General features: G+C 43.4%; 1 protein-coding gene across 1 annotated transcript; it reads right to left on the reverse strand.

The window, feature by feature from the left end:
* Window positions 1–22,755: 22,755 nt before the first annotated feature.
* Window positions 22,756–47,602, reverse strand: LOC135210547 (WD repeat and FYVE domain-containing protein 3-like). Its single transcript, XM_064243412.1, has 7 exons — window positions 47,497–47,602; window positions 35,782–35,897; window positions 34,048–34,287; window positions 33,647–33,861; window positions 33,322–33,457; window positions 32,889–33,083; window positions 22,756–22,851 (listed from the first exon to the last, which is right to left on the reverse strand). The coding sequence occupies exons 2-7, from the start codon at window positions 35,890–35,892 to the stop codon at window positions 22,756–22,758; spliced, it is 993 nt and encodes a 330-aa protein (XP_064099482.1). The 5' UTR covers window positions 35,893–35,897; window positions 47,497–47,602.
* Window positions 47,603–67,644: the final 20,042 nt, after the last annotated feature.

Raw genomic sequence — 67,644 nt, forward strand, 5'->3', positions numbered from 1 at the left:
CCAAGACCCTCCTCCTTCAGAAGAAGGAGCAGCAAAACAGATCCCTGACGGTTGCCTCCAATCACTTGCTCGTACTTCCTGGCTGTTTCTAAGACAATACCTGGCATGTGCGGCGTCGTGACGGGATCGTGAGCGGCGCAATCTCACGATCACTCCTATATACCTCGCTCTTCCTGGCGTATGCCAAGGAAGTTGAAGGTATCGGAGAGACAGAACTGACGCTACCCCCCTCCCCCCCCTGACGGTCGCCTCCAATCACTTGCGCGTACGTCCTGGTTGGTCCTTAAGACCATACGTGGCACGTGCGCGTCGTGACGGATCGTGAGCGGCGCACCTCTTCACGATCACTCCTAGCTACCTCGCTCTTTCCCGGTGTAGCCCGAGGGAGTTGAAGGTAGTGGAGAGACAGACCTGACGCTCCCCCCCGCTCCGTGGCAGGACCAGCGTACGTGGGGGGGCTGCAGCCGATCACCAAACCCGCGGTGGGATCGATCTGCAGGCCTGGCCGTGCCGCTCACCTGTGGTGAGCGGCTCGACTGAGCACGTCGACCCCGGTCCCGTGCGTCAGACCAGCTGCTGCTGGTACCGTATCGCCCGGTCCCTGTGGGAGCGGCGGTCAGGTGACCTGCAGAGCTCGCTTTCGCAGTTGAGACCGTGAGCGTCCTCGCGGCATGTCAAACCGCTGGTACCAGCCGAGGCTGGTACCGTCGGTCGAGGGGACCTTCCTCTTCCCAGCCTCAACCTGTGGCCGGTCAGAGACCGTCACGTCCACCCGAGGTACCGGCTGGTCGCTACGAGAGCGCGGCCGCTGGCTGGCGAGAGTCACCTGAGCGGCTCTCGACAGTCTCTGCTCCGTGCCTCGGTCATGACGCTGAGCGAACTCAGGCGTCTTAACTTTGGCTGCACGGTCACCCGAAGGAGACCGTACACTCGGAACTTCTCGCGGACGAGAAACCGCGCCGGTACCTAGCTTAGCAGCAGAGCTGCCAAGACCAGGCGAGGGTGTACCAAGCGGTAGCCAGCACACCCTTGGTCCCCCGTCTTCTTTCTTCTCTCAGAAGGGGAGACGGGCCCCGTTCCCGAAGGAACAGGAGGACACCAGCAGAAGAACCCCCCCGTCACACCGGAGTGTGACGAGCCCTTCGAAGTTCCCGAAGGAGTCTTCTTAGGGGGAAAAACCCGGTTACCAGCTGGTCGCTGCGAGAGCGGACCGCTGGCCTGGCGAGTCACCTGAGCGGTTCTCGCCAGCCTTCTGCTCCGTGCCGTGGTCTTGGCGCCGAGCGAACTCTGGCGCCGAAACTTTGGCTGCACGGTCTCCCGAGGGAGAGCGTACACTCGGGATCTCCCTGCGAACGACGAGACCGAGACGGAACCTGGCGTAGCGGCATCGCCGCTAGCACCAGGCGAGGAAGTACCAGAGCTAACCGATACTCCTCTGGTCCCCGTCTATTCTCTTCCTTACGGAAAGGGAGACGGGCCCCGCTCCAAGCGAAGGAGCAGGAGGACCACAAGAAAAGTCCCCCCGTACCCCCCGAGGTGGGACGGGCCCTTAGAAGTTCCCGAAGGAGACTTCCTTAGGGGGGGGAGGGGCCAGCCTTCTTCTTCTTCGGCTTATGGGCCGCCTTAGAAGTCGAAGGGAAGAGGCAGCAGCAGACGAAGACGAAGATGACACCTTCCTCTTCTTCGTCAGCTCACGCGCAGGACAGTCGTCAGGTCCTCCATCCAGGCTGGAGTCGGGCCTATTGCCGAAGCAAGCAACACGGCCCGACTGCACCTGTCCGGAAGGACCTGGGACTGGGGAAGACACACCATGGGCAGGACCAGCATGGACAGGCGCAGGAACCAGGAGCGACAGGAACAGCAACCAGCTCAGGAGCGGCAGGCAACAGCGGCAGCGGTAAACACAGAAGGGACAGCCAAGCCAGTAGCGGGAACCACATCAGCGACCAGGTACGGCAGGCCCAGCCATCGCCTCGTAGAATCATCGGCAGCCAGCGGGAACCTGGTACTGGCGGCCGTCCAGGGGCGAGCTGCTGGAACAGCGGAAGTCTGGGGCAGGCAACACGAAGAAAACACAGGCGGCGGCGGCATACCCTCCTCGGTACGGCGGTGACCGGCCCTAGAAGCGGCAGACGGCGTCACCGACACAGCATGGGGGAGTGTAGACCAGCGCGGGGGGAAGCAGCATAAGCGGCCGTGAAGGTTGTAGTGGAGACCGCTCCAAGGTCACCGCCCCAGACCTCGCTAGACGCTGCAGCAGACGTGGGATGCTAGGCACGCCCTGCAGCCGCAGTGGCCCATACCTGTCCAAGGTCGTCTCACACGGATGTAGCACCTGCGGTAGCACAGACAGATTAGTAAGAGGGGTTCCCTCACGCACGGGGGGAGACATGCCCCACACCCGAACGGAAGGAAGACCCCAAATACAAAATACGAGGAAGCTGAGCGGTGGGGGGGCAGGAAAGAAGACGAAGAATCGGATACCAAGGGAGTCGCGGGAGAGCTTTCCGACGACTTCCTGGCCAGACCTTTCGCTTCCCCTACCCCCGCACAGCAGTGAAAAGTAATATGAAAATGAAACAAGAATACTGCACTTGCGATTCACTTCATAGAACTTCTTAAAGGGGGAAAGATCAATTCCCGGGTAAGAGCGGAAACTTGATCCATAATAATATGATGCTATCATAAAATATATATGAAAATGAACAATACTGCACTTGCGATTTTCACTTTCACAGCAATAAAATCGTAAGGATTAATTTCCCGGGTAAAGAGCGGAAATTGATCCAAAATTAAATTTGATGCAATTAATAAATGAAAATGAAAAGAAAACTGCATTGCGAATCCACTTTCATTGCATTCTATTCATTACAAAATAAGAAGGCTGCCGAGCGCAATCAAGCTCTCGGCAACGAACGCACACAGGGCAAAAATATAATGAAAAAGAGTACTTACATCTTTCAATTACACACTTTCGCCCAAAATACATGACTCGGCGTCGAGTGCGCCCGCCCGCCCTCGACAACCGAGACATAATTTCAATTCAATTTCCATGAAAAGAGCGGAAATCGCCGTCTCTACGGCGATAGCTCCATGTTGATTCATAATTAAGTAATGAAAATGAAAACAGTGTACTTACAGTTTCATTTTCAAGATCAAACAAACCATTAGTAGAAAAACACAATATAAAACAAGCATACGACGATGAAACGGGCAGAGAGCGATGACGAACACGTCCTTCAACACCCGCTGCCGAAAGCAAAAGTGATTCTTCACCTCGGCGCGCGCCGGGCGCGCGCACGATCGGACAAGCAGTTAACTACGTTCTCCCCTTGTTCGAAGCTTACGACCGTCCCAGCTGCCGCTAGTTACCTTCCTATTGTTATAGACGAGGGTTTGTATTACGTATCGGAAACAAATGTTTTATTTCTTCTTCAATGATATATTTACCGACTTGCTGCATAGTAGGCTTTAGTGTGGAGTTTTTTCTCCCTTTATATCACTGTTCTTATTTATCTATCACCTCCTTTATTAGTTAGACAATATTTCGTTTCAACAACACAAATTTCTGGGAATGTAATAATGTTTTAATCTTTCAGATTTTGTGTACCAAAATGAAATGGTATTCTTGGCACTTCTTTCTTGCTGGCCCATTCTAACAAAAAGTCTTACAATACCTAGGCCTGGTATTCCTTCTACTCACCCCATAACCATCTTGTTACCAAATTTAACAGCTGTTTCAACTCACACTAAAGGATACTCTTATGTAAAAGGCAATAGTTTTTATTTCCCTTGGAAGGAAAATATCTTAACACTTACATTATTGTGGGTTTATTTTACAAACAACAATGTGTTAATAAGTGATAATGAAACACCAAAACATCACAATTTTTGTAAGTAAATTGTATTTTTCCTAACTATGCAAATCTGAGGTCCTTTACATAAGGAATTAATTACGGCATAGCTGGAATTACGGCCGTTAAATCTTGAACAGGTGGTTAGGCAGCAACTACCGTGTGGCAGGCTAGCCTGCCCAGATGTAAAGACTCCACTTTGCCTTTCGGCCCAGGTTCAGATTGATGGGTGGAATGAGGTGGGCATATATGTAAAGGACCTCAGGTTTGTATAGTTAGGAAAAATATAATTTATTTCCAAAAATTTTCATTTGTTCCTATACAGTATACAAACCCTCGGTCCTTTACATAAGGAATACTCATTGATTGGTGGGAGGAATCTGAGTGAGCCTCTAGAACTGACTGGAGTTTCTGCCGCACCTATGCTACTCCTCCTGGTTGTAAGAGCGAGGAGGAGTGCCCTGCTGCCTCTGACAAACTTGATCAGAGTATAGGAGCTGCCATGATCAAGAGTCAGACTTCTGGGCCTTTTCGAAATGAGTGAAGAATCGTGGACTCACCCGAAAAAGGGCTGTGAAGAATATTGGCGTCAGAGACATTAATGCAAAGTTCTGGGAAGGGTTTCCACTATTGTCAGTCTCCTTCCTCCCCTTGATAGAGGAAGGGGCGGGATTGCTTCTATGATTCTGATAAGAAACATAAAAAGGATGCTTATGTATAAGCTTACCGCATCAATGGTCCGACCAGCCAGTGTGAGTTCGAGTCCTATCCTCAACCCGAAGGAAGAGGAGCGGAAGGAGCGAGGTGTGGAAGGGGGAGGGAGCCAGTCACTCTCAACATCCTTCTTACCTCTACAACTGCACACCATAGACAAGATGCAACTTGTCCTCTTGAAGGAGCTGGGTAAGCAAACACATCCTGCAAGCCTCCACCACTGGTCAAAGGAAATGAGGTTCCAAGGACCTGTGGGCAGGCCCGAAGGGAAAGATATATATGGTCGCAGTGACCTTATCCATCTTCCTGTCCGACATATTCTTCGGAGTGATGTCCAGTACCCATCCACTGGGCTATCCAACTGCAGCGAAGTCTCTCACGGTCTCATAATATCCACAGCAGATAAAGACACCGATACTCCATGATAGGTGTTGATTCCTTATGGGTACAGCAACACGCCAACAGGACAAAGTAATGACTGATCTGGATCAACCGATACAAAGTCCACAGCGTAGCTCGTGACGGTCTCGGACTCTTCAACAGCTGCCGACTGACTGCGCTCGGTGTGACCGTGTTGAGGCGAGCCAGTCATGCATCCGAGATGTAGTCACGTGACCCTCGCCTTTTGTAGGGTTCTGCCGAGAAACCATACAAATCGTCTATCTTGTTGCCACCAATGGTTTAGAGGAGACGAGATGTTAATTTTCTCAAGGCATACACTCATCAGACGAAAGTCAATTGTCTTCTAGAGACCAAGGTCCCTGATGGCAAGACAGAAGCTCTCATAGTAGTTGAATCTCAACAAAGGAGAAACAATACTATGTGTCAGTGAAAAGACTAGGTGATTAGGTGAATGCAGACCTACGTCTTCACAGCTGAATTGAGAGAATTTGAACTCTCAAGCTTCTGAGCGTAGAAAAAGTCCCGTCGATGACACCAACCAGTGAAGACGGCTTTAATCCCTGTTGTTTTACCGAGGACTGAAAACACTAAACCGCTACTTCATTGCTGTTCGGTGAGAAGGTAGAGTTGCAATGAAAGTGGAGCGCTTTCAGTAATGAAAACACAGGATTGTACTGCCTGAAGAACCGCTTCTCATGGGCTGGATCGGGGAGGACATTTATATACTTGGAAGTAGAGCTAGCAGGGCGGGGAACAGGTGAGGTCTTACGTTATCATCTACAATTAAGGGTGAACAAAGAATAAGTGCACACCCACGAATGACAAGATGTATTTAGAAGGCAAAACTCAGAATATCTGAAGAAATCATTCTGCGTCATCGCAGCGGCAAGTGCAATGAAGCCGAAGACTAGGCTACAGGCTTCTGTTACGTGAGGTAAACAGAAAGATGATAACGAGTCTAGTGAGATACTTCTGTCTGAAAATTCTTGCAACGGCAAAAGGCGATGCAGTAGAGATGGTTACACACGTATGCGAGAATTCCAGCCAACCAGAGACCTAAGTCAGTGATTGCTGGGCAGAGATTCGATTCGGTAGTCAATCATTGCAGAGCACAAGAGACAATAGCCGACCAAACTATCTCGGAGAGCCAGTTGGTACTGGGCTGTGGCAGGCAGCCCGTACACCGCTAGCTCTCGCTCACTTGTCATCCTGAGTTGCCAGGTAATCCATTCCAAGAAGGAATGAGTTCGGCTAGAACCATCGAGCGCAAGAAAATACGCTCGAGCATTTGCATTTTAACCGAAATGGATTTTGGTGAATGCAAACGCTATGGTGTTGTTGTTGAAACAATATCACAAGTATCTCAAAATCGAAACTGGTAACTTTTGGGAGGCTTGCAGGGCAGTCCCGAGTTGTAGTTCAATTAAGAAAATACTATTCGTCTCGGTCACAACCCATAGAGTTAACTACAGTATGTGCCTACACCTCAGACAATTCAACTGATAACAGAAGCATGTCGTGAGGGCAATATACGTAGTATATTTGTAGGTTCCTGTACATAGACCTTCAGCCTAAATTCTCTTCCATTCGAGGAACAAGAATAAAGCTGGAAGCCGACCCCCTTTATTCTCTAATGAAGAGAGCGAAGATGAAGTTTTCCCGAAGGAAGACTTCTACGGTGATAACAGGATACCGAAGACGATAGTTCAAGCCGAACTGGATGTTTCCCACCCGTTCTTCTCTATTCTGGGGTTGGCTGCCTACTGAGGCGACGGACCGTCAGGTCCATCCAGGCTGAGTCCCTCCCGAGATATTCATCCTTCAGCAGCAGTACTTCCTTCAAATGCTAGAAATTCCAGGAATTCAAGCATTCGGCGAGATTCCTGATTATCGTAGTAACAATTATCTGAGATTCTCGTCTCGCCCACTCTGGGCCGCGGTTTCGCCCAAGTATTTACAGATTGTAGAAGACCACAACACTTGGAGAGTGCTTAAATTCTGAAGAATTCTAAGCGCTTGGCAAAACCCCCGAATTTGGCAGACGATCATCAGGTGGTGGTCCTCCCGATTCCCATAGAAATTGAGGCTAAGGCAAGATCCTTCCTCAACGACAGGGACTTATGTCTGGTAGGACCCAAAGGTCCCTCCAGGAACGCAGTCCCCGCGACGCGAAATCCTACGGAGAACGCTCTGCAGGATCCCTCCCCTTCGCAGCCATAGGGAGATAGGGAATGGGGAAGGAAGATTGGACGCTCTCACTCACCTTCCCAGCGGAACTAGCAGTAGCAGAAACGAGTACGGGCAGCCATCACCGTGTGGTGATGGCTGCTCCAAGTCTAGGAAAACGTTTACCGTCTGGAGAAAAACGTTTTCCGAGGAGGGTTACGAAACTCGTACTGACCGTTGTCTGGGTGGGGCTGAGCGTGCACCTGACAGAAGAGAGCCGATACAGTCCTCCGACGCGTCCCAGTCCTAGTCGAGGTCGAAACCTCTCAAGAAGATCGAAGGGGAGCCCACAACTGTCTCTACGTGGAGTGGTCCAGCAGGATCGTCACGTGAACAGCGGTGATGGTCGCTCCAAGAGTCTGGGAAGCGTCATCGTCCTCGCCAGCCCCCCCAGGATCTCCTCCAACCACTTGAGCAAGGATCTGTTGGTCCCAAGAGCGAACCAGGCTCATGGCCGGACTGTAAGAAGTGCATTCATCACGGTCACTCCTGTTCGCCTTGTTCTCCTGGTGTAGCCTGAGGAGGTTGAAGGGGACAGGTGGGGAGGGGAGGACCTGCCTATAGCAGAACCAGAAGGCTGGGAGGGCTGCAGGAGATCACTAACCCCCGGTGTTGATCGAGCTGAGGTCTAGACCCAGCGGGGTCTTCTTGCGAAGAAGCGCTGGACCAAGGATGGAGCGTTGGTCTCTTGCGTCAGGTCAGGAGAGCTGCTACGAGCACTCCTCTCCTGCCTACCAGCAGAACCGGTAGGTTGGGAGGACTGCAGGTGATCACCAACCAACGGTGACGATCGCGGTTGCAGGTCTGGACCAGCCAGCGGTCTTCTTGCGAAGAAGCGCTGGACCGAGGATGTAGCTTCGGTCTTCTTGCGAAGAAGCGCTGGACCGAGGATGTAGCTTCGGTCTCTTGCGTCAGGAGAGCTGCTATGAGCACTCTTCCCCCTGCCTACCAGAAGAACCGGTAGGTCTGGGAGGATGCAGGCGATCAACAAACAAACCACGGTGGCAATCGAGCTGCAGGTTCTGGACCAGTGGTCTCCTTCCGAGGAGAAGCGCTGGACTGAGGATGATTAGCGTTGGTCTCGTGCGTCAGGGGAGCTGATTACCAGTCGTGCGAGCCGTCCGGTCCCAGTGGGAGCGACGGTCGGGTGACTGGTAGTGTCCACTAACGCAGTGAGAGCAAGCACCGTCCTCTCGATGCGCACAGGCGGGGCTGGACCAAGTACCAGGAATGAGGCTAGGACCAGGTCCAAGTGAGGTTGGACCAGGTCCAGGCAAGGCTGGACCCGGTGGCCATGGGGGGGGGGGTGGGGGGGGGGGGGGGGGGGGGGACCTCTTTCCAGCCTCGCTACGTGAACGGTCTGGTGGGAACGTCACGTCAACCAATCGGGTAACCGGGTGGCGATCGACTGCGAGAGCGATCGCCGGTCTGGTGAAAGTCACTTGAGCGACTCTTACCATCCTTCTGCTCCATGCCTGGGTCCTGACACATTGAGCATACTCAGTAGTCTGGACCTTGGCTGCACGGTCACCAGTAGGTGACCATACACTTGGCGATGCCCGCAAGTGAGCAGCAAGACGGTTCCAGGTCCGGAGGTGGAACCTCTGGAACCAGGAGCAGAGGTACCGGCATAGCCGGTACCCTTACGGTCCCCGTCTTCTTCTTCCCTGGGGAAGGGAGAACAGGCCCCACCCCCGTTCCGAGGAACGAGAGGACCAGCGGAAGACACCCACCTGTCTCACCGGAGCGAGACAAACCCTTAGAAGTCTCTGTGCGAGACTCCTTGGGGGGACGAGGCCACCTTCTTCTTCCTCGGCTGGGGGGCCTTGGAATTTGAAGGGGAAGAGGAAGTAGAAGTAGACGACGACACCTTCCTCTTCTTCCTGGACTTCCTCTTCGCCAGTTCCCTCAGGACAACAGACAGGTCCTCCATCCAGGACGGAGTTGGGGGCAGTTGCGGTAGCAACACGGCCAACCCCAACTGCACCTGTCCGGAGGGACCTGCGGGAGCAGCAGTGAAGAGAATACTTCCTCGAGGAGGGTTACGAAACTCTTACCTGGCAGGTGAAGCGTCTGCTACCACCGAGACTGGTCGGTCGCGTTCGCCTGGGTGGGGCTGAGCGTGCACCTGACAGGAGACAGCCGATACCGTCCTCCAACTCTTCCAAGTCCTCGTTGAGGCCAAAAACTCTTTAAAAGAAAGAAATTAATTAAAAGAGGGCTGAATGGCCCGCCATACAGTCTCTGCATGCATGGACCCGAGGGAACGTCACATCAACCCCCCTGGGTTACCGGACAATCGCTGCAAGAGCGATCGCCGGTCTGGCGAGACTCACCCGAGAGACTCCTACCATCTTCCGCTCCGTGCCTGGGTCCCGACACAGTGAGCGTACTCAGCAGTCTGGACCCTGGCTGCACGTTCACCCGTAGGTGACCGTACACTCGGTGACACTCGCAAGCGAGCGGCCGAGACGGTTCCCGGTCCAGAGGTGGAACCTCTGGAACCGGGAGAGGAGGTACTAGCGGTGGCTGGTACTTCCATGGTCCCCGTCTTCTTCTTCCCTGAGGAAAGAGAGACAGGCCCCATTCCCGGAGGAACGGGAGGACCAGAGGAAGACCCACCTGTCTCACCGGAGCAAGACAGACCCTTAGAAGTCCTGTGACAAGACTTCTTAGGGGGGAGACCACCTTCTCTTCTACGGCAAGGCCTTAAAAGTCAAAGGGGTGGAGGCATGATAATATGATGATCTCGAAGAGGATGATGACGACACAAGCTCTCTTCCTCTTCAGTTCCTCCAATTCTGCCAGACTTCTACCATCAGGAGCAGATAAACATCACGGGGCCACGACAGCTTCGTCCAGTGACATAACTCCAGGGTAGTAGTGGTAAAAGAATATGACTACCAGCAGGGGATCAGTACACACACTCGAGGATCGGTATCGCAACATGCTATGAGCCACAGGTGCAAATTCAAGGTTAACTCTTTCATATCCGCTTAGTTTTGAGCACTGTCCCCAGATATCTAAGGTATCTGGGAGCGCTTGACAGTGCGAAAAAATAATTATATAGAAAATTCAGCGAAAATATAAAATTTTATGCCAACAACGTTCATTTTCTGTCCTTTTCTTCTAAATGTTAGTATTTTATGGTGGGAATAGTCAGAATAAGCGTCCCAGCCCTCTAAATACGAAAAATTGTGAGTTATTTAACAAAAAACAAAAAACTTTACTTATTTTTATATTTTCATTCGTAACCCAAAAACTATGAAAGTCAGGCGAATGAATTATTTTTTATGAGAAAGCCAATAAAATTCTTTAAATATCAAACCATATTAAATCAAAATGGAAAACGAATAAGTTCCAGCCGGTGAAGACAAAAAATTGATAGAAAAGAGGGTAAGAAACAGAGCGCAGTACAGGGATTTGAGCATGCGCAGTACAGAAACTATTCTTTGCTTCGGCGTATTGATACCCGAGATACACGGTCCAAGGTATAATCTAGCCTGTGGAAATTGCTACTTGTCCGAAAATAAAAAAAAAATGCCCCTACCACACGCACAAAAAATTTTGGTAAATTTTGCGTACCGCTACGTCAGTTGGATAGATAGGGGATAGAGTATTTTTACATACTATTACGTAGTTGGACATGAAAGGGTTAAGCATAAACCAATTATGAGAGTAGCCCAACCAATACTGCTGTCAAACACAATCATCACTGTCAGTCTGCAAAATATGAAAAAAAATTATTAAAGTAATGAGGATACTCCTCACGCATCCAAGGGTACCGCCCTCCGACGTGAGAGGAGATCCCCCAACATCAACACCATATGCCCATTCTTCTAACCTTCTTATCCGATAATAAGTGAAAGGCGAAGGTGAAGAGAAAAGTTACCATAAAAAACAAAAACAAGGACAAACCTTTGAAGTTCTCTTGGTAATTCTAAAGCGTAATCATAATTTCCGGATGAATACATGTCTCGTTACAAGATCAATATCACTGACATTAAATACATGTCTCATCCTCTCAAGTTGTATACATCTCTCGTCCTCATGCCGATCTGAACCAGTGTTAAAGGCGAAAGAATGTAAAATAGTGTTGGTATACCTTTGCCGCCGACTCTTAACCCAAGTAGAGGGGCAGTTATAAAGGATATCACAAAGAGTGGGTTTATCAATTCAAGCTACAAATTGTCCTTTAATATCTAAATTCACTTTACCTCCCAAATGATATATTTTCATATATGTACCGAAGGGGGAATTTTTTTAATTGATAATATTTCGTCCCCCCATGGGATCGAACCACCGTCCAAGTGGACGGGGACGAAATCAGGACGGTCAGTGACGCTATCCAATCAGCCAACAGAGAATTGAGCCAATTGAGAAACAAGGACAAACCTTTGTCTACTATTGATATCAAACACTGTATATACACATTTATTTAAAAAACAAAAATAAACCAAAAGGATCCCACCGGGAAAAAAGATCAACGACCAGTCAGCCGGAGCTCACAAACACACGTCTTCATCGGAAGATGGCCGAAAGCAAAGTGGAGTGTTTACATCCGGGCAGCCTAGCCTGCCCCACGGTAGTTACTGCCTAACCACCTTGTTCAAGATTCAACGGCCGTAATTCCAGCTACGACGTAAGTAATTCCTTTAGTAAAGGACCGAGGGTTTGTATTACGTGTCGGAACAAGTGCATTTTATGATGAAATTGATAAAAAAAACCAGGAATTTCTGGATATTTCTCATAGAAAAATACCACGAATAGGCGAATTTTCCGCAAATAATGCGGGGAAACGTTCCAGAGAGAAATCCCTGTGTGAGTCTGTGAATCTGGAAGAATGCGAATACGGGGGGTCCACGTATATCAATACTTCAGTAACACTGTTCAAACCTCTAACACAAGTTAAATACTAAATCCAAATCAGAACTCCCTTTACAACTGACATGACAAATATGAATTATAAAACTTCTGAGATACATAAGAAATGAATGGTGCAAAAATCAACTTTCTAAATGACAGGCAACATAAATGATTAAAGACGTAATGAACAATAAATGCAAGTGTGGATAAACACGAAAATCAGTTATGAAAATATGTTATTGTTATGATACAATAAAGTTTGTTCATACTTACCTGGCAGATATATATATAGCTGTATTCTCCGACGTCCGACAGAATTTCAAACTCCCGGCACACGCAGTGGGCGGCAGGTGGTTAGTACCCATTTCCCGCCGCTGGGAGGCGGATATCAGGAATCATTCCCATTTTCTATTCAGATTTTTCATACCACTGTCCCCTGAGGGGAGGTGGGTGGGTACTTTAATTACGTATATGTATCTGCCAGGTAAGTATGAACAAACTTTATTGTATCATAACAATAACATTTTGTTCATGAAACTTACCTGTCAGATATATATATAGCTGAATCCCACCATTGAGGTGGGAAGGGACAGAATAGAAGGATTTAGGAAACACCTCAAGTGCAGATGATTGACATCTTGATTCTTACCTGTTAGCATAGCTGACTTCTTGATTACTGTCACCGAAGTCTGCTTTTGCTTTACTAGAGTTGCCAACAAGGCACATTTATTTAAAAAACAAAAATAAACCAAAAGGATCCCACCGGGAAAAAAGATCAACGACCAGTCAGCCGAGCTCACAAACACACGTCTTCATCGGAAGATGGCCGAAAGCAAAGTGGAGTGTTTACATCCGGGCCGCCCACTGCGTGTGCCTTGTTGTGTAGTTGGTGCGCTCTAGATGATCTGTCAACGGGGGCGTGACCACAATGTGACTAGACCATATTGACCATACTGTGAGGGCAACGAAGCTAAAAACCACCACCTGACCAAACCTATCGAAGTTAGTCCCATAACTTCTAGGCTAAAGAAAAGGAAAGCGCCTCAAGCAACTAACCCTTCAACCATAAACCAACACCAAAATTAAAAGCACACCTACCCTTTTCTATAGGATAGTATTTGTGCTGCTCCCTGCCCCAACACCATTTCTGCGGATATGTAGGTCCTAGCGACTCGCAGTTCTCATATGCTGTCTTCACATCCCGCAGGTAATGTGAAACAAACACAGAGTTGCTTCGCCCAAAAAAGTAGCGCTAATGATATCATTAAGTGCCATATTCTTTCGAAATGCCATTGAAGTTGCAACAGCTCTCACGTTCATGGGCTTTTATTTTCAAAAGCTTCAGATCACCATCCGAGCAGGACGCATGGGCCTCCCTGATGGTGCTTCGTAAAAAGAATGCCAGTGCATTCTTTGACATAGGAAAGTCGGGTCTCTTAACAGAACACCATAGATTTTCAGAAGGACCCCGACAATCTTTGGTCTTTTGCATATAAAATTTGAGAGCCCTGACAGGGCACAGGACTCTCTCTGGCTCTTGTCCGATGAACTCTGCTAACCCCTTGATTTCAAAGGTTTTGGGCCAGGGGTTAGATGGGTTCTCATTCTTAACTAAGAAATTAGGATCCAAGGAACACACTGCCCTGTGTCCTCTGAAACCCACATATTTACTAATTGCTTGAATTTCACTAACCCTTTTTGCTGTGGCAAGAGCAGTTAGGAAAATCGCCTTTCTAGTAGCGTCTCTCAATGACGGCAGCCATGCAGAGGTTCAAAGGGAGCCGACATCAAGAACCTTAGAACTACATCAAGGTTCCATGATGGAACCTTCGGTTTGTAGTACTTTGGTTGTCTCAAACGATCTCAAAAGATCGTGAAGGTCTTTAATCATTTGTCAGGTCTAATCCTCTGTGACGGAAGACAGCTGACAGCATACTCTTGTATCCTTTTATTGTGGGCACTGCTAGTTTTGTCCACATTTCTCAAATGCAGGAGAAACTCAGCGATTTGGTTCACAGAGGTCGTGGAGGAGGAAATACCTTTCTTCCTACACCATCTCCTGAAGACAGCCCACTTCGACTGATAAACTGCTCGAGAGGAAGCTCTTCTCTGCCACTGATCTTGAAAAACCTCTCGCTCTGGCCAACTTCTTGATAGTCTGAACGCAGTCAGACTCAGAGCGGAGAGGTTTCTGTGGTACCTCTCGAAGTGGGGCTGTTTGAGAAGATCGGCTCTCTCTGGCAGGGTTCTCGGGAAGTCTACCAGAAGAGACATGACCTCCGTGAACCAATCGCTTGAGGGCCAAAAGGGGGCGATCAGAGTCATTCTCGCTCCTGGCGACGCCGCAACTTCCTTGTTACCTCTCCTAAGAGTTTGACGGGGAAATGGGGCGTAAACATCCATCCCTGTCCAGTCCCATAGGATGGCATATACCGCTATTGCTTCCCGGGTCGAGAACTCGGAGAGCAATAAATCGGAAGCCTCTTCGTTTTCAAGGTTGCGAAGAGGTCGACTAGCGGCCGTCCCACAACTTCCATAGCTCTTGACAAACTTCTAGATGTAGGGTCCACCCTTCTGTGGGAAGCATCTGATGTTGACGGCTTAAAAGATCCGCTCGAACATTTTGTATTCCTGAAATGAACCTTGTTAGGATCACTATGTTTCGAGCTTTCGCCCATAGAAGGATGTCTCTCGCTATCATGAACAGTGATCGAGAGTGTGTCCCCCCCTGCTTTTTGATGTAAGCGAGAGCCGTAGTGTTGTCCGAGTTGATCTGGACAACTCGGCCCACCAATCGTTCTTCGAAGAATTGAAGAGCCAACCGAATAGCCTCCAACTCTTTTAAGTTTATGTGCCAGGACCTCTGTTCCCCTCTCCAGAGGCCTGACACTTCCTCCTTTCCTAGTGTTGCTCCCAAGCCCACCATGGAGGCGTCTGAGAACAACACTAGGTCGGGGCTCAAAAGGTTGAGGGACATTCCTTCCGAGAGTTTGATCGGATCTTGCCACCACTTCAGTTGATCCTTGACCGCTTTTGAGATAATCAAAGTCGAGTCTAGATTCTTTTTGTCTTTCCAGTTTTCTGCCATAAAAAACTGGAGTGGCCTGAGGTGCAACTCCCCAGGGAAACAAACTTCTCCAGTGAAGAAATGGTTCCCAGCAGACTCATCCATTCCTTCGCCGAGCATGTTTCTTTCCCTAAGAAGGCTGACACTTTCTCTAAGCATCTCTGCTGACGTTCCTTTGATGGAAAAGCTTGAAAAGCCGCTGAATCCATCTGAATCCCCAGATACACGATGGACTGCGTGGGGATCAGATGGGACTTCTCGTAATTCACTATAAGGCCCACGGGCCTTCGTCAGCTGCAATGTCGTCTGAAGGTCCTCCAGGCACCTTGACTTCGAAGACGACTTGATTAGCCAGTCGTCCAGGTAAAGCGAGACTCTTATCTTCGATATGTGAAGCCATTTCGCTACATTCCGCATGAGGAAAGTAAAAACCATCGGCGCCGTACTCAGACCGAAGCACAGAGCCCTGAACTGGAAGACCTGCCCTTTTAAGACGAACCTCAGGAACTTCCTTGATTGAGGATGGATCGGGACTGGAAATAAGCGTCTTGTAGGTCCAATGACACCATCCAATCCCCTGGTCTCAAGGCCCTAGCACGACTGAGAAGTTTCCATCCTGAATTTTTCTTTCTTTACAAAATGTTCAGGTCTGCTGACGTCTAGGACAGGTCTCCATCCCCCAGACTGCTTCGGAAACCAGGAATAACCTGTTGTAGAAGCCTGGGGAATCCAGCATTAGGACTTCTTCTACGGCCTTCTTTTCCAACATTTGATCTAGAAGTCGAGTAAGAATCTGTTGCTTCTCTGACTGGTATGCGGGCGGACAGGTCTATCGGCTTCGTGCTCAAAGGAGGCGCAGAGAGGAAAGGGATCTTGTATCCTCTCTCGATCACATCTAGGGTCCAGGTGTCCGCCCCTATCATTCTCCCATGCATGAGCAAATAAGGTGAGTCTCGCACCTACAGGTGCCTGAAGGGCAGAAACGTCAATTTTTTCCCTTCTTGATAGAAGAGATCTTACCTCTAAAGGACCCCCTTCCTCTCCAAGAACCTCTAGAGGAAGGTGCTCCACGAAAGGGCTTAAATTTCTTCTTGGGTGCTGGAGCTGTTGAAGTAGAAGCCTGAGGAGTAGGTCCGTCTGGAAGATTGAGTCAAGAGGTCCCTTGTTGCTTTCTCTTGCAAGTTTACCGACAGATCCTTAATCATGGACTGTGGAAATAGGTGCGTAGAGAAGGGGGCGAATAATAACTCCGCTTTCTGAGCGGGAGAAACTGCTTTCGCCGCAAACTACAATAGAGAGCTCTCTTCTTTAGCAGACCTGTAGCAAAATGAGATGCTAACTCATCAGAGCCATCCCTTACTGCTCTATCCATACAAGCTAATACACTCGAAAGCTCTTCCAGCGAAATCGAGTCTTGACTCCTCGATTGTACATCCAAAGCCCCGAGGCACCAATCTAAAAAAGTTAAAACACTTCTAGCGTCCTTAAATAACCCCTTGAGGTGATGGATCTGTCTCCGTTATTGTCCGGAAACCTTAGCCGATGACAAATAAGACCCTCCTTGGAGCGTCCACCAAATTGGTTCGAAATCTCCTTGAGAAGAAGACGGTGCTTTCAATCCTGCCTCTTCTCCTGTTTCGTACCAGATCCCCGCTCTCCCTTTCAGTCTAGATGGAGGAAGTGCAAAAGAAGTCTTCCCTTTAACCTTCCTTGAATCCATCCAATCCTGGACTCTCTTAAACGCTCTCTTTGCAGAGAGCGAAGTGGCCATCTTAACGAAGCCAGGAGCCTTCCTGGCCTTCGATGAGGCAAATTGTGAAGGTGGAGAGCAAGGAACAGGCGCTTGAAAATTGTCTGGGAACAATTTCTTAAGTAAATCCGTCAAAGTCTTACAGTCTGAAGACGCTGACGTCATTTGGTTCGTCATCATCCGTAGGGCAGAGATCACTAGAAGAATCCTTCTCTCGGTCTCAGCGACCCTTCAAAGATCGCGATGACTTCGACACTTTAACATGTGAAATATCCTGACGCTTCGAAACTCAACTGTTGATCGTCCTGGCAAGCGTCCCGATATGTAAGGCGCTGCGCGTTCTGAGAAGCGTCCTGCTGAGCGTCCTGATGTGTAGGACGCCGTGCGTCCTGAACAGCGTCAGCTCGAGCGTCTTGCTGAGCTCCTGATGTGTAGGACGCTGTGCGTCCCGAACAGACGTCAGCTCGAGCGTCTTGGCGAGCGTCCCGCGCGTCTTGAAAAAGCGTCTTCTCGAGCGTCCTGGTAAGCGCTTCGTTGCTTAAGACGCGAGGCGTGATTATCATCATGCAAAGCTTGAACTTCCGTTATGGATCCTTGAGCGTTTCTCGCCTTTTGACCAAGACGCCGGCCGCCTGTGCGACAACTCACGTCTCCATCAAATTTGTCTCTCCTAGACGCCCTTTCATGAGGAACGTAATCACGTTCTCTAATGCGTCGGCTACTAGGAGGAGACTCAAAGGCCGAAAAACGCGGAGAAGGAGCAGGGGACTGCCTAGTCCTCTTAACAGGCAGCCACCTATCCTTCCTCCGATGACTAGTTTCTGCCTCCTTTCTCTCAAAATAGGAAGCTAACTGTTTCTGCATTTCCCAAAGCATTTTCCTTGATGGGGAAAGTTCTCGATCAGGAGAAGGATCATCCTGTGCGAGGAAGATGGGCGAGGGGATGCCCTTTCCTTCAACTCAGGAACATGCTTAGAGCGACTTGGACGCTCGAAAGAGTCCTCCCCTGATGAAGTCTTGTTCCTTTTCTGTGGCGGAAAAGCTTCAAAATCTTCAGGTGATGAATAATCTACGTACTGATCATTAGGACATGAAGCGTCCTCTTCTCTGAAACCTCTCTTAAGAGGGCGACAAGGGCGACGGCCGCCTGTGCGACACCTTGCGCCCCTGCCGCTCTCCCCATGAGAGGTCTTCCGAGCGTCCCAACCTCGGCGAGGAGAGGAATTCTCGGAAGAAGAGAAGCACTCTTTAAGTATCCGTGCCCGGCCCGTGCACGAACACCGGCAGCCTGAGATTCGTCCTCAGTTTCTGCCGAAGGGACGTCAGAACCGGTCATTAGATCCCATAACCCTCCTTCGGCTTTCGGCTTGCCCTCTCCCTAAGGCCTGGAGTCCGGCAGGGGCCTAGGCCTAGAGGCATTATGGGACCGATCTGACGCCCCCTCCACAACACTAGATGCACTAACACTTTTATTGCAATTCATATTTGATTGTAGAGCAATCACTTTAGATTCCAAGGCGCGAATCGACTCCATGATCGTAGATAATACGCTTCCTTCTGCAGACACTTCCTAATTGTTCGGAGGCAAATACAACAGGATTAGTTGAATTACATCTACAGGAGGATTTAATGGAGATACAATTCTACCTTGACTTCTATTCACAGAAAGCACTCCTAGAGGAAGACCTCCTGATTCTATCACGCTCAAGCTTTCTCACGTAAGAATCATATGCCTTCCATTCAATTTCAGTCAATTGCTCACACTCAATGCATCTATCATTCAACATACATACATGACTACGACATTTCGAGCACACCGAATGAGGGTCTACCGAAGCTTTCGGCAACCTCACCTTACATTCCTGTACCTTACACACCCTGAAGCTAGCAGAGCTAGATCCAGACATCGTAATCAAAGAAAAGTCAAAGCCAAAATCCAAATCAAATCCACTATCACGTATGCCAACTGCCAACAAGCCAAATCAAAACCAAAAGTTCAAGGGTCAGAATACTCAAGTTAGCACAAGAAAGTTTCTTTTCAAAATCTAGGCGGAGGTCTGTAAACGTTGTTTTTTAACCGACCGGCGACAGAGAAAAATCTGAATAGAAAATGGGAATGATTCCTGATATCCGCCTCCCAGCGGCAGGAATGGGTACTAACCACCTGGCGCCACTGCGTGTGCCGGAGTTTTGAAATTCTGTCGGACGTCGGAGAATACAGCTATATATATATCTGACAGGTAAGTTTCATGAACAAAAAATATATTATAATGAATTATTCAATTAATAAATACATGTAAATCCAGTATTTCCCAGAGTTTGGGCCATTCTGATTTACATGAAATACTCAGGAACTTAATTTTAATTACTTCATTTGTCTGGCAGTATAAATAACTTCCAAACTAGACCAACCTAAGAATTTTACAACTACTGAAAATACTAATGATGGAACTCTAACTTTAACACCACACTATACAGGGCAATGTAGAACACTGTACATAATAAGAGCAATGCAAAGTACATAATGTAATAATAGTACTGTAATTTTTAGATATAAATAATAAAGAAGTAAGCAATAACTAACCTTGACCGGGCTGTGGTAAATTGGTTTCATGAGTTGAAACAATCAAGGCTTTATCTCTGGCTGAAATGACAATAGAGAGACATACAAGATGATGATCACGCCCTAGGGACATGTCGCGCCAAAGTTAAAACTCTCACACAGTGAGGATCTGTTCTGGGATCACTGTACTTTTCAACACAAACCCAGGTGCTGTACGTTAATCCAGTCTGTGGTGGAAAAATACGATCACCTGAAGAAAAAACAAAGAAATAAAGGAAAAGGAAAAGGCTACCGTTTACCATTTCATTATTGACATTCAATTACATTACTTTTGCAACCTAAAAGATAAATGCAATCGCTGGTATTGGAGAATTTGCTACAGTTTGTTTTGATTTGTGTTGTTACTTTTATATTCTTACACATGTCGCTATATTCGTACTTTTACAGCAGTCTCAATTTTTATTTTTACAATCATGTGCAAAATGTACGGACGAACACACAAACTCACTAGCTGGTATCAGGGAACTTGCTGCAGCTTGTATTGTTTCATGTTGTTATGCTTATGATTTTCTTATTTAAATTTTATGCTAATTTATTTTACTGCATTTTTCATTTTCTTACAACACAAAAGATAAACATAATCATGTATGTACAGTACATGCATGTATACACAAAAGTAGCATCAAGAAAGTAGCAGTAGGCTAGTAACCAGAGAAATTTGAAATTGCGCTAGTCAAAATAGATTTGACTACTATTTCACGTAGCAAGACAGCATAACAACATAATCAACCTTATACTCAACACTACTCAAATTACAGCATGCAAGATTAAACTAGCTGAATTGTTGAAAATAAAAACATACCAGTGCCAATTACCACCAATAACAATTAGGTTCAGTGTTGGAGAGAGATGATCCAACAACAGATCCTCCCCCAGCACTCTGAGGGGCAATGGAAGTAAAAACAGACATCCAAATCCTTCAGCGCCCATGTCAAACTCAACAAAGGATGGATAAACCAAAGTTCCAACTCTGAAACAAAATTTTCATGAGAGGCAGATATACTACTTGACAGCTAAAAATGATATCATTAGCAACTTAAACTATCACTTTTATACAATGCAGCAGTTGGCTGAATACTAATAACTCCTTTGATATAACCCTGGAAATGTTCCGTAAGTGAACTGTAACCACAAAGTAAAACTGTTGTAATAAAAATTATTCTTGTTTTTGTTGTTTTCAGGTAAAAGAATATTCCTTGTGGCGTATATCCTCCTCCTGTTGCATGTATTACTTTGGCTGAGAATGCCTTATAGTAAAAGAAAAAGATCTTTAACTCCATTAGTATTTCACTTCTCTTGTAACCATACACTTTATTAATAATTTAAGTCATGTTTTACTTCCTGTGATACAAGTTATACCTTTATGTACACAAATTTCCTTAAGTTTACAGAACAACTACAAAACCACAATGAAAATCTAATCAATTTCTCATAAAGTCTGGTTAGCTCTTTTCTGCTATGAAGCAGTACATTGTACAACTATTTCTTCACATAGAACTTTTACATTACCATACATAAAGCTATCTACATGAAACAATTTTTTGTAATCATCTATGTACTGCAATCATTGTGACCCATCAACATCGTCTACTTCAGCATTATGAACACTTTTCGTTGCCAGGAATTCCCACTATGACTAAGTTTTCAATTTTTCATTTTTCAAAGATGTATTCAAACCATCACGGTTTTTGAGATCACAATGCATTTTTCACCCACTGGATATCACATCTCTTGGCTTACAATCCTTTTACTGAGATCTGCTGAACAATTCTGTCACATACACAAAGATGTTTTTACAGTATCATCCAAGTGATTCTGCAACAAATGCTTATTTTATAAGAGCTGCTAGAAAAACTACTTCAATAAACTTTCTCCTTGCCAAACAACAAAAGGAGGAAGGTATTTAGTTTTACACTCCATAAATAACTGGTTTATTTTATCTACTTATGTATACCATGACATCAAAGCTGACATCTATTTTTATCCATTAATTAAAAAATAGATATTAACCTGGTGTATTCAGGGTCAGGTATTCATAGAAAAAAAGTAACTAAGGGAGAGTCATTGAAAGTTCTGTCTACAAGAAAAAGTAACCTTACAAAATGAGAAACATCTAATCACTACAACTATTCTTGCTCTTAAGAGTGTTACCTAAAGTCTCTGGGAGTTGTCATGGGAAACAAGAGTTTTAATGCGGGTCAGAGGCACTGGTCCATTGCAGGGTGACTGACCTGCTGCAATATCAATTTCATCCAGAGGCACTGAGTTAAGTGGCTCTCCCAGTCTTAAAAATATTCTGAAAAAGAAAAAAGTACAATGAAGTAATTGCATCAGTGTAAAGCATGGTCTGACCTTATCAACTAATGAGGGCTTAAAGCTGGAGTTAAATAAAATAAAGAAATATCTATACACAAAATTAAGATTTACACTTTAAACTTTTCCTGTTTTTCATAGGTTTTCCCACAAGTTGCCTGCTTTTCAAGCAAACTAAGTGTCAGATTGATGTGCCAGACTCAACTGATGAGTTACAATTTTTCAAGATCAAATGAGAACTTGATCCAAATATTCCTGAATTATGTTACTGAAATTTTATATAAGAAACAAATAGTTTTAATTATATTGCTGAAATTTATATATTTCAAGCTAATAATAGATTCACAGCAATAAAATATCTACGGTACTACAAAAAATTGAAAAACTACTACACCATATAAAAATTATTTAGGAAATACAATATCACTATTTATATACAAGCAGGAGCTCTATGACAGACCTTCTATTCTACCAATAAGGATTCAGTATTTAGGTCCGAGGCAACATACAACTGGAATGAACTGAGTTGGTAATAAGAACAATTTATTTTGAAAATCTTAAGGAAACTCCAGGGTCCGGAAACTGTATTTTACCTACAAAACTAAAAGAAATTTATTTTTTCCTTTAGTGCTGAACACTGTACCATAAAAGGTTTCTAAAAAGCTGGGGCATCAACCATCAGCTGCAAATCTGACTAATTACTCAGCTAACTGAAATAGACCCTGGAACACAATCCAAATGGATAGTCCTAGAAAGTGCAAATTTCATATCAAACACAGCTTTGATTTTCCATACCAATGAAATGGGCCAGTCTTAACAGTAATGGAGTACTAGTACAGAGGTAAATAAGGATGATTTCAAACCTTAAGTCCCTGGGATGTATTGCTTGAGCTGCTAATCGTTCAATATATACTGAAGAGGTGCATGTAGAGGGCACTTTTCATTGGACCAGCGCTACCGAGCATCTGGTGAGAAGATCTCCAACTAAACCGCTCTCACACATAAGCTGCTGATTGCGCTCAGTCCGAACCAAAGACTGAAATAAAAAAAAAATTTCTGTCAAAAATTTCTCTTCTAACAAACTACTTCGTGATCAAAGAAGCAGAGAACAAATGTTTGCGGACTTATTCCTCAAGCCTATAAAAAAAACACCAGAAATACACAAACATTCCTACAGAAACTGGGGGCAACATTCCCACAATAAACATGGCAAATTCAACTTCAAAGTCCTTTACATCTATAAGTAATGATACAGAAGGACATAAAAAGAAAATAAAGTTATTTTGAAGACATTTCCCATTACGTATTGGGGTTTTAAAGAGTGGCTTCTCTCCATTTTCTTCTGCTTTTGTGCTTTCCACCTGAAACCTCATCTAGTCCATGTCTTCACCTATGCCCACTGACCTTTTATGTGTCTTTGTCTTGATACACATGCTCCAACCATCTCCATCCTTCAGCTCTAGGGTTAATGTCCAGCCATTGGACACGGCATCTCTCATCAAACTCTTTATTTGTAACATGGTCTTTCCAATCCAATTGTGTCCTGAATCTTAAGAGTTTGTCTTCAAAATTCTTCAAAATCTTGTCCATATTCTGATATTAAAGATGCTCTAACTTACTAAATAGTCTCTTTCATATCATCCTGGTTTTTGCAATATACTTTTCTTACTGCACTGGTAATGGAATAAGTTACCAACATAAAAGATATACTTCATTTCCTCCAAAGCCTGCCTTCCTGCTACAGTGTACAATATAGTTTGTTTGCTCCCCTCCTTACAATTTTCTCTTACAAATATGAGAATCAGCAGTGTCCTACTCTCTGCAATACTGAGCACTTCCTGTGACATCAATAATAGTTACATTTGATATTGCTATATTCCATAGCATCCTTTCTTTACTTTCCAGTAACCATTAACATTCTTCTGCTTACACTGGTTTTCAGTTTCTTGTATTCAATCTACTGCCTAAGTTTATTCTTTTTGCATGAAGGGGTTATCAGATACAGCACTTTATATAGTTCAATACAGTATGTATCTTAATACTTGATTCCTTGTTAATTATTATTATTATTAATAGGTGTTAGTTTTTCCAGACCTCTGAGTCTCAAGTAGACTCTTCTCGGGCTGGTTCTCAGGGATCAATCCTGAGAAAAAAAAAAAAAAAAAAAAAAAAAAAATTAGACTTTATTTGAGAAACCCGTCTTATTTAAAAAATTTATGATTTTATTAATTGAAAAATCCCTGCTTTCCGCAAGAATATTTTTCATTTCCGAACTCCGCAGATAAATAGATCTTTGCTGGGTCCAATTTGGGCACTCAACAAGCAAATGCTGTACTGTCATGGGTGTTTGACATCTGTTACATTTCACTGGGTCAGCATGTGGTGTTGACATCAAGTGACCATGTGAGAATCTTGTGTGTCCTATACGTAGCCTTGCTAGGATCACCTCTTTTGCTCTTTCCTCCTGTGAGGATGTCCTCCATGCATAGACTTCAGTTTTTATATTTTTAAGTTTATTTGTTGTTGGCACAGAGGCCCATTCTTCTTTCCAATCCTGGTAAATTAATGTTTTAACTGATTTTACCCAGTCTGACACTGGGGCATATGAAATTGTTGGAGGGATAGTGCAGGCTAATTTGGCCGCAGAGTCTGCATATTCATTTCCTTTTATTCCTACATGTGCTGGGATCCAACATATTTCCATTGATATTCCTGATTGGAGGAGTTGATGAATTTTTATTTGAATTTCCTGTACTATTTGGTTTCCTGGTTTATACTGTCTTTCATTGCAATCTATAGCGCTACGTGAGTCACTGAAAATAACAGAGACACTTGCTTTTGCCTCAGATATCATATCTAGAGCCATCTGTATGGCTGTGACTTCAGCAGTAAATACTGATGATATTGAAGGTAGGCTTTTTTTACTTAACATATTTTTCGAATATGCAGATGCTCCTACTTCAACATTATTTTTGGAGCCGTCTGTATATATCATAAATTTGTCGCCTTTTCTTCTAATGTGCTCCAAAGCATGTTGGCGGTACATTTCCGTACTTGTCATTTGTTTTTTGAGTAGGTAAGACAGGGAGGTACATATCTTTACTCTATTTAAAATCCATGGTGGTGGCAATTCCATTGGTGGGTGAAAAATTGGATTCATATTATGTATGTTCATTATGTATCTAGCTCTTTTTGGGAAAGAGCTAGTACTATTAACTGCTGTTACTTGATTACAGTTTTGGAAGCAGTAAGTTGCAGGAGACGATCCTGCTTGCATTGAAAGACCTCTTTGTATTGTTATTAAATTACGGTGATGTTTTAAGGGCAAAACACCTGCCTCCACCAAAAGTGAGTTTGTTGGGGACGATCGGAAAGCTCCTGTGCACAATCGCACGCCTTCATGGTGCACTGCATCGAGAGATTTTAATGCAGATTCTGAGGCGGATGAATATATTGGACAGCAGTAATCTATTATGGATAAGACTGTTGCCTTATATATCATTAATAAAATGTCTCGCTTTGCTCCCCAATTAGTGTGTGATAACTTTTTTAATATGGCAAGGGCTTTGATGCCCTTGGCTTTAATGTATTTGATGTGCTCTTTCCAATTTAAATGTTGATCAAATATTACTCCTAGATACTTTGATTTTTGTACAAAATTGTATTCAGTGCTATAAAGATGCAGTTTGATTGTTTGGTTCTTCATCCACCTTTTGTCTTTGGTAGAAGACGATTGCTTTTGTTTTATCAGTTGAAAATTTAAATCCAACTGAATTTGCCCAACTACATATATTTGAAATGGCAGTACTGAGAACTCTCTGAGCATGTCTCAGATTACTACTCGTATAGTAAATGACAAAGTCATCAACATATAAACTGTTTTTTACACCACTTGGTAAATTTATAGTAATGTCATTGATTGCTAAAGCAAACAATGTACAGCTCAAGACATACCTTGAGGGGATTCCTTCTTCCAGTTTATAGGTTTACCTGAGTAGGAATTTTTCTACGCCTTACTTGAAAAGTTCTGTTTGTTTAAGAAGTTCTTTAATAAATATTGGTAAGTGGCCTCCTTAGTCCCTGGAGTGGAGTTTTTGCATGATGTTATGTTTCCATGTTGTATCGTATGCTTTTTCTATATCAAAAAATATAGCTACTGTTAATTTCTTTTGTTCAAAGCCTTTTTTGATATGATCTTCTAAATGTGTTAAGGGATCTAGGGTTGATCTGCCAGCTACTGAACCAGATTGTGTTGGTGTTAAAATGGATTCTTTGGTTATTACATACGTTAATCGTGCATTAACCATTTTTTCTAAGATTTTGCATAGGCAACTTGTTAGAGATATCGGTCTATAATTGGATGGATTACTTGCATCCTTTCCTGGTTTGTTTATTGGAATAATTATGGCATGTTTCCATTTATCAGGAAAGACACGTTTTAGCCAGATACTATTGTAAAATTTTAATAAATATGATTTAGCTATAGGAGCTAATTTTTCTATCATTTCAAATGATATTTTATCATATCCTGGTGCAGAGGGATGACAAGAGTTGATGGCATTATCTAGTTCATCCATGTTAAAAATATAGTTATATTCCAGGTCTTCAAGAGTTTCAAAATTGAGTATTATCTTTTTGTTTTCTGATACTTTGAAATGTGTATCTAGGCTGGAGTAAGCACTGATGTTTTCAAAATGTTTCCCAATTATGTTTGATATTTCATAAGTATCATGGTATATTTTTCCATTTAAATGTATTGCACTTCTTGGAGGTCTTATATGTTTTCCATTGATTTTCCTTATCTTTTGCCAGACATCCCTTGTGGATGTGTTTTGAAGATATGTTTGAGACATATTCCTTCCATGATGCAATTTTTTCAGCTATTACCGTTTTTCTAAATTTGGCTGTATATTTGTTATATAGTGGTTTAATGTGGTTAATTGTTATGTTTGTTATAACTATTTTGTTTAATATGTTTATACTATAGGGCATTTTGTTGAGTGATTTAAGGCGAGTTTTGAGTCTGTTTAGATTGCGACTCAATATATGTTTTATTTTACTTAATGTTGTTAATGTTGGATTCCACCATGGGACAGGGGATTTTGTGGAATGTGTTTTGGTTTTTGAATACTTTTATCTGCAGCATTTATTATGAAGTTTGAGAAGGATTCACATGTAGTATTGTGATCTTCATTATGTGGGAATGGTGGTATGTTTCGTGTGTATAGGAAATATTTATCCCAGTTAGCTTTTTGGATATTATATCTTGTAGGTGGCAATATTTTGACATTACTTAAGTAGTTCAGAATGATTGGGAAATGGTCACTTGTGTATGAATCGTCTAGGACGTTCCATTCAAATTTCTCCGCTACATCATTTGAACATAATGAAATGTCAATTGAAGAAAAGGTTAGGTGTGTATTTGAAAAATATGTTGGAACTTCGCTTTCATTGAGACAATACAGATTGTGTTTCATTATAGTATTCTCTATGTTGATTCCGGATGTGTCAGTGGGGTTATTAATATCCCATAATGGATTATGTGCATTAAAATCTCCTACTATAAGTAGTGGTTCCTGTATACTTTTGCTAATAAGTTCAGAAAAATCACTGAAATTTGCATTGAAATTTGGTTGGTTATATAAATTACAAATAGTATTTTACTTTTATCAGGCATATACCGTTTAATTGATGTTATTTGATATGGCATAGATGGTATGTCGAAAGGTTCATATGTAATGCTATTATGAACGTATATGGCTGTGCCTAATTTTCCACCGTCAGTTGGTGAATAACAGGCAATTTTATAGTGTTGGATATTTGTAGGGTTACTTCCTATATGTTGTAGACATATGCACATTGGGTTGTGGTCTCGTATGATTCTTTGTAATTCACACCCAGACGTAGTCGGTTAAGAGACCATTTATATTCCATTGAATGATTTTATATTCCATTATTGGGAGGAATTGGTGTTAAATTCTGTAAATTGATTGCTGATTTTACTTTATCTCGTAGTTTATATGCATTTGAATTTATTTGTGGTTTTTTAATCGTTGTATTTGTATGTTGGTGTATTAGATTCTGCAGTTGTTTGTTTTTCACAATTGAATATTGGTAAGTCTATTTTTTATTTTATAATTTCCTTTTTGTATTTTAAGGATTCAGAACATAATTCGTTCTCATGTTGGTGTGTTAAAGGCACCTCCTTAATTTGGTAAAATCGTCAATACAATTTCGTACTGTGTCCTCTGTCTTGGTATTAAGTTGGTTATATGTACTTACAAAGCATTCATTACAACCACAAGATGAAGCATGTTTGGTAATGTTAATTATTGGTTCAGAAGTTTTTGGTCTAGCTTTAGAAATTTCTGGTTTTGTAATTCTATTGTTCCTTTTCTGTAGTGATAAGGACTGTTGGTTTGAGGGGTTATTTGTTTTGTTGTTGTTAATGGGATATTTCGGTCTTGTGGATGGTTGGGGGGTGATAGTTATATTTTGGTTTGGTTTAATGGTATGATTTTCATTAGTATTATTTGATGGAAATTGTAAAGAGTGATCTTTACTGTCCAGATGTTGGCTGTTTGATTGAGATTGAGGGTAATTGTGTATTTCCACTTGTGATGAGGTTAGTTTAATATCTTTTTTAAAATGTTCTCCTGGGTTGAGTTGGAGGGGTCTCTCTGGATTGATTGTAATTTTCAATATTTACTTTTTTTCCCTTAGGTGGGGTTCTTTCTAGAATTCTTTTCTTTTTGCCAGTTCGATTATCATCATTATTTAATTCTTCTTCTATTGGAAGTTCTTTTCCATGGATAACTGAATCATCTATGTTGGTGGTGGTATTGGTTGTTGTAATATCACTTTTATTTTGGGTTTCAGTATTATTGGTATGAAATCCAGTTTCCATGTTTATACTATCTTGTTTGTCATTGTGCTGTTTGATGTCTTGATTTTTAGTCACATTTGAAAAGGTGGGGGTTTTGGATGGATTGTTAACGCCTCTTACTTTTAGCTCAAGTCTGGCTTCCATGACTGACATTCCTGTCCTATTTATTAACAACTGAAGTTCTGTGTTATATTGGTAAAATGAACACTCCTTATAGAAATTTCTGGTTTTGTAATTCTATTGTTCCTTTTCTGTAGTGATAAGGACTGTTGGTTTGAGGGGTTATTTGTTTTGTTGTTGTTAATGGGATATTTCGGTCTTGTGGATGGTTGGGGGGTGATAGTTATATTTTGGTTTGGTTTAATGGTATGATTTTCATTAGTATTATTTGATGGAAATTGTAAAGAGTGATCTTTACTGTCCAGATGTTGGCTGTTTGATTGAGATTGAGGGTAATTGTGTATTTCCACTTGTGATGAGGTTAGTTTAATATCTTTTTTAAAATGTTCTCCTGGTGTAGTTGGAGTCTCTCTGGATTGATTGTAATTTTCAATATTTACTTTTTTTTTCCCTTAGGTGGGTTCTTTCTAGAATTCTTTTCTTTTTGCCAGTTCGATTATCATCATTATTTAATTCTTCTTCTATTGGAAGTTCTTTTCCATGGATAACTGAATCATCTATGTTGGTGGTGGTATTGGTTGTTGTAATATCACTTTTATTTTGGGTTTCAGTATTATTGGTATGAAATCCAGTTTCCATGTTTATACTATCTTGTTTGTCATTGTGCTGTTTGATGTCTTGATTTTTAGTCACATTTGAAAAGGTGGGGGTTTTGGATGGATTGTTAACGCCTCTTACTTTTAGCTCAAGTCTGGCTTCCATGACTGACATTCCTGTCCTATTTATTAACAACTGAGTTCTGTGTTATATTGGTAAAATGAACACTCCTTATATTTTGCGTGATGGGCTAGTCCACAATTAATACATTTTGATTGTTTACAGTTCCAATTAGTGGTATGGTCATCTGATGCACAGACTGCACATATAGCTTTATTACGGCATCTTTTGTATGTGTGTCCATACCTTGAGCACTGTGTACATTGTAATGGTTTAGGAACAAAGGACGAACTTCTCTATTTTGTCCAAGAATTTTTATTTTAAATGGTAAGTCTTGGCCTGTAAATTTTATTTTGGCAATGTTGATATTTTACTTTTATCTTTCCTACTTGAAATAGAGTATATTTCTAAATCGTGGATATTGTTATATCTCAATTTTAGGGAGTCTAGCAATAGTTGTTTTGAAGGAAGCTCCTGCTCGCTATTGGGTAGGATGACTGTACCCTGTACATAATTCAATGTTTCATGGCTTGTAATTATTACCTTTATATTATTTATTTCTGTTATACTTAAAAAGGCAGTGGACTGCTTTTTATTGGTTACTTGGATAAGCCATTCATTGTCCTTGATGTGTCTGCATTCCATGTCTTGTGTTGGATATATGTTAAGTAATTTGTTTTCTAGCATCGCTGCTGAGATTTTGTTGTCAGCTTTGAGGACTAGAAATCTTGACCAATTATCTGGTCCAAAGAGGTCATCAAAATGTACCAATGTGGATTAAGTCGGTAATTTTTGTTTCTTTGGTTTTTGGTCCTTGTTTTATGTATGTTGCTTGTCTATTATGATTTTATATTTTTCTGTATTGCTGAGAGGATTATTTGTCTCTAATTCAGAATTATTGTTCATCATATATGGTTCCATTGTTACGATATTGGAGTTTACCAATTTATTTTTGTTTGTTTCTTTTGTATTTATGCACTCTATTTGGTTTTCTGGCTCTGCTGCTTTACTTGGAACAGGGTGTTCCTTTGTATCTTTTATAGTACTTTCACTACTTGTGGCAGTACCTAGGAATTCGGGAGTGACGTGCCAATGGTCATCAACTGTGCCGTAGTTTTTCCATCATGGGGCCCAGGGGTACTCAAATCATTTATTTCACAGTTCATAAATTTTGAGTTTTTACACAAACACACACACACACCACACACACACACACACTAACAACATCACACACACACACACACACACACAAAAAAATTCTTGAAAAGATATCATTGGCCCTTCGCGAAGTTAAATTTTCTGCCAAAGGCACAAGTGAGAAAGGACTCCCAAATGTCCGCATCCCTACCCTACCCCAAAAGGGGATGGCATAACATGATTAGTATGGCCCAAGTGTAGCAGAACCCGCTTGCTAGGACTAAGAGTATTATGTTAATACAATTATCCCCATCCTAATCACATTATGGGCAAACTGGATAGAATGCCGAGAGTTCTATTCCTAGAACCAGGCCCCCTGGATCCGTGGTCCAGCTCCACAGAATAGTTCCGCCTGAAAAACAGGTCCGAACATTGTCGGGTAGATGATGGATCTACCACAGTTCTCACTATTTAGCTTCGGATTTAACTCCACGTTAAGCCATGATATGTTTCTCATTTATTTGCTTTCAAAAATTTTGGCAAAAAATGGAAAGGTCCACATAAGTTTACTCGAAAATTATAATGTCATATGGGACTCTTGGGTTCGAACCTGGGAAGAGATTCCTGAGGTTCGAGAGCCCCCTCACCACGTCAAGGTGGTCCCAAAATAAGAGGGGGGTCCTTGTTAATAGGTTTAATTAATTTAACTCCTTGCTACTTACAAGTGCTTGAGATAAAAACATAAAATTACAATTACAGGCACCAACTCTGAAGATCAAGGCAAATTGCTAACCTTAAAGCCTCACATACGTATCTGTGTGATTAAAGTATCCTGTAATTTTTCTTATGGTAATGAGTAGCAGTCCCAGGGGTAAGCTAAGCATTTAGCAAAAGAATTCAAATTAACAATGAAAATTAGAAGCAAATCTAACTACCAGTCATATCAACATAGTAAAACTAACCCTCTCGTGATCTGATGATGCGTAGCGCGTCAATAAATTTTTTCTGTAAGTGCACAAATGACGCGCCAGGCATGTCATATGTAAGTCATTTTTGGGAAAAATCACAAAAAAAAAAGCATCAATCATAGAAAATGTAGCTGATGCCATTAGATCGACAGATAATGAATCTCGAAGAAAACGCAAACCCAAAGCCACTAGCTTACTTAGCTAACATACAAAATGTCAACATATGTAGGTTGGAAAATCTGAAAATTGCACTCCGTAAAAAATGAGCATTTTTTAATCAATTACAGCTCATTAGCAAACACATTTATAGCAAAATTATTGTTTCCGTGTAAAAGATCAAACATTTCTACACAATTTAGATACGTATAAAACAAACAACTCCCCAAACCTAATTATTATATTTTTTCATGATTATTTCCAAAAATCAAACTAACGATTTTTCTTAAAAATGTCACGATCATCACATCGTTTTTATTATTTCTAAGCCTCATAAAGATGTTCTGATTGCTTTAGGAAATAATTCAATCATTTTGCCGACATAATAACACTAACCAGAAGCGTATATCAGTTATAGTTCGGATGTTTCGAATTTTACCAAAAAACTTTTCCATGCGCATGTTCTTTTTGGCCCGAGGGGAAAAGTCATGTACCTTACACCCTTATATTTTCAGCCTATGCGCAAGAGGGTTAATAGAACAACAACATTAAAATCAACAACAACTGTATTTGTTATTTAAAATAATTTCAATAAAAGGATGAAAAAAGCTGACCTTATGTTATTCAAAAATAGCCTAAAGCAACTGGTCAACACGGTAGAGCCAGCACACCTTGTAAGAAAAAAAAAATCCACCAAGTGTGCCACAACAACTGGGGGAGGGCAGTCAGAATTGATTTAGAAATTAAAAAAAAGCCAAGAAGGAAAAGATTAGGTAAAGAAATAGGCCCTTTCCTGACAATCCACCCGAGCAACTTTAGCTTGTTTCAGTATCCGTTGAGTAGGAAAGCAGAGCAGTTGCAGAAAAAATGTTGAAGTAGCAGGATAAAGACCTTTAAAGAATTCAAGAAAATTCTGAGAAAGGGCATAATGAAGACATGAACCAGATAACAATTCAGGCAGAAAGTGCCTACGGCAGGAAAGGATATGAGAGAACTATTTTTTCTTATTTAGTGTACCTCCTTTAGGAGAAAATGTGACATAAAAACATGAATGATGATAAGGCTACAGAGCATTTCATTTTTCATTACCTTTATCAGATGAGCCGTATACAACTGAAGAACACATGCCATTTGTGGATGGGATGGATGCTGTATAGATGGAAGCAAATGAAGAAGAGCTGTCACCACACCAGAATGAACAATTACTGGCTCAGTTGGTGCTGGTCCCAAATTCAAACCAGCAACTGGTCGCTTACTGCTGGGTGAAATATCAAGTACTTTGTTCTGAAAAATGAAAAAGAAGAATCAGTATCAGCACAAAAAGAAACATCTACAACTTTTTTCTTGAAAATAAAAAATTAGAATATAACAGAAATCCTTGTTATAAAATCAATGTGAACCATTAAAGATGTTAAAAGTGGAGAATTTTACCCAAAAAAGCCTGCTAAAGAGAAAGTGCTTTCAGCCATTTCCAACGGATGTCACTATGTATAAAGCAGCAATATGTGTAAAAACCACTTACATCATTACAGGTCCCAATGCTTGGTGGTGTGAAACTTGGAACAGATGCCTTGTCAAAAGCATCCAGAGCCATATGATACATGAGCTGTAGAATTTGTACCACTCTCACTAAAGACACTGGGATCTCAGGTGGTGGCCTGATCAAAATACAAAAAAGAAAAAAAATATCTAAATTATTTCTGTGAAATGACTCCCACATTCCAACAGACAAAAACATTCTAATGTTGGTAAAAACAAGTTTTCCATTTCAATAACCAAAACTGTTTATCACTTATAAAAGTAAAGCTCGTTATTCCAACACATGAAACAGAAGAAATTGTTCTTACATGTACTCAAGAATAGGTGTAGTGAAGATCGTATGGAATGTGTTGAAATCAATCCCATCTGCGAGGGTACCGCACGCCTTTAAGGATCCATCTTCTAAATTGATCATATCAGCATGGCCAAGAGGTACAATATCTTTAGATGAGTCTTGAATGTTTGTGGCAGTCATAAAACAACCAAGGAGTCGGAGAGTATCACAGAAACTAGTGTAACAAATCTGAAAAATTGATATCCATAAAATCTCACCAACATTCCGATTGTTTCTTTCTATAATACTGAACTAAGCTTATCCCATTTTTTGATAAAGTCACTGCTTGTACAGAATGAAAAATTACTCATAATGCATATAAAGGCAAAAATATAATAGTACGTATACATAAAACCATTCATGTGTAATACTCACCTCCTGATGAAAGAATTTAGCATTGGCTGGTTCAAATCTCATGGCAGTTGTTAATGTGTGAAAGACATTTAGTAAAAGAGTCAGAATCTGACGGGAAGGAACAGTACTCCAAACTGTGGGCATCACATCTCCTAAGCTTCCTTCTAAGCTGACCAATGCACTCATGACATAGACAAAGCCTCCAACTTTGCGGAAAACTGTCCTTGTTCTATGAGACTCTTTCAGACACACCAGAAGAGACTGAAACAATAAACAATTTTCTTATATAATGACCACCTTTTTAGAAAAGATATTACAACAATTTTTTTCTAATTCATCCTTAATAAATTATATCAGTTTACTACAAAATAAGATTAGTGTTACACACCACTGCATAACCAATAAAACCAATCCTAAATGAACTGTTTATCATGTTAATCACATGCCTCCAATACAAAACCACAGGGATCATTAAGTGCCCCTGCATGATGTCTGAGGGGTCCTGTTGATGGATCCACTATGCTTAACTGAATTTCAGGCAATGCTAGTCAGCTGTCAAGTTGATTATATCTTTAGCTTTTATTAATTTCAGGCAGGTTAGGGTGTGACCTTGTCTAAAGTGCTCATGTATGGCTTCCTCCTGTGGGTGGCACGTCAAGTTCAGAGATAATTAAACATCCCCTCAAAGTAAAAGTGAGGGCATACCACTTCAAGGCACTGGAATCAGCATGTGTTGTTACTCCTCCTCCTCATATCCTTGGTGGGAGGAGATGGGTTGTTCTATAGTATGAGGTTAGCAGTTCCACACCAACCTCCCAATACACGTTAAGGAGAAGTCTTGAATCAGATAATGACCGAGGAAGATTTCAAGACCTTTCAAGGATACCTGAAGAATGCTCCACCCTCTATTCCACACACAAAAAGGGCTAGCAATGATACTTTTTTATTTCTCAGCCTTATCATATCATGGGTTCCCTTAGCTTTGTCAATACCATTTACAAACACTACAGAAAGCTATAACTTTGTTCCACATGGCCCTTTAACCATTTAAATCAGAACTACAGTGAATTGATGCTGTACTGAAGGAACAGCCCTGAAAACCTTGATGGTAATATGTACCAAAATTGCCACCAGGACAAGGATGCGTTAAAATAATCATTGACAAGATCAAATCACCCATGAATCCTGCCCATCAAATAAGATTAATTATTTTCAATAAAAACTGAAAAAGTGGATAATCGGTCATCTCTCAGATGGAGCTGTGATGATTTTCTAGTCCCGAGTTCTGTCCACAACCCAACTGCCATCCAAACTGTTCACATATGTACTTTCTTCAAGTAACCATTTCCATATATTTTCTTACAGTACACTCCTTCGTTTCTTGCAGTAAGCAAGCATTTAAAAATGCATGAATCATTTCTTCAACATCAACCCAGCATTTAAAAATGCATGAAGCATTTCTTCAACATCAACCCATACACTTGAGATACTGAAGACATTCAGAATTCAAACTGACCAAAGGTTACTTAACAGAGAAATCACCTTGCCTGTCAATTTTACAGCATTTCGTCTATTTTCTTAGTGCTCTCATTACATCCTAAGGAGAACATCAACTATGAGCTCTACTGTGGAAAAGCTCATAGAACTGGTTTTGTTTCCATGACTCAAAAAGCAATAACATAAGCAGTTTTAAAACCAACTGATAAAACTTCCAGTAGCAAAAACTTCTGATCCTTTGCATAAAAATAAAATTACCTTGAGGATATCTATTTTAAGCTGTAATTCGATTGGAGGAGCTGAGTGTAGCAAACCTAAGAGAGATCCCATGTCATCATCACTTCCACTTGCTAAAATCAGCTGCTGCATAACACCTGTTTTAAATAATAATAAAAAAAGACACTTTAGTATAATACATAATGGAAAAAAATTTGGGAAAAAATAGTTTCTTCCCCACAGAAAACACATGACACACTGGAGCAGTACACATAAAACAAACATTTGTAGTCAAAGTGGTAAAGAAAAACAAAGGAAATGTAAAATAGTTGTTATAAAAATCAATAATACAACATATGAATACCGCGAACCACTCTTGAAATAGGTTACACCATGCACTGTACAAAGGTCCTGAATATCTTATTTTTAATATCTGAAATTCTCATGCAAGCAAATATAAGATTTAGGTAGAATATCAAAGACTGAAACTTAGGCACCCAACCCAGTCCATTCCATTTTAGCTAAACAGCATAACACCTATCTACTTTATGTGTGCAAATATGAAGGCTGACAAAGTCTAAGGCTTATTTATCAAACATTAACCAAAGAAATGCGTCAATATCATTTTACAACAGTACGGTGTAGCGGCTATCTTAACAAAAATGCTACTCTTCAGAATCTAATACATAATTCTACCAACGGTTTCGTAATTACTTCGTGCATGTGTCAACAAAATATATTTTCTTTCACTTTGTTATTTTGTTATAAGCCATCAAAGTTACTTTTATTGTGCGACATGGCATTTTGACCGATGAATAAGTGGTGCGGTAGTAACACGGGTATCGGGTCGGTCAGTTGTCATTCATGGGTGGGGAGGGAGCTGGGTATCACTGGGCTTTGTTGGGCTCATTAGAGGAAAGCGTATTTTTACTCCTTGTTATGTCGTGATGTTTTATCCTATTTTTGACAAGTAACCATAACAAATTACGTATTGTACTGTATATCGGAGAGTGTAACAAGAATGAAAATTACTTTCTGGGCTCAGCTCGTGTCGCTGCGCGAAATATCCTTTAATCTATTATTTCTAGGGTAAATGTACTAACACATACCAGAGAATAAATAAAATAAAGAAAAAGGTCAGTACAACTGACTCGCTCACCCTCCAAGAGGGTGTCGGTATGAACACTAGGCGAGTGAGACCACTACCACGAGCCAAAAACCAATAGAAATCTCCCACAACAAAAACCTCCATGAAGGAGAGCCGACCCACAGAGTGAGCAGCTCGTACTACTACTACTCCATCCCATGCTGCCGACTGCTGCGCCTCTGGTGGTCATCCTTTTCAGTTAGCACCTCACGAGCAGACGTGATATTTTTCTCTCTGTGTTTTTTGTGCCCTTTCGTTGGATTTATCTATGATGGAGCGTGCAGCTATTGCAGCAGCTAAGTTAAGTACTCAGTATTTATGGTTAATTGGTTTTTTCCGGCCCTCGGTCAGTATTTGCCGTTTTTTAGGTATAAATACTAACTCGGGGTCGGAAGCATGGCAGCATGGTTCTGCCGCGTGGTGGGTTCGTTCTCGGTCTCCCATACCTAGAACATCCCATTCTCTATGTACGCTCTATATTTATTATCCGTTTTACTTAGGGTACTGTCTACTCAGGTTTGTCATGCATGCATGTCTTTTACCTTATGTAGGCTTCTTCTTTCCAGACCCTAGTCCCGGCTCTTAGTATCGGCCTCTGACTAGCTTTGAGTGGTAGACTTTCCTTCGGGTTAGTCGTACACTCCTGGATTTTTTCTCCTACTTTATTGTTTTCTTTCTTTTATTTTATTTTATTATACCATGTATTTTGTTATGGTTAGGTTAGTTGGGCGTCTGGCTTAGCCTAGGTCCTGGCTCCTTGAGCCTATGCTACCGCTCATCAGTTCGGTTGCTTCCCTATAGCATCTCTCTGATCAGTCGGTTTTGGCCCAGTGGGTCTCTATGCTACCGCTTTTCAGTTCAGTTGCTTCCCGATAGCATCTCTCTGATCAGTTGGTTGGTCCTAGGTTTAGTTGTCTTATTTTAGCCTTACCGTCTCGTGGTCACTACGCGATCACGAGACAGCCAGACGCCTGCCCAGTCCCTTCCCCCCTCCTCCCGCTCTTCCATAGAGTCGGGGGAGGGTGGGTCGGTCTGCCCACGCTCGCTCCTCATACCCGAGCATGCCTCCCTCTCTCCCCCCAGGCGGAGGGGCCAGGGAGACGGGACAGACCCAGACTGGACGCGACCTCTCCGGCTTCTCGGTCCGGCCCGGTAGTGATGTGATGGGGGGTACTGGCCTTTCCCCCCATCCGTTGCTTCCTTGTCGCTCCGGTTCGCTCGAGCCTGTTTGTCTCCTCGCTCTTCCCGACCTTGCTAGGTCTCCTTTCATGATCGGAGTCCTGGCATCCAGCGGGAAGTTGTTTGTCCACCCAGTAGGGTGGACCGGAACATACAGTGGGTCCCTGCTAACCTTACCGTATTGCTGAGTTACTACACTCCGCTACGCACTGGACTTGCTCCGGTTCGTTTGAGTTTTAGGTTTAAGAGTTATTAGATTAACTATAAGTTTATCTTAAGTACCTTAAACCTTTTCCCCCCTCCCTTACATGTTTTACCGGATATCTCCGGGATTATAGCCTATTCAGGCGGGGCAGGGGGGGGTTATGCCCAAATTTTTTCCGAGCTCCGGCATGCAACGGAGTTCTTCTGTCCTTTAGCCTGTAAGTGTGATTCTTTAAGATACTCATGTGTCTTCCCACTTACAGGCCACCAACTGTGAGCATCCGGGATGCGCCGCCACACTTCAGGACCCATGTGGACACGAAGTTTGCCGGTCCCATGCTCCATGCGCGACTCTGCACGGGGACATCCAGGTCTGGTACCATGAGACGTGTACCATATGTTACGATCTGGTGAGCCAGCTTTTAGAAGGGGTGAGTATTCCATCTCCGGTAGCTGCTCCGCTTCTGTTTTAGTGCTTAAGTTTCATCATCCACTTTAACTTAAGGCATCTAAGTTTAAGTTATATTTAAGTTTAGTTTAAGTGATTCTTAAATCTAACCTACGCCCTCTCTTCCAGGCGCCGGCAGTGAAGGATACCGCACTGGCAACCCTGCGGGCCTGGGTCGGCGGTTTTGGGAAGAACGCCGCCAAGGGTATGCCCTACATCTTGGAGAAGCGGTTGGCGCTGTTAATCTTCCCCGGGGGCAAGGCGACAGGATACGTCGACCCAGTAGAGGCGGCCCCTACTATCGCCTTCATCCAACAACAGCTGGCTGCCTCATTAACTGATCAAGACCAGGATATCTCCACAGACGTCGCGACTTTAGATATTAATGTAGAACCTATGGTAGGTGTAGACGACCTGTTGGTCGAGGTAAGTAGGGTGGACACCCAAGGGTCACCCTTGGGTGTGACTGTTTCTTCTCTACTCCGCAACCTCTCCATCCTTCCAAGGATTTACAGGTGATGAATTATATACTCCTCCTGACGCTTCGGTTAGACCTAAGGTCAAGGGTCAAGCAGTGAAATCCTTGTCTAAGACGTCGTCGTCGTCTAAGAAGTCGACTTCGGCGTCATCCTCCTCACGTAAGTCTCCGGCTGCGAATCCCGGAGCAGACAAGTCTAAAACTTCTAGCTCCGGCTCTAAGTCCTCGAGGAGTAAATCCTCCAGAGAGAGATCTCGCACCCCGGCAGAGTCACCAGTTCCGCTACCCTTGGTTCCGATTCAGAGCCACCCATCCACCTCCGCAGCAGCTCCGGCCTTGGACTCCAATGCTGGCCTGTTGCAACAGGTGGGCGACCTGGTTGGGTCCCTAAAGAGTAGCATGGAGCAAATGATCTCTCGTCTGTCGGATAGGATTACTTCCCAAGACTCCATTATAGCCGGACTGAGAGAAGCCCCCCTAGCCTCTCCTCCACTTTCCAATACGAGCGGAACTCAGCTTCCTCCGTATGACTCACTACCTCCGTTCTCGATGAACAATCCATGGAGAGTAGCGTCATACGCCCCCTTCCAAGACGGTCTCATTTCCATACCGGAATTCGGAACTCGAAGGATAGAGGACTTCGAGTTCTTCCCGGAAGACCTCCAGCCTCCGTTCATAGGCTACGCAAGGCTTACAGCTTCAGCCATGGTTCGGGATGATAGGGTACCTAAGGAGACAGTCCTCTATTCACGAGACCAGGCTCAGAGAGAATGGCTCAGATGTTTAGAGGACATGGATTGTTCCAATACCAGGATACAACCTTTCAAGAGTCCCTTTACCATTTTCACAATGGATGAGAGTACCCCGCTCCCGTTCCTGACAAAGATCACGAGGTCTACCATCCCAGCGGCCCAGAAGGGGGAACCCATGCCTCAATTGAAGGAAGCAGATCCCACATCTCCGTTGCTCCCTTCAGCCGGAGAATTGTGGGAGGACTTGCCAAACACCTTCTCAGCTGGCAAACTCAAACCGGACTGTGCTATGGAGCAGTTTGGTGAAAAGCTACCCAGGCTCCCAGATAGCCTTATTCAGGCTGAATTTGACGCAAAATCGCGACTAGCCAGATCAATTAACTCTATGGCTATGTCCGAGGTAGCAACCATAGCTTATGGTTCAGAGCCGCTTTTTAAGCTCATGACCAAAGCACTGACTCAAACGGTACAGTCGGATATGTTTGAGTTTGCCACTGCTAGAATGAATTGTAGGAAGCATGTCCTACAAGAGGCAACCATTCGACATGAACCGAATAGGTTGCTCTCGTCTAACATCTGGGGAGCAGATCTCTTCCCAGAAGCTATGGTGAAGGAAGTTCAGTCAGAGGCTACGAGGCTGAACCAGAGCCTTAAGGACCGTTGGGGCCTTACAGCTAAGAGAAGACAAGACATAACTCCTAAAGGTAAGGGACAGAAGAAACCTAGGCGTTTCCACCCTTACCAGAAAAAGCAGCCACGCTTTCCTCAGCAAGTTCCAACGGTGCCCTTAGTGCAAACAGCCCAACCTTCCACCTCTAAGGCTCAATCACAGCCAATTTATGTGATATCCCCTCAGCCTCAGCCCTCCACCTCTTACGCCATCTCTCCAGCTTACAATCAAGCCTTCGAGAGTCAAGCTTCACAGAAGTATGACCGCTCGGTAAGGAGGCAGAGGTAAGCGTTCCTTTCGTGGGAGAGGATCGGGAGGCCCCTTTAACAGGGGAAAGCACTTCAGAGGAGGCCGAGGTGGTTACCAAAGCCAATGAAGAACTTCAGGTAGGAGGAGGCTGTTCACTTTCGCCATCGGTGGAACTTCAGCGAATGGGCTCAGAGCATAGTGTCAAAAGGCCTGGGTTGGAGCTGGTTGACGAACCCACCTCCATCCAGACCTTTCCGTCAACTTCCTTCCAAAGAATTGACAGAGTACGCAGAGGACCTCCTTCAGAAAGGAGCTATAGCGAGAGTCAAGAGATTAAAATTTCAAGGTCGCTTGTTCAGCGTGCCAAAGAAAGGCTCACAAAAAAGAAGGGTAATCTTAGACTTGTCCCGCTTAAACTTAGCCATCCGCTGCGACAAGTTCAAGATGCTCACGATCTCACAGGTGCGGACCTTACTTCCCCGTTGTGGGGCAGTCACCACCTCTATCGATCTTACAGACGCCTACTATCATATCCCTATTGCAAGACACTTCCGTCCGTATCTGGGTTTCAGGATAGGAGACCAGGCATTCTCCTTCAAGGTAGTTCCCTTCGGACTCAACGTGGCACCCAGGGTGTTCACGAAACTAGCGGAAGCAGTAGTGCAACAACTCAGATCACAAGGGATTATGGTAGTAGCGTATCTCGACGATTGGTTGATCTGGGCTTCAACAGTCTAGAATGCAACAGAGCCACACTGAAAGTGATTCAGTTTCCTGGAATATCTAGGCTTCAGATAAACAGGACCAAGTCAAGACTCACTCCAGAGTCAGTCTTTCAGTGGCTGGGCATTCAATGGAATCTATCCTCCATACTCTGTCGATTCCATCAACCAAAAGGAAAGAAATAGCGAAGTCAGTCAAACAATTTCTAAGTCACAAACAGGCATCAAGGAGAGCTCAGGAGAGGATCCTGGGTTCTCTCCAGTTTGCTTCAGTGACGAACGTCTTAATGAAAGCCAAACTGAAGGACCTAACCAGAATCTGGCGCTCACGAGCAAATGTCAGGTCCAGGGACAAACTATCCTCAGTCCCTCTGATTCTAAAGAATCGTCTTCGCCGTGGGCGAAAGTCAAGAATTTGTCAGTGTCAGTACCACTTCAGTTCCCTCCACCAGGAATTACCATCCACACAGACGCGTCCTTAAGCGGCTGGGGAGGGTATTCCCAGGTCCAAAAGGTTCAAGGGACTTGGTCACCTCAGTTCAGTCAGTTCCATATAAACGTACTGGAGGCAATGGCAGTGTTCTTGACTCTAAAAAGATTACGCCCACCAAAGTACTCCCACATAAAGCTAGTTCTGGACAGCGCAGTGGTAGTACATTGTAACAGAGGAGGCTCCAAGTCACGTCATCTAAATCATGTGATGGTAGCCATCTTCTCCCTGGCAGACAAGTTCAGTTGGCATCTCTCCTCCACTCACATAGCGGGAGTGAGAAACGTCATAGCAGACGCGTTATCCCGATCAGTACCCCTAGAGTCGGAATGGTCACTGGACAACAGTTCGTTCCAATGGATACTTCAAAGAGTCCCAGGGCTACAGGTGGATCTCTTCGCATCTCAAGCGAATCACAAACTCCCCTGTTATGTAGCCCCCAACCTGGACCCTCTGGCCTACGCCACGGACGCCCTGGCTCTAGACTGGAACAACTGGAAGAAGATTTATGTCTTCCCCCCAGTGAATCTTCTTATGAAAGTTTTAAACAAACTCAGGACGTTCAAGGGTCAAGTGGCTCTAGTAGCCCCAGACTGGCCGAAGAGCAATTGGTATCCCCTAATTCTAGAGCTGGGCCTTCGTCCTCTTCGGATACCCAATCCCAGGCTCTCCCAGTCAGTACAAACGAAGACTGTGTTCGCTTCCTCAGGGATTCTCAAAACCCTAACTTTATGGATTTCATGAAGTTTGCGGCAAAAAGAGATGCGAATATTGACCCTCAGAATATTCTCTTCTTGGAATCCGATAAAAGGGATTCAACTTTGAGACAGTATGATGCTGCTGTCAAAAAGTTAGCAATCTTCTTGAGAGAATCTGATATCAGAATCATGACAGTTAATTCAGCTATATCCTTCTTCAGATCCTTATTTGAAAAAGGTTTAGCAGCTAGCACGATTACGACAAACAAGTCAGCCTTGAAAAAGATATTTCAATTTGGGTTCAACATAGACTTGACCGATTCCTACTTCTCGTCTATTCCTAAGGCATGTGCTAGACTTAGACCTTCTGTAAGGCCTACGTCAGTTTCATGGTTCTTAAACGATGTTCTAAAGCTGGCTTCAGAAACCGATAATGACACATGCTCGTTTATAATGCTCTTAAGGAAAACCCTGTTTTTATTAAGCTTAGCTTCAGGAGCAAGAATTTCAGAACTGTCGGCTTTATCCAGAGATCCGGATCATATCCAATTCCTTCCCACAGGGGAAGTACTACTTTCTCCGGAACGTAGCTTTTTAGCAAAGAATGAAGATCCTTTGATGAGGTGGGAACCTTGGAAGGTACTACCCCTTCCACAAGATGTATCTCTTTGCCCAGTTACAACCTTACGAGCCTTTCTGTCTAGGACCTCCTCATCCTCATCGGGTCCCCTCTTTAAGAGGGAAAAAGGTGGTACTTTATCCATTAAAGGCATCAGGCAGCAAATCCTGTACTTTATTAAGCAAGCCAATCCTGACTCTTTCCCGAAAGCACATGATGTTAGGGCAGTGGCCACCTCAATTAATTATTTCCAACACATGAATTTCGATGAGTTGAAAAGTATACCGGATGGAAATCGCCGACAGTGTTCAAACGCCATTACCTTAAGTCCTTGGAAGCTCTGAAATTTTCAGCAGTAGCAGCGGGAAACATAGTTTCCCCTGACTCTAGTTAATTTGTAGTAGAAGATTCAGTCCTCCTTTCTACCTGCTTCACCCAACAGTTCGTCTATTCCTACCGTGTTCATTTACATTCACCTGGTGTCTTAGCTGCTTTTATGATGATGTAGTGGGTGCCCCTTACTTTTTTGCCAGGGACACTCACAGATGATTATGTATTTTGATCTCATGATGTTACCCCTTATTTTTATGCTAGGGGATACATCTCATTTGTAATGGTTACGGGTTTTGTATATTAAGTCATATGCATTCCTTATATATTAATATTTGATTGCTTTAATTGCTATTATATTTTTGATACATGCCTTTACACAGATACTATTTTGTTACATGTAAGCCAATTTACCTCTGTACATATGTAAATTATCTTATGATAAGAAACATGTTTAGAATTAAGGATAATTTAAGCATATTTCTATTTTGTATCACTGTGTATTTGTATCTTTTTAGCAATTATATTCCTTTTTATATTTACATTATTTTTTATTTGAGACCTATTCTGAATTATTTTATTACTTTTGTTTACAATCTTGTGCTATTTCTCTGGTACGATTTCGCGCAGCGACACGAGCTGAGCCCCAGAAAAGGGATTTTGACGTAAGGAAAAATCTATTTCTGCGATTGGCTCGTGTCGCCAGCGAAATCCCACCCTACCCATCCCTTCGCCCAAGATTGTCTGCTAACTTGCAGGATGGCACCAGAGGCGCAGCAGTCGGCAGCATGGGATGGAGTAGTAGTAGTACGAGCTGCTCACTCTGTGGGTCGGCTCTCCTCATGGAGGGTTTTTGTTGTGGGAGATTTCTATTGGTTTTTGGCTCGTGGTAGTGGTCTCACTCGCCTAGTGTTCATACCGACACCCTCTTGGAGGGTGAGCGAGTCAGTTGTACTGACCTTTTTCTTTATTTTATTTATTCTCTGGTATGTGTTTTAGTACATTTTACCCTAGAAATAATAGATTAAAGGATATTTCGCTGGCGACACGAGCCAATCGCCCAGAAATAGATTTTTCCTTACGTCAAAATCCCTTTTATATTTTAAAATCCTGAGTATAGAATTTTTTTCTGTTCTCGAAAAATGAATGCTCTTTCTAGTTGCAATAGCAGCAATTACTGTTTACAAATAGTTTATTTGCTTCGTGGGTATTTTTTTTATTTATCTAATCATACAATAATTATTATTAACCATTGCTATTATTGTAAAGTATGTATATATATCATATTTAAGACTATTCGATCTTTATTACTTACAAGTTTCAAAATTCTATCTTTGTTACTTATAAGTTCAATAATAAAAATCACCTATCATATTTGAAGGAACAAAATGGAGTAAATGATGCAATCTCTTAGTCTTTTGCATATACTAATATGTGTAACAAATAAAATACTTTGATATTTAATTTACATAAAAAAATCAATTATCGTAAGTATGTAAAAAAAACTTAATTCTGATGTTATTGGGAAGGTGAATTTATAAATAAACGTAGTAAATAAAATTTGAATAAACTTTACATAAACTTAAGACCTATGGGGTCATTTGAGATCAGTCAGAGTAAATACAATAGGTTTTTACTTAATCTTATTCTTGCTTTTGTTTTATTTATAATACGCACTATACCAAAACCACAACCACCACCTATTGTAGGAATGTGCAAAAAAGGGATTTTGACGTAGGAAAATCTATTTCTGGGCTCAGCCGTGTCGCTCCGTGAAATGTGTCCTCTTTAGCACTATTTCTAGTAAAATATTGCTATATACCAGAGAACTGCTAAATTGGACATGTCAGAAGTCTCTGACTCGCTCACCTAAATAAAAGGTGTCGGTATAAAACTGGGGCGAGTGTTAAACACTACCACAGCAACCCCTCCAATATGGAAATACGTAATTAATATAGACATTTCATATTTCATAAAAAGGGCTATTTTCTCTCTCTCTCTCTCTCTCTGAATAACAAACAATACGTAAGTCGCTTTCATTGTTATCAAAATAGAGGTTTACACATACCCAATACAATATAAACAATTACTATCATGGTAACTCAAACTGATTGTTATGTTTTATTACATTTTATTTCACCACCCCTCAAAAAAAAAAAAAAAAAAAAAAAACATTCGGGAGTGTTACCGTAATTTGCACTAAACAACCGCGTGCTGACGTAGGTTTTGGGAGTTTGCCGCGCCTTTATTTCCCTTGGTGAGCAGGATATTATGTTGTGATATTATGTATGTGTGTGTGTAAGTATGCTATTATATATGATTTTTTTATGGCACATGTTTCTAATATATTAACATAAAAACAAGTCTTGACTGAAAAGAACAACATTTCAGTATTTTCCCTTGCGTAAAAGTTAAATTTTGTTCTATGGAGAATTTCCCTTTCTTTATTATACGTACGTAAATATATATGAATAAAATAAAGTTCTAAACATTAAAACTTTTACTAGAGAAATATTTTTATCATGAAAAAATAATTCAAGTTAAACAATGTTATGAGGGAATTTGTGGAAAAAAGATAGAAAATGGCGCTCTGAAGAGGCTTATAGCAGTTCTCCATGCAGCCGCTAAAGAGGCTTGTATCAGTTTCTCGGGTTAATGACAGAATACTGAAATTTTGTCGTCCTAACCTTCCCGGAAATTAAGCAAAAATACATTCTCTCCTTGAATCACTTTTGAATAGTCTCAAAATCTATTGTAAATTAAGTTAAAAGTACACCCAATGACTCAACAACAAGCCATATATTTTAAGTACATACATGACTATCTAAGATTTACGTAATTTCTCAATAATCATTGCCCTAGTTAGTTGACTGTTCAAGCTTAGATGAAGCATTCATAAGCTAAATACTGTAACTTGCAAGAACAGTTGATGTCAATGATCTGATGACATTCTTTTAACAAGACTATTTCATTATTCATAACCTATTACAAATACTAATATTATTTCATACAAAGGAATCATTTCTAGGTCCTGTATCACTTACAAATACTATTATCATATCTGTACATATCCTGGAATATGATTCTTTTACCATCAGGCAGTACAGCATTCTAAACAAAGAATTTATTCCTTTTGTACATAAACTGTTAGTAAATGTATATGTTATATCAAGTCCTTTCATGTGTAGAATGTGCAACACTTGCCGATTAGACAAGACTAGCATGTGATTTATGAAATCCTTTACCATGGCCTATTCTAGCCATATATCATTCTTCTACCTCATCTACAGTAGGCTCTAATTATTTGCATATGGGGAACTTTACTATATAAGAATGTCATATTAACCAAAGTGCTACAACTCCTAGCTTCAAAATATCAATGGAAAACTGTTTCTCACCCTCACTTCAAAATTAAAATCAACAGTATTGAAATTATTTGGTAGCTACACATACAAAACTATCCTCACCTAACTGAACCAAATTTCAGTCAAAGCCCCCTCTACTATTGCAACAGAGTATGGATCATTTTTTTGTCAAAACACACTCATGAGGAAAATTTTCATGTAATGAAAGCACAATCTCTTCTAAAACACTGACATGATATGCAGAACACAAATATCTCCTTTTTCTCTCTCTTATTTATGCATTAATAAGCTGGGATGCATCTATTCCTCTACTTGTGGCAGATAAATAATCCTAAGCACAAGATTCAGTTGCTTTACACAGGGTGACATAAATGGAGCCTAATGTATAATGTGTCAGTGAACTTACTTAGAGCCTGAAGTCGGCATTCAAGATGAGGCACAAGAGCTACTGCACACTTAGCTCCTCCAGACTCACGGAAGACAGCAGCATTCTGACTATTAGCAGAAAGAAGGTGCGTTCAATGCTTCCATAACCCAAAAGCCTAATCGCTCCTCAAGGTTTACGTTATCACCTGGAATACATAAGAAAAAAAAGTCATCTTTTAACAGACGTACCTGGCTGTCATTCATACACATGTATGCAGTTGCTGACAAAAGGAAATTCAGACTGAAGAAAAATGAAGAAAATATACCATATAGCTAATCATGAAAAGAAGCCAGTTTGCAGTCATTAGTAAAATCAGAAAACATGAGTAGTACTGTATTATCTACTGGATGCAATCATTTTGGAAATAGAATGACTCAATTCAAGTGCAATATACAGCATAAAACACCCCTACATGCTTATCATTAATCTCTCAGTGGCAAGAATTTATCAAGGCCCTATGCATCACCCGTGTGTCAAAGGAATTGAGTGACCAATTGATCCTACTTATTAATGGGCTACCTGACCGCAATGGCATACTCAAGTTTTTTTTATTGAATTTTGGTTTACGATATTTATTTTTGCATCACATTTGGGTTATACTTATTTTTAGGCATATCTTTCCAATCAAATTTTGAATATAATTCTGCATATTTTTAATCCATCATTTTGAACAACAAGATCGTTGTCATATTGTGACATGACTAAGCTCAGTGAAGACTAACATTGCAAGTGACCATCCCTATAAAAATAAAAATCACTTAAAAGCAATATGTAAGTCCCTAGAGCCCCATAACAATATACATGGTAAAATATATGAAGTAATATAATGTATAAAATACTGTATTTTTCTATGGTTCAAGCATTCCTACGCATGGCAGAGCTGGTTCATGGCAGTTTACACAAACTCTTGTTGACGTAGGTCTTATCCAGTTTCTTCTCATTTGTTTGAATATTTTTACTTTAATTATTTGTCTCCTTTGCTACGAAAAGGCTCTTACCTTTAATACTAGTGGCTGGTATTACTGAGCATACCTGGTTAAAACAGCTAAACATGCACTCTGCTAAAAAAAAAAAAAAAAAAAAAAAAAAAAAAAAAAAAAAAAAAAAAAAAAAAAAAAAAAAAAAAAAAAAAAAAAAAAAAAAAACTTAAATCTTTTGAAACAAATGACTCACTTTTAATTCCTGAGTCTTGACTCTTTCTTTGACTTGATTAGCTCATGATATCTGGAGAGACAAGTAACAAATACTTCTAACATTCCAACTTCACGGTAGACATCTTTGAAAATGACATTATGCCTGAAAAAATACAAAATAACATATATATAATTTGGTTATTAAAATAAATGTACATGTACAGATGCTAACTAAACAGAGATTTTAACTGGTTTTTGGATCTTGATACACTCCAGTAACTGGCACTCCAGAAACTGCTCGGATTTGTCTCTACATTAGTCTATTAAAACTGTCAATGAAAATTCTTTTATTGCTGCAGATTTTATTTTGCACTACAGTACTGAAACAATTTGAATCTCATAATGTTTTGCTCATGATCATGAAGATCAGAATTATATGTATGTAATTATTTCGAGTTTTTAGTCTCTATTTTTTGTCCTTTCAACAATTCTTCCGAGTTTTTGTTTCAGGGGTCAAATATTTTATCATTATAACACAAAGAACTACAGCATATTTCTCATTCCACCATACACAGACAAGAAAAGTTTCCATGTAAAACATTTCACAAAACATTATGACGACTTTCTTATTCCATTTTTGAGCTCATCTATATAAAGAATGTTTGCCATGTTCATTTATATAATTATAATAGTCTGATTAGCCCACTCAATCTACTCTGATATAGAAACAAATGAAATCAATTATGAAGGCCATAATCATCAAATATGATATTGTTAAGATACAATAAAGTTTGTTCATACTTACTGGCAGATATATATATAGCTGTATTTCTCCGAAGTCAGACAGAATTTCAAACTCCCGGCTCACGCAGTGGTCGGCCAGGTGGTTATGTACCCATTCCCGCCGCTGGGAGGAGGCGGGTGTCAGGAACCATTCCCATTTTCTATTCAGATTTTTCTATTCCCACTGTCTCCTGCAGGGAGGTGGGTGGGTACTTTGATTATATATATCTGCCAGGTAAGTATGAACAAACTTTATTGTATCTTAACAATATCATTTTGTTCATGAAACTTACCCAGCAGATATATATATAGCTGAATCCCACCTTTGGAGGTAGCGAGACAGAAAAGGATTTTGGAAACATATTACATGCAGATGAATAACATCTTGGTTCCTTACCTGTTAGCATAGCTGACTTCGTGATTACTGTCACCCAAGCTGCTACTGCTTTTACTAGAGTCTCCAGCAAGGTAGTGACCTATATAGCTGGTGAGTTCTAGATGATCTGTCAACGGGAGCGTGACCACAATGTGACATGACAATTTGTCCAAAATTGCATTTTTCCTAACTATACAAACCTGAGGTCCTTTTACAATAGGAAGGTACTAGCGGCAGCTGGATAGGTCGTAAGCTTTCGAACAAGGGGTTTGGTAGTTAACTGCTTGTCCGACAGGCGCGCGCAAGCGCGCGACTGGTAGGTAAACAAATCACTTTTGCTTTTGGCCCAAGCAAAAACTGCAGAGTGAGGGGTGGCATGAGGTGGGGCTATGTGTAAAGGACCTCAGGTTTGTATAGTTTAGGAAAAATGCAATTTTGGACAAATTGTCATTTGTTCCGACACGGCATACAAACCTTCGTCCTTTTACAATAGGAAGACTCACTTCTTGGTGGGAGGAATCTGAGTCTTTTGTGAACAGACTGGTGTTCGCCCAACCTTGGAATGCCTCCCTGGTCGTAAGAGCGAGGGAGGGATCCAAGCCTCTGTCCCGATTGATCGGGGTGTGCACCGCAGGATCAATGGTCAGACCTGCTGGACCAAGTACTAAGAGAGAGGCAAGCGTATCTCTTCGTACCAGCAAACAAGAACAAGTTCCTATTTGCAAGAGGCAACATAAAGTTATGGTTTGTCTCTTGTTGGCATCCACTTCCCCCCCCTTGTAGGAGGAAGTGGTGGATATTCGCTCCCATCCCTAGTGAAAGGGATAGGATGGGGCTCTGTCGAGTAGCTCACCGGCATCTCGTCCTTATCCAGCAAGGTGATGACCGTATCCCTCTACCCACAGGTAGAGGGGGAGAAAAAGATAGGAAGAGAAGCCAGTCACTCTCTCATTCACTTATCTATTCTTACAGTCACACCAGGACTCGATGCTGTTCAGCCTGCTAGGGTCTGGGTTAGCTAGACAACGTGTTGAGCAGCCACCACGGGTCCTAAGGAAAACGATCCAAGGACCTGTGGGCAATATCCAAAGGTAGAAGGAGGTGCCGGTGGTCTGGTTGTACCAGACCCCTGCCTTCAGTACCTGCGCCATGGAGAAGTTCTTGTGTAACTCGAGGGAGTGTACTTCTAGGTCATCTTGGTGCTGACGAAGAGTCTTCAACACTCATCGCCCTGGGTTATTCGAGTTTTCCTTCCAGAAAGTCGCGGTCGCGCTTTCACAGGACAAAGCAGCATCTCCTTCGCATCGAAGGCGGTGAAGTCCATTAGGGAGGGGATTGTGAAGGACTCTAACCGATCGTCAGGAACCGAAGGGTTCAGAGTCTTCGCTACGAATTCGGTACGAAATCGAGCGTCACGAATCCCCATCCCCTGGATGCTTGACTTCGCAGGAAAAGTCATGCAATTACCTCAGAGGAAAAGAAGGGAATGGTCGTATGACCTAACCCTCTTCTCGACTTCGGTGATGTCCTGTACCCATACTGGTCTATCCGTCTGCAGCGAAGTTGTTCTTTCTCGGTAGTGGATAGGACACAGACACTCAATGGTGGGTGTCGATGTTATGGGTACTGTGACAAGCCGTTAGGACGAGAAAAGATTGTTATGGAACAACCGAACTAAGTCCACAGCAAAGTTCGTAACAGACTTGGGTGGGGCGCTCTGACAGCTGCCGACTGACTGCGTTCGGTAGGAGGCAAGTTGTACCCAGCACCCGAGCAAGTCACGTGACCTTCGCCTTAAAAGGGTTCTGCCAAGAGAAAATAATTTGTTCGTCACCGATGCCAGAAGGCAAGGTGATTGACTCTCTTAAGGCATGTGCCCAACAGGCGAAAGTCAATTGCCTTCTAGAGACCGAGGTCCTTGATGGCAAGATATCTCATAGTATAGTTGATTCTCGGCTAAGGAGAAACAACACTATGTGTCGTTGAAGACGAAGGTGTACAGAAAATTGCAACCTACGTCTTCGCAGCTGAACCGAGAGAAAGGATTCTCAAGATTCTGAACCTGTGCTACAAAGACTGAAAGAAACGCTAACCGCTATTCATTGCTGTCCGGTGCGGAATCGTTAGTTTGCAATAAAAGCGGAGGAGCGCTTTTCAGTAATGAAGACAGGGAAATACTGCCTGAAGAACTGCTTCTCATGGGCTGAACATTTGGAAGTAGAGCTGTCAGGTCGGAGAGTAGGCGATGTCTTCTGACATATCTGTTAATTCGGGGCGAGCAATGAATAATTGCACACCTACGAATACGAGATATTTTGAAGACAAACTCAGATGTCTGCAAAAATCATTCGCATTATCGCGGTGCGATGCAGCGGTTGACTAGTACAGACTTCTGTTACACCGTGCGGTAAACAGAAAGATGAAAGAGTCCAAGAGATATCTCTGTTGAAAATTCTCGCAATGTCCGAAGGCGATGAAATCAAGCGTCACAGCAGTAGATGGTCCTTCATTATTGCGAGAATCCCCGTTAATCAGAGACCTAAGTCCATGATTGTTGGGCAGAGATACGGTTCGGTAGTCAATCAAACAAGGGGAGAGAGAGAACTAACCGACCGTGCATCTCGAGACCTAGCTGATACTGAGCCGCTATCAGGCAGTTCAATACGCAGTAGCTCTCGGTGACTCGTCATCCTGAGTTGCCAGTTTTAATCCATTATTCCACGAAGGAATGCGTTCGGCTAGAACCATCGAGCATAAAGGAATACGCTCGAGCAATTAATATTTAAACGAAACGGATTTCGGTAAATACAAAAGCTGATTTGGTGTTGTCATGACAATCCTACCAAGTATCTAAAATCGAAACTGATAACTGCTGGGAGGTTGCAGGCAACCCGAGTTGCAGTTCAATTAAGATACAATTCGTCTCGGTCACAAACCGTAGAGTTAACTACGGTATGCGCCTACCCCCCGGACAATTCAACTGTTACAAGAATCATGTCGCGAGGGTAATATACGTAGTATATTTTGTAGGTTCTGTACAACGACCTCCATCCTAAATCTTTTCCCCTCGAGGAATGAGAATAAGGATTGGAGATCGACCGCCTTCGTTCTCTAGTCAAGAGAGTGAAGGAGAAGTCTTTCCCAAAGGAAAGCTTCAATGGTGAACAGAATACCGAAGACGATAGTTCAAGCCAAACTGGAAGTTCCCGTCCGTTCTTCTCTATTCCAGGTTAATCGCCTAATGTGAGATACTCTTCTTTTCAGCAGCAGTCTTCTTCCAAATGCTAGAAATTACAGGAATTCGAGCATAAGCGAGGGTTCCCGATTATCGTAACAATTATCGGGGATTCTCGCTCACTTTGGACCGTGGTCTCGCCTAAGTGTTTGGAGATCGTAAAAACTCGAACACTCTGAGTGCGCTAGAAATTCCGTAGAATTCTAAGCACTCTGCGAAACCCCCACCGAATTCGTCAAACGATATCGGCTGGTGGTCCTCTCGATTCCCGTAGAAATCGAGAAAGGGGCAGGATCCCTCCTCAACGACCGGGGCTTACGTCAGGTAGGACCCGAAGGTCCCCCCGGTAGCGCAGCCCCTAACGTGGGATCTTACAGAGAAATCTCTGTAGGATCCCTCCCCTTTCCCTCGTAGCCGTAAGGAGAGAGGGAATGGGGGAGGAATGGATACTGGCTCGCCTTCCCAGCGGAACTAGCCGTTGGAGAAGAAAAGGAGCAGCCATCGCCGTAAGCCTCTCAGAGCCTGGGAAAACGTATCGTCAGGAGAAAACTTTTTCCCCGAGGAGGGTTACGAACTATCATACTGTAGGTAAGGATCTGCCGCCACTGTGAACGTCGTCTGGGTGGGGCTGATCGACACCTGACAGGAGAGAGCCGATACCGTCCTCCGACTCATTCCAGTCCTCGTCGAGGTCGAAACCTCTCAGGAGGACCGAAGGGGTATTCAAATACGGTGTCCGAAGACACGTAGAAACGCCTCTGTCGCAGTAGAGGAGGTGAAGTAGCTTGTTCGACCGGCCAGAACTGAGAGAGCCTTCTTGTCCGGAGACGAGAGACTACCTGGTTCAACACAGTCGGCAAGCTCCGATCGCGGCAGACCCACCGTCGATTTGGGTTCCCTCTCGGGCCCCAAAACGACTCGAGCCGAGACGTGGCTCTGCTGGTGGGAGCGGCGATCCTTCCCCGAGGTCGTTGTGCTGACGAATCAGCGTCATAACCTCGGCAAAGTTCCTCTGGATCTCGGAAGTCACAGCATCTTGCAGAGTTGGGACCGTAAGCCCTTCGAACAAGAGCATATTCCGAGAACCTTCCTCCTAAGAAGGGCGGGGAACAGCGACAGCCCTCTCGTCTTCCCCATCCACTTGCGCATACGTCCTGGCCGGTCCAAGAACCGTGCCTGGCACGTAGGGCGTCGTGGTGGATCGTGAGGGGCGCACCCTAGCCCCTCACGATCACTCCTCAATACCTCGCTCCTCCCGGTGTAACCCGAGGAGGTTGAAGGTACGGGAGAGGCAGACCTGACGCTCCCACCCTCGTTGCTCGCTGGCAGAACCAGCAGGCTTGGAGGGCTGCAGGCGATCGTCAACCCGTGGTGGCGATCGAGCTGCAGGCCTGGTCGAACCGTCTCGCTGTGGAGAACGGCTGGACTGAGCACAGGCGGCCCCGATCTCGAGTGTCAGAAGAGCTGGTGCTGGTTGCCATACCCGATCGCTCTCTGTGAGAGCGACGGTCAGGCGACCTGCAGGCTCCACTGTCACATGAGACCGTGCTTGTCCTCACGGCACGTCACGTCGCTGTTCCCAGCCGTGGCTGGCACCGGCGAACGGAGGACCTCTTCCCAGCCTCAGCCCGTGGCCGGTCGTGGACCGTCACGTCCCCGGGTAGCCAGCTGTTTCGCCGCGAGAGTGATAGCTGGTCTGGTGAGAGTCGCGTGAGCGGCTGTCACCAGTCTTCCGCCCCGTGCCGTGAACCTGACGCTGAGCGGATTCAGAGGTCTGGTTCCTGGCTGCACGTCGCTGGTAGGCGACCGTACACTCGGTACCGAATCCCGCGAACGAGAGGCCGAGACGGACCCTGATGCAGTGGCAGAACCACTGACACCAGGCGAGGAAGTACCGGTGTTAGCCGGTACCCCTCTGGTCCCCGTAGTCTTCTTCCTTGCGGAAGAAGAGACGGGCCCCGCTCCCGAAGGAGCAGGAGGACCAGCGGAAGGAACCCTCCCGTCCCACTGAGGTGAGACGGGTCCCGAGAAGCTCCCGAGGGAGACTTCTTGGAGGGAGGAGGCAACCTTCTTCTTCCTCGGCTGTGAAGCCTTAGAAGTCGAAGGGGAAGAGGCGGCAGCCGACGACGATGAAGAAGATGAAGACGACGACGACGACACCTTCCTCCTCTTCTTCGTCAGCTTCCTCAGGACAGACGTAAGATCTGCTATCCAGGGCGGAGCCGGGGCTGCTGTAGCCGAAGCTACAGGGCCCGGACGCACCTGTACAGACAGACCAAAGTCTGGGGTAGTACCACCACGAACAGGGACGACATCAGCAGGTATGGGCATCTCAGGAACAAAGCAGGCAACAGCCAGCACAGCATCGGTAGGACCGCCAGCGCAGCAACGGCAGGGACAGCCAGCGCAGCAAACGGCAGGGACAGCCAGCGCAGCAAACTGCATGGACAGTCAGCCCAGAATCGGCAGTACGGCAGGCAGCACCGGGACACAGGAAGTGGAGCAGCAGCCAGCAACATCCTGGTACTGGCGGCAGGTCCAGGGGCGAGCTCTAGGGCAAGACGGAAGTGTGGTCGCTGCAGCGCGGCAACCACGAGCGGCGGCGGCACGCCCCCCTCTCGGTACGAGCGAACGGCACTTCACAGCGGCTGTAGGCAAGACTGTTACCACGTGAGGTGATTACACCAGGTGATGGAGGGACGTCGTCACCTGGAGCGTGGTCACCACTCCATGGGTGACCGCAGTAGGCCCAGACATAGAACCGCAGCCCTGGACACTAGCACGCCCTGCAAATCGAAGGACGCCCATACCTCACCAAGGTCCAGCCCATCGGTGGCAGTAGCACCTGCTGGAAATTAACAAGTAGTTAGCGATTAGTGGGGGGGAAGTTCGCCCTGCGCGGGCCGGGGGGGTGAGCCCTCTCCCGAACGAAGTGGAGAGACCCGCAATACAATTGTACAGCGAGGGCACCTGAGCGCCCTCCCCCGCGCTCGACGGATCGGGCGAGGAGAAGAACGCCGATAACCTCCCCCCCCCCCAAGGGGAAGGGCCATCTGTGGAGCTGAGCGGGGGGGGGTTCTCGTTCCCCCACCCCCGCACAGCACCCATGTACCCAACAATAATATAAGAGCCCGAGAGCAATCGTGCCATCGGCCCGAATGCAGGGCATAAGGATCAATTCCCTGACTGAGCGGAACTTGAACCAAATAAATATTGATGCAATCAATAATAAAAAGAATAAAATGAAAAAGAATCTTGCATTACGATTCACTTCACAATGAATAAGGGCTGCGGATCGAGCGCATTTGCGCCCTCGTACGAGCGCAAGGGTAAAGGATCCATTCCTTACCTTTATGGATCAAGGTTTATGGAAACCTTGATCCATAATGAATGATGCAATCAATATATATATGAAAATGAAAAGAATACTGCGCTTGCGATTTCACTTCATACAAATAAAAAGGGGAAGGATCAATTCCCGGTAAATAGCGGAAACATTGATCCCAGTAAACAATGCAATCTCAATAAAATATTGAAAACTGAAAAGAACTGCACTTGCGATTTCACTTCATTCAAATAAAAAGGGGAAAAGATCAATTTCCGGGTAAGCTCGGAAACTGATCCAAAATGAGTATTGCTACAATCAAAATAATATATGAAATGAAAAAGAATACTGTACTTGCGATTCCACTTCCATACAGAATAAGTTTCCGTGCCGAGCGCATTCGCTCCGGCAACGAGCATACAGGTCAAAAAATATAAATGAAAAGAGCACTTACTTACGATTTTCATCTACACATTTCCAACCAAAATATACGCTTGGAGCGAGCGCTCTCCCGCCCTCGGCACCGAGCATACACAATACGAGGACCTCATTTTCTGGAAAATGAATTCCCGCACTTACGCCCCTTCAGTCCCACCCGGCACTCGGGTAATCGGAGGGCGTGGTGAAACCAAGATCCTTTAATTCACAATTGAATTCAATGGAAATAAATATGAAATGATTGTACTTACAATTCAGTTTCACTAGATAAATAGAAAAAGAAAAACACAACCATGCGAAAGCAACGGACGATAAAGCGGCAGAGAGCGATGATACACGTCCACAGCCAGCAGGCCGAAAGCAAAAGTGATTTGTTTACCTACCAGTCGCGCGCTTTGCGCGCGCCGCCTGTCGGACAAGCAGTTAACTACCGAACCCCTTGTTCGAAAGCTTACGACTATCCAGCTGCCGCTAGTACCTTCCTATTGTAAAAGGACCGAAGGTTTGTATGCCGTGTCGCACAAGTTAAAATAAAAATTCCACCCACCTGACCAGCCTAACAATTTTTCATTCCCACCTCACTTAGGCTAAAAAGGAAGTCCGGCTCAGGCGGACGACCTTACAACCATAAAACAATCCATAAAAGCTCACCTACCCATTTCCTACAGGGTAGGATGAGTGCTACTTCCAGCCCCCAACAAAGTGTCTGCTGCGACGTATGGGTCCCAAGCGCATAGCAGTTCTCGTATGTCGTCTTCACATCCCGCAGGTCAGTGTGGAAGCGAACACCGAGTTTGCTGCGCCAAAAGGTGGCACTCAGAAATAGTATTGGAGGCGACCATTGTCCTTTTCACTTTTGGAAAGCTAACCGAGGTAGATACAGGCGGTCCCCGGGTTACGACGGTTCCGGCTTACGACGTTCCGAGGTTACGACGCATTTTACTTAAATATTCAATGGAAAAATCCGTCCTGGGTTACGACGCGTTTTTCCGAGGTTACGACGCTGACGCTTCCGACGCTCCGAGTTAACGACGCTTTTAAAAAACGCATACTATGATAAAAATCCTTTATAGTTTAGCACAGTATATTAATAAAAATAAGTTTTTCTGGTTAGATTACAACAAAAATTTTTGAGATTAATGATTTTCGACACTTTTATGTTGTATTTTTCTATGTTTTTTTAGTGACGCCTCATATTGCGAACTAGTTTCCGAGCGAATGAATACATACTAGTTTACATATAAACGTCCAAAAGGCGCAAATAATGAAAAAATCATTGCTTGGTTTTTCCAGTAATAATAACAAAACGAAGTTTCTGGTTAGATTACAACGCAAATTCCAAGTATCCAAAGAGAGACATTATCCAGTAATTTGATCAGAGAGAGAGAGAGAGAGAGAGAGAGAGAGAGAGAGAGAGAGAGAGAGAGAGAGAGAGAGAGAGGCGTCTTCCGACGCTCCGAGTTAACGACGCTTTTTAAAAAAACGCATACTAGATAAAAATCCTTTATAGTTTAGCACAGGTAGATTAATAAAAAATAAGTTTCTGGTTAGAGTTACAACAACAAAAAATTTTTGAGATTATGATGATTTTCGACACTTTTACTTTTATGTTGTATTTTTCTATGTTTTTTAGTGACGCCTCATATGCGAACTAGTTCCGAGCGAATGAATACATACTAGTTTACATTATAACAGTCCAAAAGCGCAAAATATGAAAAAAATCATTGCTTGTTTCCAGTAATAATAACAAAACGAAGTTTCTGGTTAGATTACAACACAAACTTCCAAGTATCCAAAGAGAGGACATTCCATCCGTAATTTGATCAGAGAGAGAGAGAGAGAGAGAGAGAGAGATGAGAGAGAGAGAGAGAAGAGAGAGACAGAGAGAGAGAGAGAGAGCTCGGCCGAGTTAAGGACAGAGAAGTGTTCGTTTCGTTAAACGGCCTCTGAGACTCATGCCAGGAAATGTTTTGTTGATACTAATAATATAAGCCTATTTCAAAGATACGTTTACTTTAATTAGTCTATATGATACGTAAATAGTATCAACTGTTCTTGTAGCCCTCAATATTTTTGGCCAAAATCGAAGTATCCAAAGAGAGGCATTATCCAGTACGTAATTTGATCAAGAGAGAGAGAGAGAGAGAGAGAGAGAGAGAGAGAGAGAGAGAGAGAGAGAGAGAGAGAGAGAGAGAGAGACGCTTTGGCAACAATGGTCTCGGGGGGTTTTTATAGCTTCCTTCTGCTTGATGATCGTGGATATTGTAGAAGGATTTCGACCATACTCGTTTGCCAAATCGACGATACGAACGCCACGTTCATGCTTTGCTATAATTTCATGTTTTGCTTCCATCGAAATCATTTTCTTGGGTTTTTCTTATCACTGCTTTGTCTTTAGCTTTGAGACCCATGGTTAATAATAAAATAGACAAAATAACACGAAAAATAGGCGCAAATACAACGAACTAAACAACGACGTGTTAACATGCAGCACCAACAAACAAACAGACTGAACGCCATTTATCGGTCGCCTATACAACTAACACTCATCGCAAAATCGTATCTCAAATATTTCGTTGTATATCAAAGCTTGTATTTTCGCAAATTTTCTGTTATATCTCAAAACATTCGTATATTAGGGCAATCGTATGTCAAGTTTCCAATGTAATTTGATCAGAGAGAGAGAGAGAGAGAGAGAGACGCTTTGGCAACAATGGTCTCGGGGATTGACGTAACGTATTTTCTGAACAGATAGGACAGAGAAGTGTTCGTTTCATTAACGGCCTCTGACTCATGGCAGGAAATGTTTTGTTGATACTAATATATAAGCCTATTTAAAGATACATTTACTTTAATTAGTCTATATGATACGTAAATAGTAATCAGCTGTTCTTGTAGCCCTCAAGATTTTGCAAAATCACTCCAAAAAGAGGTGTACATAAAACTTCAAGAATGTAGTGTCACCAGAGGATTACAATAGTTTTTACCTTCAAGAACAGCATTCTTTTATGAAAATAACTCCAGGTTGTACATAAAACTACAGGAAACGACATGTAGTGTAACCAAGGATTACAAGTAAGGTTTTTATAACTTTTTATTAGTTTAAGACATATTTCCAAGCGTCGTTCCGGCTTACGACGATTTTCGGCTTACGACGCGTCTCAAGAACGGAACCCCCGTCGTAACCCCGGGGACTGCCTGTATAGCTCTCACTTCATGGGCATTCACTTTCAACAGCTTAACATCACTGTCTTCGCAAGATGAATGCGCCTGTCTAATGGTGTCTCTCAAGAAGAATGCCAGAGCATTCTTCGACATCGGCAAATCTGGTCTTCTGACCGAACACCATAAGTTGCTAGAAGGACCTCGACATTCCTTCGTTCTTTGTAAATAAATCTTGAGAGCCCTGACAGGGCACAGGACTCTCTCTGGTTCGTGTCCAATGATTTCCGCCATACCCTTAATCTCAAAACTTTTGGGCCAAGGGTTAGACGGATTTTCATTTTTCGCTAGAAACGTAGGACTTAATGAGCAAACAGCATTATGTCCCTAAAACCAATATGCTTGCTAAGGCTGAACTTCACTACTCTCTTCGCCGTCGCCAGAGTCGTTAGGAAAATAGTTTTCTTAGTAAGATCCCTTAAAGAGGCGTTCTGAAGGGGGTTCAAACCGATTTTGACATTAGGAATTTAAGTACTACATCCAAATTCCATGATGGTAACTTAGGTTGAGGATCTTTATAGTCTCGAAAGACCTTAAAAGATCGTGGATATCCTTATTATTTGCCAAATCAATTCCTCTATGTCTAAAGACTACAGATAACATACTCTGTAAGCCTTTGATTGTTGAGACTGCAAGCTTTAGGTCGTTTCTCAAGTAGAGCAAAAAGTCCGCTATTTGGCTCACAGAGGTCGTGGTAGAGGAAATGCGTGTTCTTCTGCACCAGCTCCTAAACGAAGCCCACTTCGATTGATAGACTCCAAGCGTGGAAGCTCTTCTCGCATTGGCGATTGCTTTTGCAACCGGTCTAGAAAAACCCCTCGCTCGACCAACTTTTTGATAGTCCTGAATGCAGTCAGACTCAGAGCGGGGAGGTTTCCGTGGTATCTCTCGAAGTGGGGCTGTTTGAGTATCTGTCCTCATGGGCAATGTCCTCGGGAAGTCCACTACATAGGTCATGACCTCTGTGAACCACTCCTTTGCTGGCCAGTAAGGAGCGATTAACGTCAATCTCGTCCCTTCTGACATTGCAAACTTTTTCATCACTTCTCCCAGAATCTTGAACGGAGGAAATGCGTACAAAGATCCATCCCTGTCCCAGTCCCCAAAGAAGTGCATCTATTGCTACTGCTCCCGGGTCGAGCACGGGGGAGCATACAAACGGAAGCCTCTTTGTTCTTGCTGTCGCAAAGACGTCCACTAGAGGACGTCCCCATAACTTCCACAGCTCTCGACACACATCCTGATGCAGAGTCCACTCGGTCGGCAGCAGTTGACCCTGCCGACTGAGGAGATCTGCCCGGACGTTCTCCACGCCTGCAACGAACCTCGTTAGAATCGTTACTTTCTGAGTTCTCGCCCATAACAAGATCTCTCTTGCTAGGTTGAACAATGATCGCGAGTGAGTCCCTCCTTGCTTTTTATGTATGACAGAGCTGTGGTATTGTCTGAATTTATCTGCACTATCTTGTTTGAGACTTTTTCTTTGAAAAACTGAAGTGCAAGTATATGGCCGCCAGTTCTTTGAGATTTATGTGCCAGAACACCTGTTCCCCTCTCCAGGTGCCTGACACTTCCTCCCTCCCTAGTGTAGCTCCCCACCCCCCGGTGGTGGACGCGTCGAGAACAACACTAGGTCGGGGCTCTGAAGTTTGAGGGAAGTTCCTTCCGAAAGCTTCACAGGATCGAGCCACCACTTTAGGTGATCCTTTACCTCCTTTGGGATCCTCAAAATTGTCTCCAAATTTTCTTTGTCTTCCCAATTCTCCTTCAGGAAAACTGGAGAGGTCTGAGATGTAGTCTCCCCAAGGAAACAAACTTCTCCAGCGAGGAAATGGTGCCCAGCAGACTCATCCATTCCCTCACCGAGCATGATTCTTTCCTTAAGAAGACTGATATTTTTTTCTAATCCTTGCTGTTGCCGTCCCTGGGACGGAAAAGCTCGAAAAGCCACTGAATCCATCTGAATCCCCAGATACACGATGGACTGTGTGGGGGATCAGCTGCGACTTTTCGAAATTCACTAGAAGTCCCAGGGGACTTTGCTATAGTTAAGGTTGATTGAAGGTCCTTCAGACACCTTTCTTTCGACGATGCTCGAATGAGCCAGTCGTCTAGATATAGAGAGATCCTTATGTTTGCAAGATGAAGCCACCTCGCCACATTCTTCATTAGAATTGTGAAAATCATTGGTGCCGTACTCAGAACCGAAGCAAAGAGCTCTGAATTGGAAAACTCTTCCCTTCATGACAAAACGCAGATATCTTCGATCGGGGATGTATCGGGACGTGGATATGCGTCTTGCAGGTCCAGTGATACCATCCAGTCGTTTTGTCTTAAGGCCGCAAGCACTGACTGAGGTGTCTCCATCTTGAACGTCTGTCTCTCTATAAAAAGGTTTAGACTGCTCACATCTAAACTGGCCGCCAGCCTCCCGACTGTTTCGGCACCAGGAATAACCTGTTGTAGAAACCCGGGGACTGAATGTACTCGACTTGTTCTATTGCTTTCTTCTCGAGCATTTGTTCTATCAGATCGTACAAGATCTGTTGCTTTTCTCCATGGTACGAGGGTGATAGATCTATAGGTGTTGTGCACAATGGAGGAGGCTTCAGGAAAGGTATTTTGTATCCTCGCTCGATGACGTTGAGCGACCAGCTGTCTGCCTCTATCTTCTTCCAAGCTTCTGCAAATAAATGAAGCCTGGCACCTACTGGCAACTGAAGGACTTCCTCCTCATTTTTTACCTCTGGACTTAGACTGAGCTCTGCCTCTAGAGAGTCCTCTTCCTCTAGGAGAAGGTCTAGAGGATGCTCCACCTCGAAAGGGCTTTATTTTCTTAGAAAACTGGGTTGTGTTGAAGTCGAAGGAACCGCAGGACGTCTAGAAGATTGTGCTAATAGATCCTGAGTAGCTTTTTCCTGTAGACTTCCAGCTACATCTTTAATCATAGCCTGGGGGAAGAGATGGTCAGAAAGAGGGGCGAAAAGCAATTCTGCCTTCTGTGTTGGAGACACTGCTTTGGTAGTAAATTTACAGTAGATAGCTCTCTTTTTCAGGAGCCCTGCACAAAAATGTGAAGCTAATTCCTCTGAACCATCTCTGACGGCCTTATCCATACAAGCGAGAACACTGGATAGCTCCCCCAAGCTAATTGAGTCTTGACTACGAGACTTAGTGTCAAGCAGCCCAAACACCAGTCTAAGAAATTAAATACTTCAATTGTCCGAAAACAGACCTTTCAGATGGTGGTCTATCTCCGCCGGTGTCCATGTTATTTTAGCTGACGAAAGAAGAGACCTTCTTGGTGCGTCAACCAGACTGGAAAAGTCACCTTGAGCCGATGCGGGAGCTCTTAACCCGACATCCTCACCTGTATCATACCAGATCCCAGCCTTGCCGCAAAGTCTTGAAGGAGGCTGGGCAAAGGAAAAACTTTCCTTGAGCTTTTCTAGACTCCATCCAATCTTGCACCTTCTTAAAAGCTCTCTTAGTTGAAAGAGACTTTGTCATTTTAACAAATCCAGGAGTCTTATTTGTTTTCGACAACGAAAACTGAGAAGGAGGCGACCGAGGTGCTGCGGGTTGAAACTCTTCTCCAAATGAATCCCGAAGCAATCGAACCAAAACTTGATAATCGGATGAATCTGAACACAGCAGGTTGATCCTCTTCGTTTCCTCTGAAATATTACTTAATCCTTCCTCATCTATAGGAGTGACCAAGGGGACTCCCGAAGCTGGTGGTACAAGTCCTTTCACTCCGAGCTTTTAATGAAGATCGTTGTTTAGACGTGCATGGAGCATTCTGAATATTAATATCTAAAGATTCAGATAAAGCGGTACCAATTTCTTGCTCATTCTCTCGATGGGAGTCCCTTCGAAAGCCGATTGCAGTTGAGGTTCCATACTAATACCTTGCTGTGATACCTGATGGATATGAACAAAGCGTCTGTTTGAACGTCTCGCTTGGCATCCGTCCGAGCGTCAAGCTTGGCGTCCAGCTGAGCGTCACGCTGGCGTCCAGCCGAGCGCCACGTTTGGCGTCCAGGTGAGCGTCACGCTCGACGCTCAGCCGAGCGTCCCGCTTGGCGTCCAGGTGAGCGTCACGCTCGGCGTCCCTCCGAGCGCCACGCCTGGCGTCCAGGTGAGCGTCACGCTCGACGTCTGTCCGAGCGTAACCGCTTGTCTAAACAGCGTCCCTGTGAACACTCCGCTCCTTCCAAGCCGAACTAGGAGCGTCGAGTTTCTCCAGACTGTATACGGCCTCGTTTCGTAATCATAGGATCGTCCGTTCTTGTATAAAGCGAGCCTCGAGAGTCTGGGCGAATCCTCGTAGGAAGTTTTTTCATGCCCTTTCTCCAACTGCAGGTGAGACGTATGAAATCTAGAATGAGTACTCACAGGCGAAAGAGACGATCGATCGGTCCACCCGTGCGGGAGACCTCTTAGATCTTTTAATCGGTAATCTATCATCTTTTCTTCTCGGACGATTTTCTGATTCTCTCTCAGCTAGCAACGAAGCAAGTTGTTGTTGCATCGACCTGATAACACTCTTTGTAGCAGAAGATTCTTTTTCAGGAGAAAAACTGATCCTATGAGAAGGCGAGGGGCGAGGGGAAGCCCTATCCCTTCTCACAGGACCCGTTCTAGTTCTATTCCTAGAACGACTAAGCCGCTCCAAGGCGTCCTCGTCAGATGACAATCATAATTCTCCTTTGAGGAGTCCATGCAGCAAAAAACTCTCCGGTGAAGACCGCAAACCAACAGGAGAAAAAGGACGTGAAGCGTCTTCTTCACTGCGATCGAAGACTCTGGCCGTCTTGTGCGACAACTTGAGTTTTCGATCTTTTTTGCGGTGGAGAGTAATCCAAGTCTCGAGGCGACGCCCGTAACGAAGAAGCAGCGCAAAGAGACTCTGCGCCCTCCTCTGAGAGACTACTGACGATAGCCGCTTGTGACGCATTTTAACGTCATAGCTCTTTTCAGAGGACGTGAGCGTCTTCTCATGCTCCAACTCCTGTTAGGGGAGGACGCCTCCGAGGACGAAAAGCACTCGCGGAGGATACGCGCACTCGCACACTCTTTGGCAGCCTGGGGATCGTCTACAGGTTCTGCCGAAGGGACGCCAGATCGGTGGGGGTTCCCCGTAACCCTCCTGCGGCTTTCGACATGTCCGTCTTCCTGGGCTTGGAAGTTCGACAGAGGTCCAGGCCTAGAGGCATTATAGGGCCGATCTGACGCCCCCTCTACAACACTGGGGGCACTTTCACTGCACTTTTGTTCACTAATAAGCTGCTTTTACCCTCCAAAGCGAGCACTTTAGATTCTAGGTTTCGTATTGATTCCAGAATCGTAGAAAGGGCATTGTCTTCCACTGATTTTTCAGGGCCCGAAGGCACAACATTTTCAGGGCCCGAAGGCACAACAGATTTAGGTGTACCAACTACTGAATGTATTGTAGGAGAAACCTTACTACCCTTACTTCTACTGACTGATACACTCCTGGAGGAAGACCTCCGTATCCTATCACGCTCCAATTTCCGCACATAAGATTCATAAGCCTTCCAACCCGAATCAGACAGACATCACACTCCTTACAACGGTCATTTATACACACGTATGTTTCTCTACAATTATTACATATTGTGTGTGGGTCTACCGAACCTTTCGGTAGCCTCACCTTACAACCTTCCATACAACACACTCTGGTGCTAGATAAACTAGTCCCAGCACTCTTAGTTAAAGGAAAAAACCAAACCAAATTCAAATCCAATCCACTATCAGCGTAAGCCTAGTCACAATCCACGTTCGATAACCAAAAACAAACAGGATACTCAAGTAACAGAGAAGTTTCGAAAATCCTAGACGGAGGTGTTGAAAACAGTTGTTATCAACACCGGCGACAGAAAAAATCTGAATAGAAAATGGGAATGGTTCCTGACACCCGCCTCCCAGCGGCGGGAATGGGTACTAACCACCTGGCCGACCACTGCGTGCCGGAGTTTTGAAATTCTGTCGGACTTCTTGGAGAAATACAGCTATATATATATCTGCTGGGTAAGTTTCATGAACAAAATACTTAATTCACACAAAGATAAACTTTAGTGTCAACAGAAACTTACAACAAAAGTTGAGTTTCGAATTGGAATAAAATATTTTTTTAACTTACTTGAGGATTGTAAGTAATGTGTTTATACAGATGATGGAGCATGATAATGAGTGCTGAGCCTTTAGCAGGATGGAAAGTGAAATGAGTTCCTTGCAAGGAAACAAGTTGAGCTGGAAAACCACGAATTCAAGTAACTGGAAATACTTCTCCTGCAAAAAAAAAATTTGTCATCAGCACATATGTATGTCTATGGATTTTACCTCATTTGGTTCATGTACATATTGTCTTTACACATTTAAATTACAAAAGACAAGTGAGAGTTTAGTCAGAGCAACAAGCATCATAATAACTAAATGGAAGAATTTCTCAAAGGGATAAGGAAAAACTATTATGTTTCTCAATTTTAAAATCTATATTACAGTAATCAACACCACAAACTAAAAAGAATGATCTCAAATTTCATTTGCAAAAATTGTATTACAATTGGATTATTAATCGAGTAACAGTGGCATTACTCTTTCATCAATTCAATCTAAACAGTTTTGTAAAAAATAATTTCTTTTTCCTACTGAGAGTTGGTAAAGTAAAGGACAAAAAAAAAAAAAAAAATGGGAGTTAAAATGATTATTCTTGACAAAGGGATCATGTGCAAATGGATAAAGAGTTTCAAGATGCTCAGCAATTCAATAAAAAGAAAATGCTATAAAAGGAATTCAAAGATGGGAAGAAGCCAAACTGACTTTTCCTTTCTTTTTCTTTATTAAACTTCAATTCTAAATCTGTAAAAATAAATAAAATGAGGTGTTTATAATAGTATTATCCATGTTTCAACAGACAAAATGTTTAAGCCTTTTCACAAGCCCATGCAAATAGTACTGTACAACATTACCCAGCACACACAGGAAAGCATCCTGAAACCAAATCCCTTATCCATAAGTTTGAGGTACTGTATGTGGGATTCAATTTTCCACTGGTTACTGTGGACAGAACAAGCAACATAAGTGTCAAAGTCCAGGAGTAGACTGAAAACTTTATAAATGTCCACCTGCCCATCAAGGAAGTACATGCTGTGACATGATGAAAACTGTTGGATCACACTGTGCCTGTACCATCCAGCATATGGCTCATCTTCCTTATCTTGTGTATAAAAAGATAGTTTTCTGTGTGTATTTTCTAGGAACCACACATAGTCAATAGCTAAAAGCAATAACATAATTACTGAGCTGGATCTTATAGTTACCTGTATTTCCTTTGGTTTAGTATGTATTTTTTTCTGCAAACGTAGACAACGTGTGCTGAGGTTCAAGGATGAAATAGTTTGCAGAGTCAGAATGATTGAAACAGCCGAGATAGCATCCAAAATAAACTGAACCACAGGTTAGCAGTAGTACCACGTAGAAAAAACTGACTGAGAGAACATTAAATGCTTGTACATTTCTTACACTTGCACCTGTAAAAAATAAGCATGTTAAGGCTAAAATGATATATAAAGCATCTGTCAAGTACCGG

The sequence above is a fragment of the Macrobrachium nipponense genome, chromosome 39 (genome assembly GCF_015104395.2).
Source record: "Macrobrachium nipponense isolate FS-2020 chromosome 39, ASM1510439v2, whole genome shotgun sequence".
NCBI lineage: Eukaryota > Metazoa > Arthropoda > Malacostraca > Decapoda > Palaemonidae > Macrobrachium > Macrobrachium nipponense.

Coding starts and splice junctions, on each gene's coding strand:
- LOC135210547 (XM_064243412.1), bottom strand. CDS start 35,892: ATGCAGCAGCTGATTTTAGCAAGTGGAAGTGATGATGACATGGGATCT. Junction 34,288..35,781: donor TTAAAATAGATATCCTCAAG/GTAATTTTATTT, acceptor TTATTGTTTCAG/TCTCTTCTGGTGTGTCTGAA. Junction 33,458..33,646: donor ACACCTATTCTTGAGTACAT/GTAAGAACAATT, acceptor TATTTTGATCAG/GCCACCACCTGAGATCCCAG.